Source organism: Eschscholzia californica, unplaced genomic scaffold, assembly GCF_041429995.1.
Source record: "Eschscholzia californica isolate CP2 unplaced genomic scaffold, dmEscCali1.0.p SCAF_6, whole genome shotgun sequence".
NCBI lineage: Eukaryota > Viridiplantae > Streptophyta > Magnoliopsida > Ranunculales > Papaveraceae > Eschscholzia > Eschscholzia californica.
In genome coordinates, this window is record NW_028238483.1 from 9,568,841 (window position 1) to 9,640,929 (window position 72,089).

Below are 72,089 nucleotides of genomic sequence, written 5' to 3' on the forward strand. Positions count from 1 at the left end.
TGAACCTGTTTCCTTGTGTCACCTTTAATACAACATAAAGAATAGCAAAATTTTAAAACTCATTATCGTTTTTTAAAAAACATTAGTTTTCCCACATTATTCAATATAAAATCGTCCCTAATTGAATAAGTGATTCCAAGACCTCAGTTCTTTGGAGTAAAGAGGACTAGGGCCCTACCCTTTAACTCCGTCGTTCCGGGTGAGCAAACTACTTCACTGGTCATACCTTATGACTCTTGGTTGATAGATTTCCTTGATGAATGACTAATCTATCCTTTTGCCTCGAGGATCTAAAACTCTTTTGCTGATCTCGTTGAGTAGAACCATTTAGACATGTAGGCCTCTTCTATAGGCCTACCAGCATTGTCCCAAAGGTAAAGAAGGTACTCTGCGAAGGCCGACCCACCTTCCTTGAACAAAGGCGCAACGAGTGTCTTAATTTGGATAGGCACTTTACTCAAAATTACTTTTAGGGACTTTTACGCTAGTCTGGTGTTTGTTATAGTGAACTATTTAGCCTAACTAACATCCACGACATAAAGCGTAAATAAGTAAGTAAATGCGCGCGAGAAAGTAAACCAAGCAGACATGGATCCTAGTATGGCCCCAAACCTAGAAGATCTAATCTCCTTTGGTTTTTGTCTTGTTTCGCCTTTTGGTTCGTCTTAGATCGTCATTTTTGAACCTTCATTGATTTCTCCCACTTGCATTTGGATTCCTTCCTCGAGCTTCTTCAATGGACTTATTGACCCTAAACTCTAATTACAAGACTCTAACGATTCGCAGATCGTATAAACTTGAAATTAAAATTAATTACAAATTATGCACCCATCCGTGCTTAAAACAAGAATAATGAAACAAATCTATGGCCATACTAGTTTCCCGCATTCAAATCACATGCATTCATATAATATATCAAGGCTAAGAATTATATATGCATGATAATCCGGGAGATACTTTTGTCGACATCACATGTCACATTACGGACCTTAAGTCTAAATTTGAAGAATTCGACTAATGGTGCGTTCCGATTTTATCTTTTATGATTTCCAAAATCAACTCAAGAAAAACTCCGTTTTTAGGTTTTGAAAGCCCGGGTCAACTTTGGAAAAAATTGGTTTGACTTTTAAAGATTTTGAAATCCGTTTTTAAGAAAAACCTTTTCCGGGTCAACGGGTGACCCGATTTGTTTTGGTTATATTTTGGTGGGACCGGGAGAAAAAGTTGAGACTTTCGTCAAAAACTCCCACTCGAGTCGAGACTCGTGAAACCTTGGCCTTTAGACCCTTAGTCACCTTCGGAATAGCCCAAAACCAGCTTTTAGTCAAGGCCCAAGACCCGGAAGTCAATGCCCACTAGGTTGGTCCGGCCCAAAGATGGTCAAGTTAAGTGTAGGTCCGGACCGAGACAGACCCACTCATGGTATGGCCGAGCCAGACGCATCTAGATGCGTCTCGGGCTTGGCCGAGGTCTAGGACGTGTCCTGCCCGCAGCCAGGACATTAGACCTAGGTCCGGATGCATCTAGATGTGTCTGGACCCTTGGCCGAGCCTTATGGGTGTCTCGGTTGGTGCTCGGGACACCCTAGGCCGTCCGGATGCATCTCGGATGCATCCTGACCTTAAGCCAGGTCTCATGGTGTCTCGGTTCGGTACCGAGACACCTAGGACCCACCAGACGCGACCATCGCGTCTGGTGGAATCTGCTTAGACGTCTCAGATCACATCCGAGACTTGCTCGGGCTACCCGAGTCACCAGACGCGTCCAAGGATGCGTCTGGTGCTATCTCGCGCGTCTCGGCCCAGCCGAGACGCTCTAAGGCTGCTAGAACGCGCCCTAGTGGTCGCATATGTCTCGGTCCTAGACCGAGACACACCCGGGATGTGTGAGGCGCGTCCCAAACGCGCCCTTATCCCGAGCCGGCAGACGCGTACGTGTCTGCTGCTGCTGCTGGCCGAGATGCGTCTACTGGACGCGTCCTGACCAGCATGCATATGCAGCCCTATTTTTTTTAGCAACTTATAAATTTTTTAAGTTTCCCTTTTTTTTTTGAGTTGCTTCTAAAATCCATAAAATCCCAATTTTTAGAAACTTTTAAAAACCAAATCTCTTGTTCTTGAGAGAATTCCTAATTCATGGAGAACAAAACTCTTGAAAACTTTTTTCAAAACCAAAATCAATCAAATTTGAGTCTTTTGAAACACTTTCAATCATCAATTTTGATTCTGAATTTGAAAATTTATTGAATCCTATTCAACATAATCAAATTGTGAGTTTAAAACACTTTTGAAACACTTTTAAAACCGAAATCAATCAAATTGAATCTTTTGAAACGCTTTCAATCATCAATCTTTGATTCTCAATTTGAAAACCATGGAATCCCCATTCAAAACATTCAAATTAGATGTTTAAAACACTTTTTAAACAAATATCTACTTAATCAAACATTGACTAGTTCGATTCTTAGCAAAAATTAGCTATTTGCAAGAGGCTCTGAAGCCACTGTTGGGATTTACACCCTTCTACTAATGTTTATAGCCGATAAAGACATCATATGTCTAACATTAGTATCCCCAGGATCACATGCATAAACCAATAATGCTAAGTAAATAAAACTAGTTCGATGATTACCTTAATCGCTAGTTTTTTCCCTCGAACCTTTCCAATCGCTTTTGAGAAGACCAAGAGCTTCAAACGTAGCTCCTTTACTTGGGACACGAGCAATCAACTTGATCTCTTACCTTGTTGTTAGCTAGCACACCAATGGTGGTTGGATAGAAGACCTTCTTCTTTGACTAGATAGATAGTTGGGAATTAGCTCACTTAATTCTTCCCTACTTGATGTGGTAGAGTAAGAAAGCTTAGAGAGAAATTCCAAACCTTATCCTCTGACCTAAGAGTCTTTATATAGAACCCTAATAAGAATGCACCTCCAATTAGGTTTCCTAAAAGACCCTTTAGAATAAGATTTAAGGAAATTGCCGAAAATAGCAACTAGTTGATATTTTCTCAATTCCTTGAGGATATGACGTCCAAACCCAGCAAAAATTGGCAGATTTAATGTTCATAACATATTAAAACGTCCCTCTAAAAATTAGTCCAATCCGAGCCCTAAAAGTGTCTTAATCGGTTTAGGCCCAAAACCCCGATTTTGGGCTTTTTGTACTATCTTTGCCTAATTTCTCTTTAGGCCTATGAGATATGTTTATGGGACACCCCCATGGTTATATATCACTCCCACTAGTCATATTCTTTGATCAAATTGATACTCTTATGTGTAACCCGTTGTAGGATCCGGTCGAAGTTAGCCGCGAATTACTTCGTAATTCGATGATTGTAGTTGTTTTCTAGCTTAAACTCTACGACCCCTAAATCAACCGGACTTGATGATCTTCTTCATAAATTTTCATAGACGATAAATTGCTCGCATTGCAATCTTGGTCGAAGGACATCTCCTTCAACATGCACTAACCATGCCAATGCCGACCCTATGTCCCCCGACCAATTTCATAGGTCAGCCAAGGCAAGTCCCATGGGAATACCTAGTCTAACCACCATTGGGAATACCAGACGAGGCAGACTCCCATCTAGGAGTCCCACTCAGATTAAGATTTTGAGTCTTTCACTTTCTATGGTCTTTATAGAATCCTCTCTTGAATAGAATTCTGACTAGATGAAGTAAAAGGAAATGGAGAATTAGTTCCAACTATCTATCTAGTCTAAAGAAAAATTATTTCTATGTCTTAACTACTGAAGAAAGTCCTAGCTGACTTGAAAAACGGGAAATCAAGTCAAGTGCTCGGTTGTGTCAAGTAGAGGAGCTGCACAAGTGGAGCTCTTGGTCTTCGAAACACAATCAATAAAGTCTGACGAAAAGTGATATAAGGTATATTTCTAACCTAACTAGTTCATCTTTGGTTTTTTGCATAAGATCATGGGCAACCTAATGTTAGACATGTAGACGTCTATGAATCCTTTCAGACTAATATGAGATTTTACAAACCATTATTGGCGTCAGAACCTCTGGTAGGAGCTAATTTTGGCTAGTTTCAGACTAAATTTTGACTTTTTTAGTTAGATAGATAAATCTAAAAAGAGTTTGAGATACAAATTTGATTACTTTCGAGTTAGATTTGAAGATTATTCAAATTGATTTCAAAATTAAAATTTGAAATAGGTTTCAAAAGATCTGATTTTGAAATATTTTGGTTTTGAAAAAATTTCAAAAGTCAGCAACAAGATTTTCTAAGTCTTTTAAAAGAGTTCCAAATTTTGGAAATCCATTAATTTTGAGAAAGGGTTTTCCAAAATTCAGAAAGTTACAATTTTTGAGAAAATATAAAATTTAAAAAAATTGTTTTGAGATCCTGGTTCATCAGGGCGCGCCTGGGCCACCAGTGCGCAGCTCGAAGACGTGCGCGACTCGACCTTCCCAAATGCATCCTAGGATGCGCATGGTAAGTCCTAGAACGGGATTGGGATATTTGAGACACGCCGAACACGGGCTTGGCTAGACGCTTCCTAGGACGCGCCTCAACCCCTTGTCTGAGACATGTTTGGCTCATGCCAAGGCATATCTTGGTATTGGCCTTAGCCAGGACATGGCCATGGGCCAAGGCCGAGAAGGTCTTGGGCCTTGATCAAGGCAGGTTTCGGGCGTCCAAGATGTTTCGGCCTTGACCCGAGTCGGAGTTTCGTCTTTTCTCTAAATTTTTATCCCGATTTCATATACATATTTTTCCCGAAATTGACCTGGGCCATCTAAAGGTTCAAACAGAGTTTTTCGTAATACTAATTTTGGAAATAAAAACGGATAAAATCAAGCCCATAGTCAAAATATTTCAAAAATAGACTTAAGCCCCTTTTGGCATAAAGAGTCACTTGTATCTCCCGAATTTAAACTAGGATGCATATTATACTATTATGAATGCCATATTATGTGTTTGTGTGTGGATAAATGTGAACACGGAAACTAGTATTGTCATAAGATTATATTCTTTTTGTTTTGAGCACGGATGGGTGCCTTATGTAATTTGTTCTTGTTTTAAGCACAGATAAGTGCCTTTATGTAATTTTAATTTCAAGGTTATACGATCTGCAAATCGTTGAGTCTTGTAATTAGAGCTTCGGGTCTAAGTGTCTATTAAAGACCGAAAGGATGGGATCGAAGTTCGAGTTGGAGAATTCGATGGAGGTTTGAGGATATAGATCCAGGCGAAACAAGAAGAATCCCAAAAGGGCTATATCAATTTAGGTGAGGGGTCATATTAGGATCCATATGTGCTTTGTTTAATTTTCTCTTGCGCATTTATTTATTCATTTACATTTTATATCGTGGATGATTATGTTAGAGTTCGCAGTAATGCATTTTTTACAAAATAAAATCGTCCCTAAATTTTTTTTGAGTATAATGCCTACTTAAACTAAGACACCTATTGAGGTTCCGATCATCGATTGTGGGTGCATCCGTTGGGTGTCATCTTTTAGCTTGTAACAATACAAGTGGACCTATGGTCGAGGTATACATATCCTGGCAGTTTTACTCAACAAAACGACAAAGGGGTTTGGGATCTCGAGGTAAAAGGATGGATTCACATATACATGTGATCCATCAACCAAGAGTCATAAAAGTATTATCAGTAAAGGAGTTTACTCACCTAGGATGACGGGGTTAAGGGCAGGGGCTTGGTCTGCTAAACCTCGAATAAACCGGATCCAAGAATTGTATTATTCAACCAGAGACAGTTTTCATTGAATAATGTGGCAAAATATTGTTTTGCATTGATGACAAGTTTTAAACGTGGCATTTCTTATTGTAGTTCTATAATGACAAAAGAAAGTGTATTCAACCTTTGTTCAGTCTTTGAGAATGAGAAATTGAATGCAAATAACTTCATTGATTGGGAAAGGAATAATAGAATTGTTCTTAGATCCGAAAACAAGCAGAGTGTTCAAGATACTCCTATGCCCACATTAACTGAAGATTCGACTTATGAAGAAAAGGAGCATGAAAAGTTCGTTCGGAAGAAGTCTGAACTAGTTACATGCCTTATGTTGGCAACCATAGAACCTACTATTCAATTCATTAACATGGATGCTTACACTATGATTCGACAATTCAGGGTGTCCCAAAAGAAATCGAGAATATAGAGATACAAGTGAAGGAGTTGAAGGAGATGTCCTTCGACCAAGATGGAAATGCGAGCAATATGTCGGCTATGAAAATTGATGAAGAAGATCATCAAGTCCGATTGATTTAGGGGTTGTAGTGTTTAGCTAGAAACCAACTACGATCGTCGAATTACGAAGTAATTCGCGACTAACTTCGATCGGATCCTACATCGGGTTACACATAAGAATGGGTATTTAATCGGATGATATGATTAGAGGGAGTGTGATATAACATTGGGAATGTCCTATAAACATATCTCACAGACCTAAATAGAATTTGGGCAAAAGATAACAAAAAGGCCCGAAATAAGGGTTTTGGGCCTAGGCCCGTTCGGGTACTTCCGGCACTCGGATTGGGATGAATTTTGGTGGGTGAGTTGCTGACATACCCAGTAGTATGCACGCAAAATTTCGTGTTTTTTGGACACCTCCTCCTTAGGTAATTGAGAAAATATCATTAATTATTATTTTCGACTATTTCCCTAAATCTTATTCTAAAGGGTGTTTTAGGAAACCTTTGAGGTGGTGTATTCTCATTAGGGTCTATATAAACACTCTTAGGGCAGAGAATAAGGTGTGAAATTTCTCTCTAAGCTTTCTTACTCTACCACATCAAGTAGAGAGGAGAAAGTGAGCTAATTCTCAAGCTATCTTCTAGTCAAGCAAGAAGAAGGTCTTCTTATTATCAAACCACCATTGGAGTGCTAGTGAGCTTTCAAAGAGGGAGATTAAATACATCGTTCGGTGTCCTAAGTAGAGGAGCTACCTTTGAAGCTCTTGGTCTTCTTTAATCTCTTCAACTAGCTCGAGGGAAATAGCGGTTAAGGTAATCTACTATCTTCCTATTATTTAATTACTAGTTTTGCATGATGATCTTGGGGATACTAGTGTTAGACATTAGATGTCGTTATCCGCTATAAACACTAGTATAAGGGTATAATTCCCTACAGTGGCGTCAGAGCCTCTTGCAATTAACTAGTTTTTGCTAAGAATCGAACTAATTGATATTTGATATGCTTGATAGTTTGATAGATTGAGTTTATTAAAGTATTTTAAAAGTGTTTTAAAAGTACTTCAAACTCATAATTTGATTACAATGAATATGATTCAACTAATTTTTCAAATTAAAAAAAAAATCAAAATTGATGATTGAAAATGTTTCAAAACATTGAATTTCATTGATTTTGAATTGGTTTTCAAAATTGTTCTTGAAAAAGTTTCAAAAACCTAGAATTTTGATCCAAAATTGGTTGATTAAAAGAATTGTTTTTAAGTTTTAGGAAACTCCCAAAAAACAAAAATTTGGAATTTTAGAAGTATTCTAAAAATAATTGTTTTTGGGTTTTAAGAAACTCCCGAAAATAAAGTTTGGAAATTTTAAAAGTTTCTAAAAGTTTTGAGAAATTTTAGAAGTGTTCTAAAAGGGATTTCAAAATTTAGAAAGAGTTTAAAATTTGGAAAATAGCAAATAGAGAATTGCAAAAAAAAAAAAAAAAAAAAAAAATTGAAAACTAGGGTTTCCAAAACCCTAGTGTCCAGCTAGGAAGCTTCCTGGCCGGATAGAAGCTGCTGGACGCGTCCAGAGTAGCTGCTGAGACGCGTCCAGCAGCTGCAACCAGATTCCTGCTGGACGCGTCTAGGACGCGTCCAGAGCAGCTGGGACGCATCTTGGAGACGCGTCCAGGCCGCGACCACCAGCTGCGATGGAAGCATCTGGACGCGTCTTGGAGACGCTTCTTAAGACGCGCCCAGAGCAGCTGGGACGCGCCTTAAGACGAGTCTAGGACGCGACCAGAAGCTGCACTGGTAGCTTCTTGGACGCGTCTAGGGCGCGTCCAAAGCTCTCGACCAGACGCGTCTGGGAGGTTCTGGGTGTCTCGGACTAGGTCCGAGACACCTAGTGCTGGTCTGATCCAGCTCCAGACGCGTCTAAGACGCGTCTGGTACATCGACTAGCGTCCTGGCTCCGGCCAGGACGAGACCAGGCCTTGATAGGCCTCGGTCAGGACATGCCGGCCCTATGAGCCGTGCCACGTACGGACCTTGTCCGAGCCCTTTTGTGGGCTTGAGCCAGGACTTGTCTAGGACTTGTCTCGGGCTTTTTCGAGGCTTTTCGGACCACGAAAAGGGACAATCATTCGAGTGGGATTTTTTGCCAAATTTTCTTCCGATTCTAACCAAATAATTCCAAAATTAATCCGGGCCATCCAGAAGGCCAAAACGGATTTCTCTTTAAATTGATTTATATTTTTTTCGAAATTGACCCGGGCTTTCAAAACCCGAAACGAAGTTTTTCTTGAAGTTGATTTTAGAAACCATTAGTCGAATTCTTCGAATTTAGACTTAAGGTCTGTAATGTGACCTGTGATGTCGACAAAAGTGTCTTCCAAGATAATCATGCATATATGTTTCTTAGCCTTAATATATTATATGAATGCATGTGATGTGAATGCGGGAAACTAGTATGGTCATAGATTTGTTTCTATATTCTTGTTTTAAGCACGGATGGGTGCATATTTGTAAATAATTTTAATTTCAAGTGTATACGATCTGCGAATCGTTAAAGTCTTGTAATTAGAGTTTAGGGTCTATGAGTCCATTGAAGAAACTCAAGGAATGAATCCAAAGGCGAGTGGGAGAAATCAATGGAGGTTCAAAGATGGAGATCTAGACGAACCAAAAGGCGAAACAAGAAGCAAACCAAAGGAGATTAGATCTTCTAGGTTAGGGGCCATACTAGGATCCATGTCTGCTTGATTTATTTTCTCGCGCGCATTTACTTACTTATTTACGCTTTATATCATGGATGTTAGTTGGCTAAATAGTTCACTATAACAAACGCCAGACTAGCGTAAAAGTCCCCAAAACGTAATCTTGGATAGAAGAGGCCTACACGTCTAAATGGTTCTACTCAACAAGATCAGCAAGAGAGTCTTGGATACCCGAGGCAAAAAGATATATGATGGGCCTAAAAAGTTTCCTAAATAGGTCTACACCCGCAAGTGCACGGGTGTCAAGTTGTAAAATTCCGGTAAGACCGGTTCATTTCTCAGAGACTAAGTCAAATTTCAATTCGAATCTTAAAACTATTATGTCTTTGATGAGACATAAAAATGTCCCATCTGAATCTCTTAACTCGGGTTAGTTAGTCTAGTTCGAGCGGTTACTCTGATGATTTGTTTGATTTCCTTTCTCAGGTGTCTTTACGGAGTTCAGTGCGAAAAATTGATAAAAGTTGGCAAAAGACACATTCGGGGCATTTTGGTCATTTGTATATTCTGGTAATTTTGGCTAATATTGATGGTTCGATGGAAAGTAGAGTCCAAGACGAACCCAACGGCGAAAACGAGAGTCGAATCAGAGTTCGGATGAGAAAATTGGAGCGTGTCAAAGTTGTGGTCAAAATCAAGTCAACCTAGGGTTTTTTGGTGACACATGGCGCACAAGATGGAACCAGATCAGGTGGTGGAAAGGTTATGTGGGCTATTCTCGGTCATAGACGGGTGTGCTTCGGGAATTCTTTAGGGGTCCTGATTCAGTACATCTGATCTCGTGGTGTCACCGTACCCAAAAGTGCATCTAACGGCCGCTGCCAATAAGTCAACAAATGGCTGCACCTGAGATTGTGATGCAACTCATTATAGTCAACTGCGATACACCGTATCTGAGCCCTATAACCAGCACATGACAGGAGCATGGGTATGGAAATTAACAAGAGGGAGTCTCGGCTATTAAAGGACCTGATGTTTCTTTATTCACTCTTATCTTCTAGTCACAAAGAAAGAAAGGAAACCAGGGATTGTGTTAGAAATGGAAAGAACAGGTATTGAGAAATATTTTGATAGCAGGGATAGAAGGTGAGATATTTTCTCTGTCTACATTGGAAATAAAGATGAAATCAAAGAAAGGATCGTGAGCTGGATAGAGAGAGATTTCTTCTTCACTCAACATATAAACAGTAGAGAAAGTTTCCAAAAAAAAAGAGAATGAAGATCATACCAAGATTACAAGAGGTGTTCATGGGAAAGAATAACAAAGATGATTTTGTTTTGACAGAGAGGGAAATAACCAAGAAGGTGATTTTAGGAATCACTCAAAGGGAACAATTAGAACAAAAGATTTGGCCGGAGATCTATTCGAAAATGGGAAGAAAGAATTGAAGAAGGAAAGAGATTTTTAGAGAGAGAGAGAAGGTTCGGCTGCAGCTTGGCTTTTTGTTTTGTATAAGACAGAGAGAGAACGGGACTAAAATCATCTCGGTTGGGAGGTCGAATTCTCTTCTCTCGAGCTCAACCAAACTAGAAATATTAGAGAGAGATTAGAGAGAGAGAGAATACCATTATCATCATAGAGAACTCGGCTAAGAGAGAAAAACAGTCTTCAAAATAGTGGTTTGATTGATAATATTTTTTTCAAATGATAAAAAGATAAATAGTAATTAAAATTTAAATAATACTAAAGTTGATATTCAGATAAAGGGAACCTAGGGTTTTCGAATCCGTCCTTCAAACAATTCTAACGACGATTTATTATGATTTAATTAGCAAATTCTTCATATAACTCAGATTTTTGGTCCATGAATGGTCTAAAAATCCGGAAGATTTTATCGTGAAAAAAACAATAAAAATTATTTAATAAATCATATCGATAAAATTATTTATGAAGAACTTCATCTAAGACCCTAGATAAAAGATTAGTTAATCATAGACATTATATAAAAACAAATTGGAAAATAAAGTAAAGAGAGAGAGAAGAAAACAGACTTTTTCTTCGCTGGAAACGATTTCCTTCTGATTTTCCACTGACAGCCAAACACACCCCTGATGGAAAATGATTTTCTCGTCTTCTCGGAATTGAATTCTCTGTGGGGAAATTGTTTTCCCGCCTATTTTCTCGTCTTCTCCAACTACTTTCTCTCTTTTCTGTTTTCTTTCTCTCTTTTAATCTCTTACTTATAGAAACAATGAAGAGACAATAATCCGAAAACAAAGAATAAGAAAATTGGAACTTTGATTTAATTTCTCTCTCTCTCTCTACAATCTCTCTTTCTCTCTCTGTAACTTCTCTTTCTTCTCACTAAAAGGAAGATTACAAAATAAGAAAAATCGAAAAAGATATATGATGATGATGATATCTCAACCGTATTGTTTCTTCTTCTCTCTCTCTCTGTCTAAACTGTATGTGATAATATCTCTCTAAACCTTTTTCTGTTTCTCTCTATCTAAACTCTGTGTTTTTTTTTTCTTTCTAGCCGTGGAGAGATCCTTTTGATAGCTCTCTCTTGTTTTCTTTTTGTATTCTCTACCCCAGGATCTCTTCTCTCTCTAACTTCTATTTCCAGCTAATCTTACCATCTCTTCTCATTCTTTCCTTTTCTCTCTCGGTTTCTAAAACCTTCCATCTCCAGCTCACACACTCTTTCTCTCTATATATTCTTCCAGCCGAGAAGATGAAAAAATCAAAGATATTCTTCCTTTCCCATTTCTTTCCATCTCGGTTTGTTTTCTTTCTCTCTTTAGAATTAGAAATTCTAGCAGATAGAGACGAGAGGGAGAGAGAAAAGATTGAATTTACTTCATGTAGCTGGTGATGTCTCACGCTTTCATGGTGGGAGCTTCAGTGGCCGTCAGATTTTTTCAACGTACGGATCTGGATATTACACAGACTCGGGAGTACGCGATAAAGTGACATTGCGATGCACCGAATCTAAAGCCAAAGTACATCCCGATTTCTGTACCGCGCGGCCCCGATAAGATCCCGCGTCATTCTCTTCTGCTCACGGCTATCCGCCACGTGTCTCTGATGCTCCTGGTTGACTTCTAGTCAACTTGTTTTGACCATGACTTGACCTGCCCTAGTTTGCTCACCCGAACTCCGATTTGACTTCTGTTTTCGCCGATAGATTCGTATTGGACTCTTCTTTCACATGAGCACTCATATTGACCAGAATACCCTTGTCATTAAAATGACCAAAATGCCCCTCAAGTATGTCTTCATCACGATGTTTTAGCATCGAATTCCGTAAATGAGACCTGAGGAAGAAAATCAAACAAATAATCAGAGTAACCGCTCGAACTGGACTAACTAACCCGAGTTAAGAGATTCAAATGAGACATTTTCATGTCTCATCAATATATTAGTCATTCATTAATGAAATCTATCAACCAAGAGTCATAAGGTATGATCAGTGAAGTAGTTCACTCACCCGGAACGACGGAGTCAAAGGGTAGGGCCTTCGTCCGCTTTACTCCGAAGAACTGAGATCTTGGAATCACTTATTCAATCGGGGACGATTTTTATTGAATAATGTAGGAAAACTAAGTTTTTCAGAACGATAACGAGTTTTAAAACTTTGCCATTTCTTTTATGTAGTTTAAAGATGACAAAAGATATTTTCAACTTCCGCTCACTTCTCGACAAGGAGAAGCTGAATAAGCACAACTTCCTCGAATGGGAGAGGAACCTGGGAATAGTTCTCAGGATGGAAGACAAGCAACATGTACTAGAAACTCCAATTCCTGTATTGGATGATACTTCGACTAAAGAAGAGATAGATGAAGAAAGGAGTGTGCGAAAAAAGGCAGAGCCTGTAACTTGCTCTATGCTAGCAACCATGGAACCGAATCTGCAAGAGCACTTCATAGACATGGATGCTTACTCCATGATGCGACAACTTCGGGAAATGTTCCAGAAACAGTCGAGATTGGAGGTTTGAAACCTCTAAAGCAATTATGGACATGCGCCTTGAAAAGGGAAAACCAGTTAGGCGTCATGTTCGTCAAATGATCAGGCTCATGGGCAAGCTGGCTAAACTAGGTTTCCCTTATAGCCAACAGACAGCTACCGACACTATCCTTCACTCCCTCCATAGTGGTTTTAATCAGTTTCAGATGAACTACAACATGAATGGATGGGATAAAACGTTTAGGAACTTCATTCTATGCTTCTAACAGCCGAAAAGGACGTCGCTATAGTGGACACTAAGAAGGACGTTTTTATGGTACAAAAGGACAAAGGGTTCAAGAAAGGTGGAAAACAGAAGAAGAAAACCGCGTCAAAAGGAAAAGGCTGTTGCCAAACCTAAAGACAAAGGTCCTCCTCCTAACACCAAATGTTTCTACTGTGATGGCAAGGGCCATCGGAAAAGAAACTACCCTAAGTTCTTAGAGGACAAGAAGAATGGAACAGTGGCTTCTAATTCAGGTATAAACAGTTAACTTATCAAATACTGTAAAATTCCCAAACTTTGGTATATGATACCTAAAATTGCCCCATCATTGTGAATGTACAGGTACAGGTGCAGCTGGGAACTGAGTATTTGCTAAGGAAGACAAGATCCAAGAGGGAGCAGAAGCCCAGATTGCTAAGGATGCTGAAAGGGATCGAAGTCTACTTTAGGCATAATCTAGATTAAGCGTTTTTCTAGTTTTTAACATCATCTCTGTATTAAGTATTATGGAAAGTCAATAAAGAACTTTATTTCTAAATTGAGATGTTATTAAAAGTGCTAAATTAAACAATCTATACCTAAGGATTCTAAACTTGGTTAAACACCTACAAGATTGGTTCAAATAACCAAAACATGAATCAAATGACAAGAAAGAAAGTCTTGAGTCAGAAATAGAGATTGATCTTCAAACGTACTTCTAACCTATCCATATTTGGAGTGTCCAAAAGGATTAAGATGAAGAACACGAATTAAACTCTATCCTCCAAAATCCACTAGTCTAGACATAGCTTCCCACAAAACTACCAAAATTTCGTCTAAAGCTAAAACTTGTAAAAAGCGTTACGAAACTAGCTAATATTTGACGCAATTTCTTTTTGAAAGAAATTTGGGCTTCTTCCACAACCAGTTTCATGGGCTATAGGAATAGTGTATTCGATTCGACTACGTGGGTGTGTAAAAGGTTTATACACTGGATAACCCTCTAATGAGAAGTACATCACTCTTGATGAACGTCAAATACTTCTCAAAAGACAAGATTGGAGAGAGTCCTCAAAACATGAGTGCTCCACTCATTTATGTAAGGAATGTCCGACTTTGGTTCCGTCAAACACCGCGCCGTAAAAGGAGGTTATAAAGACAGATACTGTGATGGACATGATAGACATGAAGTTAAGTGGTAGCACAAGAATGGATTGTGGCATCCTAATCACATTAGGTCAAAAGTGTCTCAAGGCCACTTGATGAGTACAACTGAAAATGCGTGGCCGCGCTCAAACCGATTAAGAATTAATCGTTTGTCTTTTACAGTTGTACTCAGAGATCAAGAAATCCTGAATGACGTGACGTATCAGATCGGATACTAAATTGACACAGGAATCGAGGCATTGCACTTGTTCTAAGTCCAAGTAAGAGTCTAGAGGAGTTGAAGGAGATGTCCTTCGACCAAGATGGCAATGCAAGCAATATATCGGCTAGGACAATTGATGAAGAAGATCATCAAGTCCGATTGATTTAGGGGTCGTAGTGTTTAGCTAGATACCAACTACGATCGTCGAATTACGAAGTAATTCGCGACTAACTTCGATCGGATCCTACATCGGGTTACACATAAGAATGGGTATTTAATCGGATGATATGACTAATGGGAGTGTGATGTAACATTGGGAATGCCCCATAAACATATCTCACGGGCCTAAATAGAATTTGGGCAAAAGATAACAAAAAGACCCGAAATAAGGGTTTTGGGCCTAGGCCGGTTCGGGAACTTCCGGGACTCGGATTGGGCTGAATTTTGGACGGTGAGTTACTGATATAACCAGTAGTATGCACGCAAAATTTCGTGATGTTTGCACATCTCCTCCTTAGGTAATTGAGAAAATATCATTAATTGCTATTTTCGACTATTTCCCTAAATCTTATTCTAAAGGGTGTTTTAGGAAACCTTTGAGGAGGTTTATTCTCATTAGGGTTCTATATAAACACTCTTAGGACAGAGAATAAGGTGTGGAATTTCTCTCTAAGCTTTCTTACTCTACCACATCAAGTAGAGAGGAGAAAGTGAGCTAATTCCCCAGCTATCTTCTAGTCAAGCAAGAAGAAGGTCTTCTTATTATCAAACCACCATTGGAGTGCTAGCGAGCTTTCAAGGAGGGAGATTAAATACACCGTTCGGTGCCCCAAGTAGAGGAGCTACGTTTGAAGCTCTTAATCTTCTTTAATATATTCAACTAGCTCGAGAGAAATAGCGATTAAGATAATTTACTATCTTCCTATTAGTTAATTACTAGTTTTGCATGATGATCTTGGGGATACTAGTGTTAAACATTAGATGTCGTTATCCGCTATAAACACTAGTATAAGGGTATAATTCCCTACAACAAGACCTATAAGGCAATACTGGATATTCGTCTTGAGAAGGATAAACCTGTAGGCCCCATCTTTCCAAAGTGAGTGGTCTATTTGAAAAAGTGTCAAGTCTTAAGTTACCTAAAGAAGGAAAAAGAATCTAAAATTTCTTGTTTTTAACGAGAATTGAGTTTAAATGGACAGGGATTTTTTGGGAATGGAAAAATATAATATGATCTGATTGCTAATTAGTGATACTATTTAACACCCAAATGATAAATACACATAATAATATATGCACTTTTAGTGATTTAAAAATGTTTGTTGTTTTTTGTTATTATGTATAATACTAGGTATATCCCGTGCCCTAGGGCACGGACACTTGTATCAATCAAATGTTACGAAATTTATTGTTATATTTTATTGAGAGAGAGATTTTTATTAGTTATTATTTTTTTGTATTATTTTTTTGTTTCTTTTAACTTAAATTAGTTATTATTTTATTGAGAGTGAGAGATTTTCATTTCTTTTCTTAACCCTTAAAAATTATTTTGTTTCTTTTTTTCTTAAATTAGTTATTTTATTTCTAAGAAAGAAAAGATTATTATTTTTTAAATAGGTAACTTTATTTCTACGAAGGACTATATCTTAAATTTCTAGAAGGACTTCTAGACAATATGCTTTATTAAATAAGGATGTTTGTCTCAGTCATCGTTTTCCCTTCTGTTTTATATAATAGATATCTAGACTCATTTAACCATTCCATATATGAAATATTTGCACTAAGTTTACACAGTAAATCTAATCTTAGAAAATATTTGTGGATCTCTTTAACTTAGACTAGTGGTGGCCAAAGGGCGGAACAACGCCGCCACAGTTATTACTCATCTCGATCAGCACGTGGCTAGCACGTCACGACCCCTTTATTTATTAATTGTTCTTAAGTTTTAACCTAAACATAATTAACTTATGCGCGTAAATAAATCTAAATTACGAAATATATCTCTTAGTGTTGCAATGATTTGAGTGTTAACCTTGATTTTTTATCAATAGACAACCATTTAAATGAATTGGGCACTTTCTATGTTAAACAAAATAACAGACATTATAGTTCAAGAACGACACTTTCGTAGAATGTAGTAGTTATTCAATTCATTCAGATTCTCCATTAGTCACCATTTTTCTTCCTTTGTTTAATGTTCCCAAACCGTTGAACATAAGATGAACAAGCAGAGATTACAATGTAGTTAAAGAAAAGATAAGATAAGAGAATTTGAAGTTGTTGTAGTGGATTTGAATACAGAGAATGAGTAGTATATATAGAAAAACTTACCTTTTTCACTCAATTCAGAAAAAAAACTTACCTCTTTCACTAATTTTGGAGATTTCCAAACTATTTTTTTAACAACTTTTTTAATATTTTGTCCGGACAACCATTAAGCAATATTTATTACCAACTAGATATAGTATGTTCCATAAGTACAACCGAAAGTCTTTCTCAGTGTAGCATAAAACCAAACATTGTTTGGTTAGTTTGCTTCTAAATTTGCATGGAAAACGGCTGAACCAATTCCCTTTCCCTCTCTCTCTTCTGTACATATAAATTAATTCGAGTTTTAGCTCTTTGAGCTAAAATGAAATTCAAAATAGCTAAAAGCAAAATAACTGACACTTCTTAATTACTCCCTCCGCTTCAAAATGAATGACCTAATCTCTATTTTGGATTGTCCCATTTTAGTGTCCTATTTCTAAAAATAAAGAAAAGAACTTTTCGCTCTTTCCAATAATATCTATTACTATAAATTTAATGATAACTTTATTTAAAGGTAAGTTAACTTTTTCATTGTAAATTAAAAAAGTTATTGAGGATACAATTATAAAAATCATGTTATTTCTTAAAGTCAAACACCAATTAATGATGTCCCTTAAAAAGTTGGGTTTTCAAAATAGGTCATTCATTTTGGGACGGAGGGAATATTATTCAGTTAAAATATTTATATAGACTAAAGTACCATTTTTTTTAGAACTTTAAATATATATATATATATATATATACATATATATAACTTTTTTTTATTTAACTTTAAATATATATAAATTTTTTTATTAGGTGTTGAATTTCGATAATACTTATATAGTTAGAAAATTTCTTCATGATATTGCTGACAAGATAGACTTTCAAAACTATTTTCTAAAAAACCCCTAGAAGGAACGACTTTTTTTTTCATTTTTTCAAATTGGATTTGCACCATTTGGCAAACTAGGTTTGCAGATGCAAACTTGATTTGAGAATATCACAAAATTGGGTTTACAAAAGCTCAAAAATTGGATTTACAAATCTCGCTAACGCGGTTTGTAGTGCAAGCAGATCCTGTATGGGCCAAAATACGGTCACGTGTGTTATTGTCTCTTTGGTCACAGGTTAAGCCCAAAGACGTCGTCGGTGCCCGCAAAATTATTAACAGGTGGAGGTTCGACTTCCTGTCAACGACTCGTGAAGGATTTATTCCCTCAGTCAGAAGGAATGGTATCCTTCTGAAGGAATGTCCTTCGACCAAGGTGTCAATGCGTACGATTTGGCGAATAGGATCATGATGACCTTACTCTAAGATCATTAGTCCGGTCGAATTAGGGGTCGTAATGCTTAGCTAGAAGCCGCTTACGATCGTCGGATAACTTCGGTAATCCGCGGCTAACATAGACTGGATCCTACAAGGGTTACACATAAGAGTAATGGTTTGACTAGAGATAATTGATTTGAAATAGAATGGCAAATAAGTGGACTGGATCCATTATTAGTAAGTCCAATTAGTTCGGAGGAGTCCGAATAGAGATAAACACATCCGAGCCTTAAAGGAAGACCCAGGAAGGCTTTAGGTGGGTCGGCCATGTGATGGCCGACCTTAGCAAGGGGCCGACCATCTCATGGCCGGTTAGGCCCTAAGTGGGCCGACCAAGGAAGCCCATAAAGGGCTATGTTGGCCGGCCATACTAAAGGGACCCTAAAAGGGTGTTTTAGGAAAAACACCTTATAATTAGGTTTTAGGAATCCTAGTTTGGGTCAAACACCTATTCTAGATATTTCTATATAAGGACCTAATTAGACAACCTAAAGAGAGAGGAAAAAAGACCAACAAGTAAGTTTTTCTCTGAGAGAGAAAAAAAAGGAGTTTCTGTCAATTATCTAGTCAAGAAGGAGTTCTTCATCTCAACCTTCAAGAAGGTCCTAGTTGACTCGAAGGAGAGAGTTCAAGTCATATACTCGGTGTCTCAAGTAGAGGAGCTACAATTAGAGTTGTTATCTTCCAAATACTGGTCGGGGTTTAGTTCGTGGGAAAGCGATTAAAGGTAATCATCTTTCTATTCTAGTTCATTGATATGTTCATGTATAGATCCTGGTAATCTAGTGTTAAACATATAGATGTTTGAGATTCCGCTTAGAACACTAGTTAATTAGTAGTATTAGATACATCCAAAACCTTGAATAACTATCTTTGACTAGAAGAAATAGATTCAAACTTGAATAACTAGATAATAGTATTAATGGTGTATGAATGGAGATTTAAACATGTTTTGATAAAGATCAATTAGTGTTTTTGGATATGATTCGATGACCTAAAACACTAAAAACTTAGTTTTTTGGAAAGGGTTTTCATATACTAGCTTTAGGTTTTAAAGTTTTTTATAAAAATCATCAAAACCATGAATTTTGGATGATGAAATCATCAAAAACAGGACCAAACAGTAGCTGGAACAGTAAAGAAATGTAAAAGAAGCAGTTGGAACACTAGGGTTTCCAAAAATTTTGGAAACCCAGCTGGCGGACCGACCAGGACGCGTCAGCGCCGGATCAGCACGTCTCAGACTGGAAACCGAGACCGGGTGGGACACGGACTGGATATCCCAGTCCGGACCGGACTAGGAGTCAGAGACTCTTAAGTCTCGGACATCCCAGCGCGTCAAGGACGCGTCTGGGGTATCCCAGTCTGAAAAGGACTAGGAGTCCGAGACAGACGAGTCTCGGACGTCCCTCACGTGTCCAGGGCGCGCTTTTAGGAATCCTAGTTGGTGTCGGTCTAGGACCGAGACGTGGACACAGGTCCAGACGCATCTGGGATGCGACTGGAAGCTTCCAGACGCACCTAGGATGCGACTGGAGCATCCAAATGCGTCTAGGACGCGTCCAGAAGACATCCCATGCAGGATGCCCGTGTCGACCGTGCACAGAAGTGTCTAGGACGCGACTGTAAGTGCACCAAGGCATCTCGGACCTTGCATCCGAGATGGCTTATGTATTGTCCCGACCCGAGATGCGCCTAGGACGCGTCTCACTGTTCCAACACCTCTCGGACTTAGCATTCGAGAGGTACAGATGAGACCCGATGGTCTGGACGCATCTAGGACGCGTCCAGAACCCATCCTAGGCATCCCATCCGAGATGCCTTTGGTCTGTCCTAGGTCAGAAGCGTCTAGGACGCATCTGGCCCGGTAAGGACGCGTCTAGCTAGGCTAGGACGCGTCTGACCGAGGGACAGAGCACGACAGGAACGTGATGTCCCTTGGTCCGGCCTAAGACTAGGCCTATCCGAGACAAAGTCTAGGGTTGACTCGAGACCAGTCAAGGGACTTTGATTAGGGTTGATTTAGGTCTTTTTGATGGGTCATAAAAATGTCCCATCTAAGTCGTTTAATTTAGTCGAGTTAGTTCGTTTCGAGTCTTTATTATAATAAAATGGTTGGTTTTCTTGATTAAGTGTGTTTTGTGGAGTTAGGTGTGAAAAACGGTTAAAAACGAGGAAAATGTGCATGAAGGGTATTTTGGTCATTTGGAGTCAAGGACATTCTGGTAATTTGGCCAAGGTCAGTACGTGGTTGAAAAGTAGAGGTCGAGACGAGTCCGTAGGAGAAAACGGAAGTCAAATCGGAGTCCGGATGAGTGAAATATTCAAAGTCCAAGATGGGTCAAATTCTGTTGACTAGGTGGGACACATTCGGTGCAAGTTCGGGCATGTGGGACCAGGCGAGACACGTGTCGACGGGAGGAGGCCGGTATACGCGATTCCCGTGTTTCCGCTAAGCAGCGAAACGGACGCTACAGGCTTGATTTGGTGTAACGCGCGGCAACTTAACTTGGTGGTCCCGTTCAAACGTTTTAATCTTGACCGTTCTTCTCCGCGTGTCCCAGATCGACGGTTGATATTTCCGTGTAGCCCGTCGCAACTTAATTCCGTGCACCAGATCCAACGTCTTAATCTCAGCCGCAACCTTCCGCGCAAATCAGATCCAACGGCAGCTGTGCATCTATACCTTTATTGCATATTCCGTGTTGCCGAAGTAGCGTATAAAGTTGCTCCCGACCACGTGTCTCTGTCTAAACCGTCCAGATCCGCGTCTTGGAGATCCGACGGCTGCTGACTTTGTCAAGGCTTCTTAAGTTGCTTCCGGCCACACCTTAGCATCCGGATTTCGCCCAATTAACCTAGCCACCTGGTTTTGTCCTTTTTTAACCCATTAAATCCCAAAAGTAACCCTTCCTTTTAATTCTTTTTACCATTTAACCCAACCAAAACCCTAACCCTATAAATAAATCATTTTCTCCTCCATTAAAACCTAGACTTCAATAACCCTCTCAAATGGCTTCCTTATCTAATTTCTAAGCCACTTCTCTTTCTATCTTCTAACCCTAATCCCCCATTCTTTTCTTCTACTTCCTCTTACCTAATCTTTCTTCTCTACTACTAAATTCATTTCTTTTCCATTCTTTTTCCATCTTCTTCTCTATTACTATTCTTTCTTCCATTAATAGTCATCTCCTTCTTTCTTCCATATTCTTCTATCATCTTTACCCACTTCATCTCTTCTTTCTAACTTCTTTCTACATCTAATTTCTTCATTCCTTTTCCTTCTTTTTCTTATTTGGGTGGCAATAAAATAACTATTACTTGGATTTCTTGGAGTGACATTCTTGAGCATAAATGGAGCAAATCTTGGACAAATTGGAGATACATGGGGATATGGAATTTGAGCATTTTTGGTGATTTCTTTCCATTAATTTCTTAGTATTTTCATTTATTTTACAATGTCAATGAATGTTATTCTAGATTCTATGTATAGTTAATTTAGCAATCTAAGGTTGTGAATGAAACCCATTTTGGATCTTTATAATACTTGTTCATGATTAATTAAATCCTTTGATGTGCTTCAATGCCTATTGATTGTCATTTCATGTTGATTCTATAACCTTATTATCATTCATGTATTATAATTAGATATTTCATGCTTTTATTGATTTATTAGATGAGATATGCCTTTTAGATCTTGAATGATAGTGTAGGAAATTAGTTTTATATGGTAGTCAATCATACATTCTTAATTATAAAATTGTTTTATCTAGAATATCATCCGGAATCCAAATAGTTCATTATATTGGATCCCGAGTAAATACAAAAGAGATTTAAGTAATTAAGTGCTTGTTTTATAAAGTGAAATTATGTGGTGGATTTTATAACCTTAGATATCTTCTCACCTCTCTTAGATAGTTTAGTTAGTTTTATTTGTTTTCTTACTTCTTCCAAATCAATCATCAAAGTTATGAATGGGGTGTGTGTGTGTGTGTTAGTCTAAGTTAGTTTTTGACATTTTAATTATTGAGCTAAACTCGCCTTCAATATCTGAAGTTACCTATCTATCCCTTGGGACGATACTCGATCTTATTATAAATACTATAACTTGACCCCGTATACTTGCGGGAATAGACCTATTTTTAGGCCTATCACTTTTCGAGTTTGTCTTGAGGGCTTTTAGGCCTTGACCTTAGTGGGAGTTTTTCTTTTCAAATCTTTTTCTCCCGGTTCGAAGCATATTTTTCCGACATTGACTCGGGCCATCGGAGAGCCCAAACGGAGTTTTTCATTGAATCGATTTGGAAATCATCAAGGAAGAAACATAATGTGCTTTTAGTCGAATTTTACGAAAATAATCTTTAGAGCTCATTACACATAGAGATGTCACTATTTCCCACGATTAACTATACGAAACGTAGCAAACCTAGAAATGAATCTAGGATACATACTTTGTTTTAATTATGAATGTCATATTATTGTATATATGGATATATGTGATTGCGTAGAATAGTATACCTTTAGATAAGTAATCGTTTCTTGTTTCTAAGCACAAGTGAATGTGCCCGAATAATACTTAAAGTATAGGGTCTAAGGATCTATTGACGAACCGAACGATGAGATCATGGTTCAAGTGGGAGTAGTCAATGGAGGTTCAAGGATGTGAATCCGAATGAACCATAGGCGAACAAGAAACAACCTAACTACAACTCCTTTCCTCTTTCCTAACAACAATAACTACTACTACTTACCACTACTACTACTACTACACTCCTCTTTCCGCTTTCCTCTTTCGACTACAGCTACTCCTCTTTCCTCTTTACCCCCTTGTCCTACCCTTTCTTTCCTATGCTTACAACTACTATGTCTAATACCCGCTACTACTACTAATACCCTATACTACTACTGCTCCTCTTTCCTCTTTCCTAACAACTACTACTACTACTACTACTCTTTCTTCTTTCCTAACAACAACAACTACTACTACTACTACTACTACTACTACTACTACTACAACTCCTCTTTCCTCTTTCGACTACTACTACTACAACTCTTCTTTCCTCTTTCGACTATACTACTACTACTACTACTACTACTACTACTACTACTACTTACCACTACTATTACTACTACAACTCCTCTTTCCTCTTTGTACTACTACAACTCCTATACTACTACTACAACTCCTCTTTCCTCTTTCGACTACTACTACTACAACTCTTCTTTCCTCTTTCGACTACTACTACTACTACTACTACTTACCACTACTATTACTACTACAACTCTTCTTTCCTCTTTGTACTACTACAACTCCTATTTCCTCTTTCTACTACTACTACTACTACTAGTACTACCAACACCCTCTTACCCACCCTCTTCCCCACTACCACCTGTTTCTTACAACTATTATTACTACCATGTTTGCTAATACTACTACTATTACTCTCTTTCCTAGACTACTACTACTACTACAACCCTCTTTCACATACACAGAATTGATCTAGAAACAAAAGACATAATAATTTATCTCTTAATCCAACATCATCAACATAATTAGCAATTATAGATTCAAGAACAACATGAAACAGAAAAAATCTCTACAACAATTATGATAAGTAAAATCTCAACAACAAAAATAGGGGAAAAGATTTCAGAAGCAATATTTCTAACAAATAAATAGAATATCTTTCACAACTTCATATAGAGAGGGAAAATAAGAGATAGATCTAATCAATGAAAACAATATAAGTTTCAGAACTTGATTTAGAGAGAGAAAATGAGAAATGGAGAGAGACTTACCTGCAATAACTTGTAATATTTTGAAGATCTTGAGATGATTGAAGTAATGAAGAAGAAGAGGAGAGGAAATCACTAAAAAATAACCTAGGGTTTCAACACAATAAATTGGGGTGATTTTTGTTGTTCCCTCCAAAAACACAAATTTCCCTCTCCCTTGCGCCCGCAAAATTTCGGTCGTTCCGTCTCCAGAATGACTTCAACTTGAAGTCAGAAGTTAAAAAAATTAACTTCAGAAAAAAGCTAATTTTCGACTTAAAAAAAGTCGATTTTATTTCACTACCAAATTAACTTTTCTACTTTTTTACTTTAATAAGTCAAAAAGTAACTTATTTTAGTGTTGCCAAACGACACCTAAGATTCAATAAATCATTACGCAAACCCACATAAACTTTTACGTAATAAATCATGTATAGTTATGCTAGAGTTCACAGTAACACAACTTGATAAATTACGTAATAAGTCCCAAAAAGAATTTTGTGTAGAGCCTACCCAGATTAAGACACCTGTTGAGCCCTTGTTCATCGATGGTGGGTCTGCCAAAGCAGGGTGCCATCTTTTACCTCGGGACAATATGGGTAGATCTATAAAGATGTCTACATGTCTAAATGGTTATTCTTAAAGAGTCAGCAAAAGAGTTTTGGATTTCGGGGCTAAAGGACAATTTGACACTCAAATGTGAAATTCGTCAACCAAGAATCATAAAAGTATGATCAGTAAAATGTAAGGGTGATTGTTGGTTCGGTATCCGGTAATTTGGTATCATCCGTTACCAAATCGCTCATGGTTTGGTTAGTGATTTTTCAAACCATTACCAAACCGTTCATGGTTTGGTTCGGTTACTAACCAAACCATCATAAGCGGTTTGGATACTACTGGATACCAAACCATCCATAAAACAATTTGTTCTCCATGAAAATTGGCGAATCGAGTTACTTTCTTCATACACTGACGTATAAAATCAAGAAAACACTCTTTAAAAATCTGGAGAAACAATCAAACTAACATAATACGTCGAAAAACGTTTGAAACATTAAAGACATGTGCAGGCCACCGACCGAATTATTATGTAGTAGCTAGTAATATTATCGATACATGAATTGTTTTAATATAATACTAGCTAGTAACATTATATTGTAGTGGTGTTGTTGTATTTGTATGAAATTATGGAGATATGATATATATATATATATATATATATATATATTTTAGAAAAAATATGTAAGTATACAATTATAAATATTAATTGAACTTAACTGGTTCGGTTTGGTTTTAATGGTTCCTAAAAATTACATCCATTTACCGAACCAAACCAGTTGGTTTTTAAAAATCTACAACTATACCAAACCACTCGTTGTTTGGTTTGGTTAGAAAACTGACTGGACCGGTTTGGTTTGATTGGTTCGGTCTATTTTTGCACACCCCTACTAAAATGTTACTCACCGAGAACAACGAGTTAAGGGCAGTGCAAAAGTACGCTTAATCTCGAAGGAATGAGATCTTGGAATTATATTATTCTAAGGGGACATTGAATATAGAATAATATAGGCAAATTAAGAATTATGCCAGGATAACAAGTTTAAATCACTTTCGCATTTCTTACTTGTAGTTTAATTATGACAAACAACAACATCTTCAACCTCTATACCGTGCTTATGAAGTTGGATGACACCAAGTTCGTTCAATGGGAAAGAAATTCGAGAAAGGTTCTTGGAGCAAGAGCGGAAGTATTGGACACTCCAATCCGCGTACTTTCAGAAACCTCTTCTGATGAAGAGCGTGAGCAAGTAGACACTATTCGAAGGAAGTCAGTGCCAGTAACCGGTTTAATGTTAATGTCCATGGAAAGAAAATATCAAGATATGTTCATTGACATGGAAGCATACACTATCATTCGACAACTCAGAGATGTGCTTAGAACACAATGTCGAATAGAGAGATTTAGAATCACAATGGTAACACTGGAAAAACGACTTGACAAAGGGAAATCAGTTCGTCACCATGTTTTGGAAATGATTGATCACTTCAAATACATGGAATGGATAGGATCTCTTATGGCAGTCGAACTGGCGATTGACATCATCCTGCGTTCACTAGACGATAGTTACCAGGTTGTAATAACTAACCTTGAGAAAAGTTTGGGAAAGTTTATTTTGAAAGTCTGCTTGCAATTTTGGAAGTGGCTGAAAGTAAAATCAGCGCACCTGAAACTACAGAAGAAATTCTTAGTGTTCAAGAAGGTACAAATACGGGAACGAAAGACGTTAGAAGAAGGAGACCATCTAGCAGAAGAACATGCAAGAAAGTGCCTAAACCCAGCACTATCCTTCCTAACAAAAGTTTCCTTATGTGCGGTAACACATCTCATATCCGGATAAGAGATTGCCCGCGATACTTGGAAGAATTAAACAACGGAGCTGGAACTTCCGGATAAGGTAAAAATTATTAAAATTTGATTCAATTAAATACTATTTCCTTCTAAGGTAGAGGATACCTAAAATCTCTTTTCATTATGAATGACAGGAGCAAGTGGGAGCCGAGTATTTATTGAAGTGGAGATGAACCTGTCAAAAGCTAAGGAAGCAAAAGTTGCTAGAAAAGCTCAAGAAGGATCGTAGACTCCAAAGGCATTACCTTAATTAGTTTAAGTTTTCTTTTTCTTTTTCTTTTTTGAACATTGACTCTGTAATGAGATTATGGAAGTAAATAAAGTATTTAGTATTTTATGATGTTCTTAAAAGAGCCTATTTAACTTTTAAATAATTATGTCAAACGATCCAACTTGGTTATTCTAATCTAGTCAAATAAATTTGAAAGAACATGAATGACACTAAAGTTGTTTGATCACTTATCTCTCAACGATAGTTAATCATGGTTTAGACAAACAAATTTGACAAGATCTATTATGACAAAACAGAGGTCAATTAATCATAGAAACTCATGTTAGGCATGAAACTATGATTAGTGTGACTAGAATAGACTAAGAACTAGATTGTTGGAAAAGTTTTAGAAACTAAACTTGAATCAAGCAAAGGATCAATTTGACTAAAGATTACGATGAGATCATAAGTCTAAAACTCATAAATCTTCCAAAACATAAAGGTTCAATACAAATATGCCGACCCACTAAAACCTAGAATAGCTATAGTGAATAAATAATTCCATAACAAGTATGGATTTTAGAAAGAGTTCTAAAACTAGTCTTTTATTCAAAGTCTAAACATTTTAGACATAGGTTTTTCGAAAGAAGAATAACGGGGTTTTCCAAAGAAGACGATTAGATTGTTGCTCTCGATGGTGTCTTAATTGAAAGAAAGAGTCTTTCAAAGAAGACAAGTGTGAGGAAAATATTCGAATGATTCGAATAGAGCGAAAAATGGGGAGCAAAAGTCACTCGCCTTAATGGGAATATCGCTTTATTGGGAATGAGGGACCGCTCGCCAAAAAACTTTTTAAAGAGTTAAGGAAGTTTATCGAAATTTGTTCAAAAACACTGGATGAGTCTTAGGAAGAATCAAACATACTATAGCAGAATCACTCCGAAATTGGACTGAGAGTCCAAAGAGATAAGAGTAAGAATGGTTAAATCCTGTTCGACAAGAAGGTAAGCGGGAGTGAAACAAGTTCGTTCCAATTCCTGTATGTAGGAAACATACTGGGGTTGACAGACAATTAGAAATGTCAAAACAGTTAGAGAACTGACTCAATAGGACAATAGACGAGGGTAAATTAATTTGGGCGTCAAAATCTATAACTATAGATCAAAGAGATGATAAGACTCGTTCGAAAAGGAGTTTTGAAAAGATCTGAATAGAAGAACTCTTAGAGAGAGATTCTACCCATCTCGCATGATAAACTGCCAAGCAAAACTCGGAATTTGGAAATTCTGATGAGCGAAAGCAAACATGAGAGAAACACTTATGTCTAAAAACATTAGAATGATCATGAAGATGATTGATGTTTACCCGCACATCTGAAAAATACTTGGAGTATAAAAGATGTCGTCATCCATACATGTGTCGTCATCCATACATGTCAGAGAACAGCCTAGAATGCTTGGAGCATCCAGGATAAGGTACGTGAGTGATAATGACGGAGGTGGTTGTGGTATAGTGATGGTGGTAAAGGTGGTGGAAAAATATGTAGGTGGTAATGATGGAGGTATGGTGGCTGTGGTGGTGAAGGTACCATGTTGATGGTGAAGGTATGGTGGTGGTGGTGGAGATACGAGGTGGTTGTTGTCGAGGTGTGGTGGTGGTTAAGGTGTGGCGGTGGTAGTTGAGGTAGGGTGGTGGGGGAGGTGCACTGCTTGTTGTGGCGGTGTTGGGGGTAGAATGTTATGGTAGAGTTTTAGTTGTGGTAGCGGAGATGAACAAAAAAAAATTGTCAAGTAAAATTCATGTATGTCTCAAAAAAAAGTTACTTTACTTCAAAAGCTAAAAATTTTAACTTTAAAAGAAAGTCAAATTTTAACTTAAATGAAGTCGGTAATTTTGCGTACCAAACTAACTTTTTGACTTTTTCATTTAAATAAGCAAAAAAATAATTTATTTTAGTGTTGTCAAACGACACCTAAACTAACTTTTCTACGTAAATAAGTAAAAAAGTAACTTACTTTAACTTTACCAAACGACACCTTAGTGTTGCCAAACAACACTATGGTGGTAGGTGTTTGGAGAATAAAAGGTAACAAATCGTTTTCTACCCAAAAGGTCGTACTCCTAAAATTTCTTTCGTTCCTCAAATGGGCAGCCTCAATTAACCCAGCCGGCAGCAGGCACCTTATTTGCACCTTAAACAACTCAATAAGTACTCTCTTTGCTAAGTTAATCCTAGCTCACTTGTTCGCAAACCTAAGTAACTTTGCACCAAAGTAACCAAACTATGCAGGTCTCTTTAGCCTTATCTCTTAAAGAGTCTCCCTCCAATATATATGAACCTTATTTACATCCTCTTCGTTCAATTCTCAATATTTTAGCTCTTATATAAGTCCACCAAGAAAGAAACAAAACTTTATACTCTCTCTCTCTCTCTCTCTCTCTCTCTCTCTCTCAAAATGGCCTCATCTTCATTTATATTCTACAGCTTCTCCTTATCTATCTTAATCTCAATCTTCCTAATATCAATTAACCCCTCTAATGCAGCTCTAAGCAAGTCTGAGATGATCAAACAAGTCCTAGAAGGTCACAACAATGCTCGAAAAGTAATAGGCCTCCAGCCACTTATATGGGACTCTAAGTTGTCAACTTATGCACGTATATATTCGAATCAAAGACGACATGATTGTAAATTAATTCATTCACCAGGATATGCATTTGGTGAGAATTTATTCTGGGGTGAAGGCAAAAGATGGAGCCTCACGGATGCGATTTCAGCTTGGATGGCAGAGAAAAAATGGTATAATTACAACAAAAATACATGCAGTGGTGAAATGTGTTCACATTATACACAAATTTTATGGCGTACTACGGAGAGGGTTGGATGTGCGAAGATCATTTGTGATTCTGGCGATTCATTCATTGCCTGTGAATATTATCCTCCAGGAAATTATATTGGACTCCGGCCTTATTAAAAAGAACATATTCCATAAATATAACAAAGTAGTTATGTTGATTCTATCCTAAGTTTACTCTCTAACTATTTAAACTCCAAAAGTCAATGGATGTGATGAGCTTATACAAACTAATTGAGATTACAAAGGTTATAAAAAAAGTTAAGAATCAGAGTTCGAATCTGAACGTTATCTAGATTAAAAAGAAACTGGTGTCTATATGTAAATTCCTAATTATATTTTTTTTTGTTTCCTTTAATTTCTACATGATTCATGGTTGAATATGTATTATACATTTATATTTTATTTTGGCCAAATGCCATTTCACCTGTAATTTCCTCTTGAAGATAACATTAAAATATAACCACCTGAAGTACAGAATTATTATTATTTTTTTTATAACAGAATTATTCATTTATAATCTTCCACCATGTGTTTATATCTTTTCACTTGACATTGTGGCGATCTCTTTAATTATCACGGAATGCACCGTTTATGTTTACCGCAATTCGGTTGTCTAGAATAGAACTCTAACTCTTTATTAGATTAATCTAAATATAATGAAGATTCAGAATAATCTTTAGTGAAAAATGATTAAAACATTGAACTACATAGGTTTTTACGAATACGTGGAAAATTATTCACGTGTTAAATTACTAACAATGAAGAATAATGAAAAACAATAGAGAATTCAATTGAGAGGAAAGAACTATAATTCATGTAAGGAGGTCTCATTTGGGTACCCATATAGTTAATATTAAAAGTTTTTCTAATGACCCTTAAATAAAAGTTGACGCAGTGGAAAATTCAGAAAAACTTTAGATCTGTGTCCCAAACTTAAAACTCACAAAGAGTAAAATAATACTGAAACTTTGTTGATAAAACTAAATGAAGTAAACAACAATTGGGTCCCCTTAATATAGCATTAGGGTTTCTAAAACTAATCAAATTGGAATGGACCATTTTTAAATAGATGTTGTAGATGTTAAATTCATGATTAGATAATAATCGGAGATATGATAAAGTCACGATTATATGACAATCGGAGATATATAAACATGAAATAAAGACACGATAATTTAACGTGGTTCGGTCGAATACTCAAGACCTACATCCACGGAGAAATAATTCTTTATTAATAATTCACCACATACAATTGTATGTGGGGTTGATCGGTTACATTGGTCAGACATAACTCGATGGGTTTGATTCCTAGAACCCTCTCCTATTTATAGATGACTTAGGGTTTAGGGTTTCCTAGTTTCTGATTACTAAACTAGGAAATAATACAAAATCTATCTAATATTACCATTAGATAGTTACAAGAGATATTCTGAATATATTATACTAATATTACATATCTTCACATATATTCCGAATTCTTCTTGATCGCCGGATTTCGTCTTCTCGATCCGTCACGTACATACACGTGTTACACACGTATATTATTTCTGCAACTTATCTTGACCCCCGGATCTCCTATTTTCGATCCTCATTATGTAACGTATCCTATTACCCCCCCGCAAGTTGGAGCACGTAAATTTTGAAGTGTCCGACTTGGAGAGAGAAAAAGGAAATACTTCTTGATTCGTCGTATTCGTCTTCTTGCAACTCTTGGATTGTGGATGCGTTGGAAGATGATTGAACGACGATTAAGTCATAACCAAAAGGTTGGTAGTTGCGGTCAAAAAATTGAGCGAAAATCAATGACAACGAAACTACATGTATTTTTCTCATGTATGTAAAGTTTGTCATTGTATGAAGAAAATGTCAACAACTAAAAGGTTGTGATGATCAATATCTTGTCGTATAAAAAACATCAAGTATGAAATGAAGAAGTGAGAACATAATAATGTTGTTTTGTTTAAAATCGACAATAAATCATTGTCGGAATACCAAAAGGTATTGGATAAGTAAAAACCAAAACGATGGTCGACATGAAATTCATTGCCAAAGAAGGCAAGATCGCGGATATAATTCCAGAATTAAAATAGAGATATTCTATTCGTGGAAGAGATAATCTATCCGTTGAAGAGATATTCTATTAGGTGAAAGGAATTGTCCAAAATGTAATTTGGTATGAAAGACAAGTCATCATAGACAAAGTATGAGTTGGAAAATGTCACGGGAGAATCCGGAAATATAGGTCAAAATAGATATATTCTATTTGTGGTACGAAAAAGTCCAAAATATAATTGGAAGAAAGAAAATAATCATTAGAAATATATGATTATGAAAATTTCGCGGGTTGAATTCCGGAATTAAATGCCAAAATAGGAATTCTTTCTCCGTTGAAGGAAAAGTCCAAAATTTTGGTAGAGAAATAAAATCGTCATGAACAAAGCATGACTTTGGAAATGTCACGGATATATCCGGAAAGAAAAATAGATGAAATTAATCTATTTTAGTGTCACATATCGGACAGAAAATTGCCTCACAACTATAAATAGTTGGGTATAAGTGATAGGAAGAAATCACTATCACAAAAGAATATATTTCCAACAGTAGAAAAGTGTGGCAAAAGTTTGTCACACCAAACTGTGGCAAAAAAGGAAAACTGTCCCAAATATTTAATTTGGGGAAAACTAGATTGTTAACAAAAAGTTAGGGTTTTCCAAATGTCGATTTAGGATAAAAATTGAACAATATAAATCATCTGTAATGTGCATAAAACTCCTAATCTATGATTGAAAGAGTCTATTCAATCAAACATGGCCAAGAATCGAACCGAGTTGAATCGATTTGTAGAGAGAGAAAGCTAAAAAAAAAATATGAATTTTCGGGTTATAAAATAGTTGATTCTTCACCAAATCAAACGAAAAATCTTTGGTGGTTAGTAGATTTATGTATAAATCGATGGGAACGATCAATTGGGAACAAAAATTTGGCCGGAAAACGCAAGAATCAACCCCTAGGGTTTCTGTCACGGCAAGAAGAAGAAAGGTGCTGCTCGGGGCAAAGAGTATTGACTGAGAGTCAATAATGACGTCATACTGACATCATCGCATGTAAAACACGGGTCAAAGTTCGCTGACTAAGTCAGCGAAGTCAAACGTACCCATAAGGTCTGTTTGGTTGCGGTTTTGTCAAAACCGGGTTGTCTTTAATTCGGAACGGGAAATCTGGTTAGTAGAAACAGAACCAGATCCGTAATTTTGGTTCCGGAAATTTCTATTTTTAATTTCAGACCTATTTTAGGTCTAAAAAATTCGAAAAAAATTCCGAAAAAAGTGAAAAGAAATATAGAATCATACCTTTGTTGGAGAGGAAGTGCTTATTTGATGAACTTTAATAATCATTGATAATCTCCTGTCTCCTATTCTTAGTAAAAAAAAAACTCTTATTTCTCTTGATTTTCTCGTCATAATCACAAGACTAATCTTGGAAAACAAATCGTATACACGATTGAAATATAATATAATCACAACTAAAAGAAAAGTTGGAAATTTGCGGAAGCAGAAAACATGAACAAATAACCTGCTCATGATACCATGTTAAATTCACGATTAGATAATAATCGGAGATATGATAAAGTCACGATTATATGATAATCAGAGATATATAAACATGAAATAAAGACACGATAATTTAACGTGGTTCGGTCGAATACTCAAGACCTACATCCACGGAGAAATAATTCTTTATTAATATAATTCACCACATACAATTGTATGTGGGGTTGATCGGTTATATTGGTCAGACATAACTCGATGGGTTTGATTCCTAGAACCCTCTCCTATTTATAGATGACTTAGGGTTTAGGGTTTCCTAGTTTCTGATTACTAAACTAGGAAATAATACAAAATCTATCTAATATTACCATTAGATAGTTACAAGAGATATTCTGAATATATTATACTAATATTACATATCTTCACATATCTTCACATATATTCCGAATTCTTCTTGAGGACAACTTACTACAAATTGTAAAACTACTAATAAAAGTCCGTTTTGGAGGTCTGGACGATGGAATTTGACATCAAAGTGGTCGAATGTGGCGTAAGCGACAATGACTATGTAGAAAGTTATTTCGCACTAACGCCCAAAATTTCGTCCAATTCCGCAACTTGTAGTTCTGATTTTGGCCATTTCAATCGTTTGTCTTGATTTTTGGCCGCATCAATTTCATCCATCTATTTTTCATCCATTTGATTAGTTTGGTACGCCATATACAAAGTGTTTTATATCTTAACAAGCTAAGATGTTGCGTTTGGTAAAAAAACGTAACAAACGTAACTTTCGTATCGTGGTTACTAAAATGATATACTTATATAGTTAATATAAACAAGAAATACATAAATAATAAAAAATTAATGAAACAATGACATAAAATTAATTTTTCATAAACACATATAAAGATCAAAGTTTGAGAAATTACCAACATTATTTTTATTGGTTATGATGGTTTTTGTATGAATGGTGGTGGTATGGATGTGTGTTAGTGGTAATGGAGTTGTGGCAATTTGGAGTTGAGGCAGTGATGGTGGAATGAAGGGGTTTTTGGTGGTTGGGTTGTGGAGGTGATGGTGTGATGTGATGCGAAAACATCACATTTAGGTCACTTAACTTAGATGAATTAGTCAATTTTATGCTTAAATTCCAACGAAGTCTATATTCATGGCAAGGTAGTATAAAGAAGCAACGCAAGTGATGATGTATAAATTTTGCTTTTAGGTTATCATTCAAGATATAGAGATTCAGTGAACCAAACAATAAATAATCCTTCGGGATTCTTAAACATAACCTGTAAGAAACTCAGAAACCTCTCTTGTGCTCAAGACAGTAGATAGTTTCTACAGTTAAAAAATTAAATTTAGAGTCTGAGTTTAGAGATTGAACCTTGCCTCATTCACTAGGACGAACATTTGGCTTTATATAGGCTCGTTTATCCAATTGGTAAGAAGCGGTTGAGATGAGGCAGTGAGGACATACCAGTTTAGATAAACCACAATTCTATGGTTGTAATAAATAAAGGTTTCCTTAATTGCATATACTTCGTATTTGATGGATCTTCTTTGTCGATTTGCTAGATTGTTTATGGAAAGTTGCCAACGTGTTCTTCTCATCCACCGTACTTGGAATCTAAGATTTTAGGCACTTATCTGCCCAATCTTAAGATTTGGTTAAGTGTTAGATGTGTTAAATCGAAACTCGGATTCGCCTTCCCGCACCTTGAGGCTAAATGGGCTTAAGGGCGGAGCAGATTTCCGCAGCCCTTTTTATTCTTTCAAGACTCGGAGCATGGTGGATATCACTGTAGGGTTTAGTATGTATCTAATACACTAATCATCTAACTAATGTTGTAAGCGGAATCTCAATCATCATATGATTAACACTAGTTATCCAGGATCGCATGCAAGAACTAATAATGAATTAGAAACATAAAGAGAATACCTGGATTCGCTTTCCTCGAATTAGATTCCAACTCCTTTATCCCGAAGATGAGAGCTTCATATGTAGCTCCTCTACATGAGACACCCGAGTGAATAACTTGATCTCCCTTCTTTGTTGTCCGCTAGAACTCCATTGAAGGTTGAGAAGAAGAATTATTCTTCTTTTGACTCCATAGATAGATGGAGAGCTTTTTCTCTAAAACCCTCTCTCTCCACTTAACTGTATATTGTGAGAGATAAGTTGTTTTCTCTTGAGAAAAATCCAACCCTTTTTCTGTTCTCTAATGACCCTTATATAGAGGACCCTAATAGGAATCTCACACAAATTAGGTTTCAATAAGAGTCCCTAAAAAAGTAAACACCCGAATTTCTCTTAAAACCCTTTTAAGGGAAATTAGGGTTTCCCCTTTAATTTGTGGTGTGGCCGGCCACTTAAGCCCATTAATGGGCTTGGCCTGGCTGCCCCACTCCCACACTATGGCCGGTTCAGATCAACCCATTAACGGGCTTGATCTGGACACCCCATAAGTAGGTTTTCCATATTTTCGGGCTTTTCTTTCGAGCCCGATTCTTTATATCTTTTTGGCACTATCAGACTGGATCATATCCACCTATAGGCAAGCTCCCATGAGTCAACTCTCTCTGATCAAGCTACTACTCTTTGGTGTAACCCGTTGTAGGATCTGGTCTATGTTAGTCGCAGATTACTGAATTGATCCGACGATCGTAAGCGGCTACTAGCTAAGCATTACGATCCCTAATTGGATTGGACTAGATGATCTTCCGGATAAAGTCATCATTATCCTAACTGACAAATTGTACACATTGCTATCTTGGTCGAAGGACACTTCTTCGGAAGGACATCTCTTTCAGACCGAAGGGCTATATCCTTCAATCACAACTGATCGAATTTATTTAGAGCCGAAGCAGGGTTTAAGGCGTCTTAGAGACAGTGTCTACAACCCAATTTAGTCGATCGGTGAAAATTACATCTTTAACCTTATCCCAAAGTATTACGCCCAATGTTTCTCAAATAATATCCCAAACAGGTGGGCTATTATTGTCAAGACTTGAGAAAGTCCTTGTGACTACAAAGAGATATCTTTATTATGGGTTATCTTACCGAGCAAGTCAAATCTTACTTTGCACTTTAAGGAGCTTGACACAACCAAATATTGGATCAGAATGGACCTCCCTTATTGGTGTCATCAAAGCCCAGTGATAAATTCGTGGGGTATGTTTGGAAGTATCTTTAATATGGGTTGATGTCTAACCTGGTTTTCGACACGCTAACCTGCTTATTTTGGATCTGTTAGCAGAGCTGATCACCGAGGCAGAGCTGGTATGCAAGGCATGGCTCCAAGACAAAGCTGGTATGCAGAGCAGGGTTTATCTTAAGGCGGTTAATAGAGTTAGCAGTTTCATGTATATTTCGGGAATTAGAAAGAGATAGTCGATGAGGCGGTGTGTCGGTGGGATTAGGGTTATATTGCCAACATAAACTAAAAATTTAGTGATATCGAGTAGAAGAAATCTCACGAATCTCTTGTGTAACTTGTTTGCTTATTATAGAGCAAAATCATCGCGATATTATCGTCGTGGAGTACCTCTCACCAATCGAACAAAGTAAATCTCTTGTGTTTATGTGTGATTGTTTGTTTCCTAGTACTTTTCTTAATTTACTTGACATTGTTGCAACAAACGGGTATTAGAGTTTTGATTTTGAGGGTTCTGTAATGACGAAATAAAAGATAGAAAAGTTCGGTGGAAGTAATAGTTTCAATCTGTGGAAGATCAAGATGTGAGTTGTATTAGTTCAACAGAGTTTGCTACAAATGTTAGACGGAAAGGATGCACTTGCTAGATTTTTATCATAAGAAGAGGAGCAAGATCTCATGGAAAGAGCTGATGGGCAGATTCTATTGTGTTTTGAGCAATGATGTTTTGCGGGAAGTTGTGACAGAATCGGAAGTCCGAGGTCAATCCTCAGGGACAAGTAATTTCGTCTTAAATTTTAAATTAACACCCCTTTCATTAATTTGAGTTGATTTCTTTTGAAAATGGTAAAATAATACCAAATTAAAGATGAGAAGAAAAATCTAGGATTTTAGAATCCACCATATTAGTTCACTTTCTAACACATGTAATTAATCAACTAAGTCTCTTTATTTATACCTTAAAATTTAATATAATGAACTATATAAATTTCGGAAGATATTCTTGATAAAACCCTTTTATATGAAAAAATAAATAATAGGCATTAAAGTTCAATCAAAAGATATAATCAATAAATACATGTCTCAAAAAGATCAAAAATAGGTTTCATCATAAACCCTTGATAAAGAATTAACTACACATGGTACTTAAGGAAATATTCATTGAAAATACAAATAAAATGAAATTACAAAAGAGAAATAAAAAAGAAATCTCCCAAGGGAATCTAGATCCAAAGCTCCATGTGCCTCCATGATGATGTTCAATATTAGCTTCAAATTTGTTAAAAAATATAGCTCCAAAATTCCGCATGATAGTTTTTTTAAAAGATTCGAGAAGAGAAATTTAGAAAAGAAATAAGAAAAGATTTTAGAGAAGAAGTTATGGAGAAATTAGAAGTTTAGATGGAGAAAATAGAAATAAAATTTAAAAGTAGAATGAAATGGGGTAGGAGAGGTGAAGGTGGCTAGAGAATGTAGAAGAATATAGGGTTTAGGGCTTGAAAAGAAAAAAGAGAAAGAGAGGATAAGAAGATGGGTTAGAGAAATATGGATAAGAGAAGAAGAAAAGGTATAGAAATAAGAGGGTTTTCAAGTCTGCTAAAAAATGAGAGGAAGTTATTTATTTATATGGGTTGATGGCTAGGGTTTTAAAAGATAAGGTTGAGAGGGCTAAATAGAGAATTGTAGTTACTTTATCCCCAAGAAACGGACACATGTTAGCTAATGAATCAAGTGGAGACCAAATGGAGGGTTAAAAAGGTAACTTCTAAAACCCTAAATACCTTTTTTAAGTTCTGGTGGAAAAGGACGAAACTCGGATGCTATTTTATGAGATGGATCATAGAGTTAACTTGAGGCACATGTCCACTAGCCCGAAATTTGCCCGAAAGTGTCCCGATGGTCAACTATATTTGACTCAACCTTTGATTTCACTTATATTACCCATTCGGACTCTTTTTTGACTTCCCTTTTCTCCCACGGGTTCTCCTGGACTCTTCTTTTCACCCATGTACTGATTTTTCCAAATTTACCAAAATACTTTTGGCCCAAATGACCGAAATGCCCTTAGTGTACCTTTCGCCCGTTTTAGTCGTTTCTCGCACTTTAGTCATTTTCATGACCCATCAATGTATATGATGAAATAACTAACTAATCATTTGTATCTGAAGAAGAGATTATTTAGTTTACACATGTTAGAATGGGGTACGTTGAAAGACTATATATATAAATGAAATCAACCGAGTAATTTTAGGCAAATATCGATGTCAAATTTGAAGATGAAGATAAGACGGTACTATTGCTTGCGTCCCTACCACCATCATATGAAATATTTGTTGATTCCTTTATGTCTATTAAAACAAGTACAAAAATTTGAGGATGTCAAAGCAACAGCCAACTCCAAGGAGTTAAGGCGAAGAGCAATGAAAGAAAACTCATTAGGAGATGGGGTGATTGTAATTAAGGGGAAAGTCGCAACATAGGCAACGAGAAGGGTCGGTCTAGGTCTAAATCAAAACCTAGGAAGTACAACTGCTATAATTGTAAGAAACATGGACACTATAAAAACAATTGTCGTGAGCTAAGAAAGAAACCAGGGGAGACAGCCGTCATCGAAGAAGATGGAAGTGATGATGGTACCGTCTTGACAATCATTAAAGTGTGTAATGAAGCTATGGTTCTAGCTATCAATGTCAGGAAGATAGGTGGGTTTTGGATATTAGTCGTACATTCCATGTACGTTCTCATAGGGATTGATTTTCCTCTTACAAGAGCATTAATGGAGGTAAGGTTTTAATGAGAAACGATGTTCCTTGTAAGTTTTGTTGGAATTGGTATTATTCAGATCAAGATGTACGATGGTGTTGCGAGGACCATGGCAGATATCAGACATATTCCAGATTTACAGAAGAAATTAACCTCTTTGGGTACGCTGGATGATAATGGTTGTATGTTTACTGGTGAAAGGTGGTGTTCTTATAGTTATGAAGGGGTTGAAGAATAATGGGTTGTATGTGCGACAGGGTAATACAGTTACTAGATTTGTAGTGGTATCATTATAAAACAAGGATGATGAGGCTACCTAGTTATGGCATATGTAGTTCGAGCATATGAGCAAAATGGAGATGGTTATACTGAGTACGCAGGGATTGCTCAGTGGACAGAAGGTGGAAAAACACGAATTATGCAAAACATTGTGTCTTCGAGAAACTATATCAGGTAAATTTCAGTACCGCGGTTCATGATACTGAAGGAACTTTAGACTACACCTATTTAGATTTTTGGGGTCCCCCGGGTAAACCTACATGGTGGGGGTCGATACATGTTAACCTTGATAGATGATTTTTCTAGGAAACTATTGGTATACATACTGAAACGCAAAGATGAGACATTTGTCAAGCTCAAGCAGTGGAAGACCATGATTAAGAAGTAGACTGGAAATCAGTCAAACGTTTGAGGATTGATAATAACATAGAATTTTGCGGTAAAGAGTTTAATAGATTATGTGAAGATTAAGGGTAGTGAGACACCATATGATCAGAAAGACACCACGGCAGAACGTATGAACAGAACGCTATTGGAAATTGTTTGTTGTGTGCTTTCAAATACAGGGTCGCCCGAAGTATTTTGGGTTGAAGCAGTGAACACATCAGAGCATTTCGTGAATATTTCTTTGTGTACTTCCATCGAGTGTAAAACTCTGAACGAGGTATGGTCTGGTTATCCTGCAAAGTATGAGAACTTGAGGATTTTCGTTTGCCCGGCTTATGCACATGTTAATGAAGCTAAATTGGAATCGAGGGCTAAGAAATGTGAATTTCTTGGGTATGAAGCTCGGAGTGAAGGGTTACCGATCGGGGAATCGGGATGGAAAATCAAATAAGTTTCTTATAAATAGAGATGTTACTTTCGATGAGTTGACCATAGTAAATCAGAAAGATAAAGTAACAGCTGTTGATGCTCATATGACGTTGGTAAACAGGTGGAGCAGGAAAATCATTGGACACAGGTGGAGTTTTAGATATAGACTTAGGAAGACGTCAAACCTTTGTTAGATGAGAAAAAGAGGAAGATGAAGAACAACAAGAAGTTTATTACAGTTTTGCGAGAAACAAAGGAAGAAGACAAATTAGGCCACCAGAACGATATGGGGTGGCTGATATGGCTGTATTTGCACTTAGTTTGGGGAAAAGCATAGATGGGGTGAGTCATGAACCTATAAAGAAGCTATAAGGAATGATGAGTCGAGGCAATGGTCTTTTGCCAAGAATGAGGAGATAAAATCTCTCTATAAGAACCAGGCTTGGAATTAGCCGAGAAGCCTAAAGGTTAGAAGATTATTAGGCACGAGTGGATTTTCAAGAAGAAGGAGGAAATTCTTAGAGTGGTGGATGCACGATACAAAACACGGTCGGTGGCTAAGGGGTTTACACAACAAGAAGGAGTTGACTTCAATGAGGTATTTTTTCCTGTTTTTAAGCATAACTCTATTATATTATTACTTGTTATGGTTGCTTCGTATGATATGGAATCAGAACAACTTGATCGTAGAAAGGGTTTTTACATGGTGAGTTGTAAGAACAAATCTATATGCGCCAGTTAGACGGGTTTGAGATTCTTGGTAAGCAAGACCATATGTGTTGGCTGAAGAGATCCTTGTATCGATTAAACCAATCTCCTATGCAGTGGTATAAGCATGTTCATACCTTTATGGTAAAAAAACTATTATGATATAAGCAAATATGGTAGTTGTGTATATCATATGAGACTATCAGATGGTTCTTATGTGTATCTATTACAATATGTGGATGACATGCTCATAGCCTACAAGGATATGTCTGAGATCCACATGTTAAAGGTGCTTATGTAAAAAAACGTCAGTCCCGGTTATCAGTCAGGGAATAGAAACGTTTTTGCTGAATCGCGTCTGAATGGTTAATATCTCGTCTGGATGGATGATACTTCTTCCTTTATCTCCCGCTCCTAAAAACCTGGGGGAAAATCTGCAAAGTGTTCGGAAACATCTCAGACGCTCAAGACAGTTAGATAGCCTTTGCAATTAAAGTATTGAGTATTGATTGATCCTTGGGGAACGTACCTTGTTGAAGGTAATGTGATGCCCTTTTATAGGCTGCTTTGAACCGACTGTGATAGACGGTGTAGATGAAGCGATTTTGATCCACCGTTCGGGAAGACTACTCTTCGACAGTTAGGAGACTTAGGGTTTCTATCTTGGGTATTTAGAAGTTTCTATGTTCAATGATACCTCGTAGATATCCTACCGAGTTGATAGATCTTCTAGGAGATGTTTCATCATTTGCGACTTTTGAAGTCCAAGTTAATTAAACACTGAGGGTCGAAGTCGACTGTTAATTAAACACTGAGGGTCGAAGTCGTCTGAGATCTTTAGGAAGATTCGAGATTAAGTCGGCAAGCGTGCGGCACGCTTCTGCCTTCCAATATTCAGGGCGTAAGGCATCGACTTTGCTTACGAGGACCTCCCTATACTTCTTACGAATCCTACACCAAACCTTGTTGTCTTTTAAGTCGAACATGGCTAGAGCTCCTTAGATGATCTGGCCGACCTCCCGATTCTAGTGCAGGTGGTGGATTTCTTTGGGCCAAGCGGTCTTGTTGCCTTGAGATGGGTTGACCCGTTGGGCTTCTCGTCTTTTCAAGACTTCTTGACATTAGTCGACGGTTGAACATTTTATATGTCACCATGAGTCTCGTCACCATGAGTCTCGCCACTCCTTAGTCGAAAGTAGAGAAACTAAGGAATAGAAATGTTGTGAGGTTCTAGATAGAAAATAATTTAAATAATTTAAATAAATAAATCTTCATGGTCGGAGTTATATCTAGACCAGAGCTGTTTGTCTTCTTTGGTTGTTTTTTGCTTATTTAATTTCCTGAGATCCGTGCCCCGGGGTTGTTTTTATTTTGGGTCGACCTCCGCGTGGCCGAGCTTCTGAAATCTCCATTTGCCAGGGTTGGTTTGTTAGGAACAAACTTGATCATAAATTTCTGATGGCTCGTCCACTGGTAATTTCTGCGTTGCTAAGTATTACCTCTGGTCTTCGGAAATAAATTTCCACTTTTTTCGTTTGATTTGACGCCCAGTCATTATGACGGTACATTTTCGAGGTGCTTTATTCCCTTCTTTAGTGTCTTCATTTCACCGATTGGGGGCCCGCCACTGGGAGGAATGTGGTTCGAGTGGTAGAGAATTTTTTTCTCAATTTGGTCTCTTCATGAAGTTGGTAGATAGATCCTTTTCGAAGATAGAAGGATCTGGTGAACCTTTGGAGTCTGTTTCTCTCTACAGCTCAGATTCCTTCCTCTTTTTCTATTCTTCTTCCTTCCCTGTTGTGTAGCTCTCAAGGGAGATGATCGAGCTTTTTCCCTTTTGTCTGTTGGAATTTCTTCTGTAATAGACCTTAGAGGATGTGTCCAGTTCGATGTCCTTAATTGTAATTTCTTCTGTAATATATATTTTGATAATGAATAAAATATGTGGTGGTTGCCTTTTATTACTGTTTAATTATCTTGTTGATGCCTATTCGTTTATCTATGTGGAGGCCCTTCCAATAAATTGTTTGATATTAAGTTCCTCGGGCAATAGCGTTTTTTCGCTCTGGCTTCGTGACTGCCTGACCCTGTAAATTATGTTTGAATGAAGGGAATAATTTCATCTTTCTTCATGGCATGTTTGATGGTTCGTGGAACTCTTCCTGAGGGTAATATCTGAGTAGTTGTCTCTACATGCCTCTCGATGACCCTGATTTCTTTGTTCGCCATCTTTGTGTAGAGGTTAGGGGTGGAGGTTTTGCTATTGTTTTTCGTCTGGGCGACCTAATTGACTTCAGGAATCTAGAGATGCTTCTTTCTGCTGATTCATTTTATCCAGTGGTCCATTTGGTGAGAGACGTCTTGAGTGACTCTCGACCTGTGGTTTTTGAGACAATGGGGTTCCTTGTTAGTTGGCGAGGGGATGGTCGACTTTAGGCTATAGTTTTCTGTGGTTCAATGTGTTTGGTCGACCCTCCGGCTGTTCCTCCTTTTCTATCTCCTTCTTCTTCTTCTTCTTCGAATATGTTATTAAGTTTATGAATATAATGAAAAGTTTCTTTCGGTGGTCTCTGGTTTCTTTTCCTTGTTGTGTCTGTTTTGGATATGAGCCAACACTACGAGAATGTGATTTAGTATGATGATGCATGACATGATCTTACTAACGCTCATGGCCTAACTTACTAATCTCCGAGATGGTCCCTTCTGCAAAACAAGAACTTGATTATACCCATTCTTACTAATGCTCATGCCCTAACTTACTATCTTCTGAGATGACTAATGTCCCTCTGCAAGACAAAAACTTAGTCAGACCAGTAGATCGTTTTAGACTTATTTTTTGTTGTTTTAGGGTTGGAGGAGCCCCGTTCTTTGTTTGTGTTTTGGATAAGCTTAGATTGGGTTCCCCTTGATTTGAGTTTTGACTAGGACTACTCCTTGATCTTCGATCGTTGTTTTCTCTAGCGGGGCTAGTGCTTGCTTGAGCAAGGAAAGTTTTGACTAGGACATTTCCTTAACTTGAGTTTTCGCAAGGGCTCCTCCTTGGCCCCTGGTCGTCGCTTTCGCTATCAGAGCGGGTGGCTCGCTTGAGCGAGGCAGGTTTTGACTAGGACTTCTCATTGGGGGTCGTTGCTTTCGCTAGCCCTATCGCTAGTAAGTATCGGGTTCAACGAGACTTTTATGATATCTTCCGTTCTTATTCGCGTTAGTGTTGCGGACTCGACCCATTTGGTGAACTAATCTATGATTACTAGTAGCATGTTCTTTCCTCTGGGTCCTTTTAGGAAGGAACTTACTAACTCAATCTCACATTGCGCGAAAGGGCAAGGACTCACGATTGGCATTAGTTCGTTACGATGCTTTTTGTAATCGTTGCGTGCTTTTGACAGAGCTCGTAATATTTTGTGTATTTGAGGCAATCCTTTTAGCATCTTCTGTCAATAATACTTGACGAGGGTTAGTTGTCGCTGTAACATTCTGGGGCCGTCTTGATAGGGGTGGGAATTCTACCCGAAAGCCCGATACCCGTCACGTTTACCCGCGCCCGACAATGTCCATGGACGCCCTCGCCCGAAGATGGGTACTACCCGCCCAGCCCGATGATTTTTCGTGGGCGGGCTTGGGTGAAAAGCTCTGCCCGCCACCCCGCCCATACCCGAGCCCGATATGCTCACCCGACGGGTGCCTATAGATGGCAATCACTTTGAGTGTCGATTATACTTCACTATAAAGCCCAAAGTAGATTTAAGGTTTCTCCCAAGATATATAAACTACACATTGAAGCAACCCTAATAGTTTACCACATTGAATCTGAAAAATTCGGTAGCATAGAGAGAGAAAAAGAATCTACGTTGTCTCTCTAGCCGTTTCTCTCTTATTTACTAGACCTTCTTGTGCCAACCTTCTTCTCTATTAAATAAGTTATTGGGATCATCTTCCATCTCTATGTAGTGGTCAAATTTTAAGATTATTTTGATGTGAAGGAAGAACAAAGAAGAACTAATGGAACATACAAAGACAAGAAAAAAAAGTGGAAGACAACCAAGTCTCATGTTTGCATCTATAGATCTATATCAGTTGTTGATTTCTTATGTTACGGAATCTGAGTATTTCTTTCATTCTTGATTTATAAGTTTTGTAAAGATTTGGTATCAATTTGTTTAGAGAAGCTTATTTGAACAATATCAAATTTCTAGAGTTTTCTGATCTGGTAGAAAAATATCAGATAAAGAAACCCGATGCCCGATTTGCCCGAAGCCCGACTTGCCCGATGCTTTAGTGGACTTGGGCGGGCTTTGATCATAGGAGATTTCAGAAAAGCCCGCCCGAATCCGCCCGAGAACCCGAGTGGGCAGAGGATAAACTTACCCGACCCGCCCGAGTCCGACTCAGAATTACCCGCGGGTGCCCATACCCGCCCGATTCCCACCCCTACGTCTTGATTACCCGCCGGACTTTCATACATTTCTCTCATGACGTATTTATGCTCGTCCTCTGCCAGGGAACGCCGCAAGAGGTGTATGAAAGACCTTTTGTAGAGAAGGTTTCTGAGCATGGTGTACATTAAGGTGTTGAGTTTGATTCTTCTTGCCTCATTAGGGTCTTCGGGAGGCTTTCCAATTCGGAAGTACTCGATGTCTGGTTTCATCCAAGTGTCGCGATATCCATATGGTTAATAACTTTGCCGCCCTGGCGGTGCATTTTTTTTCCAAAGTTTGAAAAATTACTCCGGGCGGGTGGCCTGCCCCCTAATCATCTTTGACAAGGCGCCGCCTAGTGCATTTTCCTCCTGCTGGATCCTAGTAAAAACAAATTTTTTGAGTTGTTTAATCAACTCTTTAACCTTTTCTACGAACATTGCGATGTCGATTCCCTTGACTTCGTAGTCCCCGTTAATCTGGTTCAGCAAGAGCTGCGAGTCATTGTAGGCTTGTATGTTTGTGGCCTTTGCTCATAAGTCCATCCTTAGCCCTACCAGCAGGGCTTCGTATTCTGCTTCGTTATTGATGACCGAAAATTCGAATGTCGTGGCTTGGAATGTTTTTTCTCTTTCCGGGTTGACCAAGACGGCTCTCGCCCCCTTCTGAGTTTCACTTGAAGCTCCGCCTATAAAAAGGTTCCAAACCAGCTCGGGGTCGAGCTCCATCATTGCAACAGAGCACTTAGATACGAAATCTGTTCGGGCTTGTCCCTCTATAACGTCCTTGGTACATATTTTATATCAAACTCGTTGAGTTTTACCTCCCACTTCACCAATCATCCAGATAGATCCATCTTCTATTGTACGTTTTTGAGGGGTTGATCTGTCTGTACTATATCTGCTTGAAACTAAGACCGCAGTTTTTGGCGCTAAGACAAGCGCGTATGCTATTTTCTCCACCATGGGGTAGTTCAGTTCTGCTCTGGATAGTACTTCGCTGACAAAGTATACGGGATGCATTACCTCATTGATCGTCTTTATAATTACTAAGGACACAACTTTTTTTAAGCAGACAAATAGACTGTCAGCTCGTCCCCCAGATTAGGGCTGGCCAGCAAAGGCAAAGTCATTAGGTGTGATTTCAGGTCTTGAAAAGCTTGCTCCGCCTCTACCGTCCATTCAAACTGCGACATGTTCCTGAGAGTTTTGAAGAAAGGTAGAGCTTTGCCATCTTACTTAAGAAGCGGGGAAGGGAATCTAACCTCACTATCAGTCTCTGGACTTCTTTCGGCGTGTGAGGGTTGGGCATATCTATTAGGGTTGTTATTTTGGCTTGATTGGCCTCTATCCCCCGAAGACTGACCATAAACCGAGGAACTTTCCTGATGTTACTCCGAATGCACATTTTTCAGGGTTAGCTACATGTTGCAAGCCTGCAGCCTGTTGAAGGCTAGTTTGAGGTTAGGTATCAGGTCCATTCGGACTTCGCTCTTCACAATCATGTCGTCGACGTAGCACTCCACCGTTTTCCCGAGCTGTTCTTCAAACATTTTGTTGACCAGTCGTAGATATGTTGCTTCGGCGTTCTTCAGCCCGATTAGCAATTGCTGATAAAAATACAACCCTCGATTAGTTAAGAAGGCGGTATGTTCTTGGTCAGCCCAATGCATAGCTATCTGATGGTATCCAGCGAATGCATTCCTAAAATTGAGTAACTCGTGCCTTGATGTGGAATCTACCAGTTGATCGATGGAAGGCAAGGGCAGGCTTGTTTAGGCTAGTGTAATCCACACACATCCTCCACGTGTTATTCTTCTTTGGCACGAGCACCACAATGGCTAGCCAATCGAGGTACCGCTTGAGGCCAGTAATTTATCGACCTGTTTGGTGATTTCTGCTTGTTTTTCAGGCGCGAAGTTCTTCTTCTGCTTGATCGGTCTACGACCCTCTTTAATGTTCAGTCTGTGGGTAATGACGGATGGGTCAATTCCTAGGACTTCATCGGTTCCGAATGCGAATGCGTGGGTGTGCCTTCAAGAATACAGTTAACTTTTCTTTTTCTGTTTCAGTCAGTGTGTTACAGACATAGGTGACCTCGACAGACGAATTCCCTATCTAGATAGGCGAATTTCTAATCTGGATAGGTACCGTTATGTCTGCAATTTTATCCACTTCCTCGTCCTAGTAAAAGTAATTTTGAAAAGAACTAAGTAGAGATTCGGTTTACCAAATTGATGATATTGTTGGAGTTCGGCCTTCCTTCCTAGCGCCAATTATTGATGTAAAAAAATGTCAGTCGCCGTTTTTAATGAAGGAATTGAGACTTTGATGCTGAATCACGTTTGGATAGTTAATATCCCATATCGATGGATGACAGTACCTCTTTTAGCTCCCGCTCCTAGATACTTGGGGGAAAACCTGCAAGGAGTTCAGGAACCTCTCCGACGCTCAAGACAGTCAGATTTCCCTTTGCAATTAAAATATTGAGTATTGAATGATCCTTGGGGAACGTACCTTGTTGAAGGTGATGTGATGCCCTTTTATAGGTTGCTTTGGACCGATTGTGATAGACAACATAGATGAAGCAGTTTTGATCCACCGTTCGAGATTAAGACTACTCTTCCGTAGTTAGGAGATTTAGGATTTCTTTTTGAGTTTATCTCGTATCTTGGATATTTAGAATTTTCTATGTGCAAGGATACTTCGTAGATATCCTGTCGAGTTGATAGATCTTTAAAGAGATGTTTTCCCCTTTAAGAGTCGTGAAGCCGAAGTTAATTAAACACTAAAGCCAGTAGCCAACTGAGATCTTTAGAAAGATTCGGGATGAAGTCGGTTAGCATGCAGTGCGCTTCTGCCTTCCCATGTTCAGGGCGTAGGCATCAGCCTTGCTTACGTGGACCCCCTATACTTCTTACGAATCCCAGGGCAGACGTGGTTGTATTTTAGGCGAAACAGGGTTGGAGGTCCTTAGATGATATGGCGGATCTCCTTGGGCCAAGTGGGGGATCTCCTTGGGCCAAGTGGTCATGTTGTCTTGTGACGGGTTGACCTGTTGGGCTTCTGGTGATTTCTGTACTTCTTGACATCAGTCAACGGTTGACCATTTTATGTGTCATCAAAAGGATCAACTAAAGTGTGAGTTTGAGATGAAAGACTTGAAGGATATAGTCCTTAGGTCTGAAGGAGATGTCCTTCTGAATGAGTGTCCTTCGACCAAGATGGCAATGCGTACAATCTATCAGTTAGGATGATGATGGCTTTATTTGGAAGATCATCTAGTCCGGTCCAATTATGTGTCGTAGTATTTAGCTAGAAGCCGCTTACGATCGTCGGGTTACTTCAGTAATCTGCGGCTAACATAGACCGGATCCTACAATGGGTTACACCAAACAGTGGTAGCTTGATCGGAGAGAGTTGACTCGTGGGAGCTTTCCTATAGATGGATATGATCCAGTCTGATAGTTCCAAAAAGATCAAAAGGATCGGGCTCGAAAGAGAAGCCCAGAAAATTGTAAAATCCACTTATAGGGGATCCTGATCAAGCCCAAAGGGGCATTGATCAGGACCGACCATATAAGGTAGGTGGGCCGGCCAGGGTAAGCCCATAATGGGCTTAAGTGCCCGGCCACACCATATTAGGGTTTTTACCTAATTCGGGTCAGAAAGAGTTTTGACGGTTTACCTTTTCTGGGACTCTTAATGGAATCAAAAGAAGAATGGTTCTTCTTCTCAATCTTTAATGGATGTTCTAGCAAACAACCAATAAGAGAGATCAAGTTATTTACGAGGGTGTCTCAAGTAGAGGAGCAACAATTAGAGCTCTCATCGGGATAAAGTAATTGGAACCTAGTTCGTGGGAAAGCGAATCCAGGTATTCTTCTTTCAGTTTCTAGTTCATTATTAGTTCATGCATATGATCCTTGATAACTAGTGTTAATCATATGATGATTGAGATTCCGCTTACAACATTAGTGAGATGATTATGTGATGTGACATGAAAATGTCACATTTGGAGAGTCTAACTTAGACTAATTAGTCTTTATTCGAGTGTTATCAATAATATTTTATGTGTTTTTCTTGTTAGGTATCATTTTTGGAGATAAAGATGTAAATCGGAATAAAGGGAACGAATTGTCACTATCATTTCATGTGCCGAAAACTAGAGAAAAAGACTTCAAGCAAATCAAATTACAAGTGGAGGCAATGACGAGTCCAACGGTGAAAACGGAAGTCAATTCCGAGCTCGGACGGGGAAGTTTTGGAAGAAAGAAGTCTGAGGGTATTTTAGTCCTTTGTGAGAATTTGAAGATGTAGGGACAAGGATTGAGGCACTCTCTTGGTTTCTAAATCAAAGCCCAAAACCAAGTTCAAGCCCAAGAAATATTAAGAGAAGAAGAATTGTGTAGAGATTTTATGGGCACCCATTTGTGGTCTAAAGACTTAGTCAAGTTTGACTAAGTCGAGGGTTTGAATGAAGTTAGAGAAAGGGGTCAAAGACACTATTCATCTTCTTCTTCATTCATCATAGAATAAACGAAGAGAGGAGAGAGAGAAAGAGGCAAGAGGGTTAGGGTTCTTCATCAACAAGTAGAGCTTGAGAGAGAAAAAAAGAGAATAAGGAGAAGGAGGAGTGCCGGCCAAGGCAAGGCCGGCCTAGCCTTGCACGGCAGCAGCTCGAGCTGCTCGGGAAAGCAAGGCAGCAGTCCACAGCTCGGAATAGCAGCACTGCTGCTCCAGATCACGGACAGAAGCTGCTGGTGCCGGACGCGCGCGGGACAGCAGCTGTTGTTCGGTCTTCAGCACAGCAGCAACAGAGCACGACCATGGAAGCTTCCAGCACGGGCAGCAGCAGCTCTTACTCGGCATGGAGGACGCGACCACAACTCGGACCTGCAGCTCGGACAACAACCTTTGGCTCGGGACAGTGCATCACATGGCCGGATCTTCAAGCTTTTGGCCGAATTTCTCCTATCTTGGCCGGATCTTTCTTGACATTTCCGGCCACTTTCTTGGCCAGAAATCATAGGGCTTTTACTCCCCATGTCATTGCCTCGCTTCCCTTGTTCTTTGATTTTGGTTTGAGCTAGAAATTGCTAGAGAGAGAAAGCTAGGGTTAGCTTTAATGGAGGTTGTGTTCTAAATGGAGAAGATGATGGTGGTCACTATGGGGAACCCAGAAAATTGCTAAGGGGAGATCCGCTGAAACTAAAAACTCATATTTTCCGACGATCTTAGCCTCGAACCACATCGAAAAAGGGGGATTCTCTCATCATTTTCTTTCCATTTCTTATTCAATCACTATGTTTAGCTAACTTTAGCTTGTCGATTATATGAGATGAAATGTGATGAATTCGTGATTATGTTTAATGTGATTTGATGTTTTGATTATAAATTAATGTTCATTTATTTCGATTATCGTTTTGATCGTATGTTCATGTGTCTTGTCAAGCACTTCGCATAGTTAATAGGCGAAACGAAGTATTCGATATCGATCGTAGTCTAAGTCATAATTTCATGTGTCTTGTCATGCACTTCACATAGTTAGGCGACTAGACGACACTTTCGATGACTCGGGATTAACCGATTTAGATGTTTGTTTGACTAAGCATGATCTCCGGATATACGTAGTACTTAGAGACATCTACTATAGGAGTCGAATATCGATTGTACTTCGACACATTAGATTGGATCATACGTAGTCGTAGGTTTATCATTATGGATTCCCGGACTTCGACACCTCTCTCGCTTATTTGTTGCCCGAATCGAGTCTTGTTGCCTCCCGACTCTTGTTCCTCCGACACTTCTCTCGAATCTCTCTCGCCCATTTTACTTTGATTGTTTAGTGTAGTTTTGCTTGTTTTCTTCTTTATTGCTTATTCATCAAAACCCCCCATTTATCTTTGTTTCCCTTTCCTATTTAGTCTAAGTTAGCTTGAAATATCTAGACCGAGGGACAAGACCCTTCGATATCCAAACTACCTTCCTATCCTTGGATCGACTCCAGTTTTACCGGTTATTACTTGATACCTCCGCTTGGGTGTGCAACCTTTTCGGGTGCTTCAAGTTTTTGGCGCCGCTGCCGGGGATAGGTTTAGTAGTTAGGATAGCGTTTGTTGTTTTGTTCATTAGTCTTGTGTTAGTTGCTTTCTTAGACGTTTTCTCTTTATTTAGTTTTGTAGTTTTTTATCTTCTTTTTAGGTACCGTTTTCGAAAAAAAGAGCCAAAAGTGACATAAAGGCGAAGGAAAATGAGGGAATCGAGAAGCTAAGGAAAAGGCGAACGAAAGGAGAGGAGCACTCGATAGTATCACATTCTATCTCTTCCTTTTTACTTGTGTGTGATTGTTAGTCTATAAGTGTTTGTTCCCATTTTGCGATTGTGTGTTAGTATCCTTGAACATTGTGAGATCATGGCAAGTTGGTCATTTGATGAGAATGACCTTATGCGAACCCTTTCCAACACTAGTCGACCATCTGCAAGTCATCAGGACTACATAAATTTACATAGGAATGTTCCGACTAGTGATAGGAATAGGCGAGTTGAGCCTGACCGACCTAGGATAACCATGGGTGAATATCGACGGATGTATGGAGTCGGTCAGACTCGTCATAAACATGGTTTTAGGAATTATGAGCACGAGGGTAATCAACCCCGTAAGAGTCTTCGAGACTATCGACAAGAATTTGGGATGACCACACCTTCATGCATGAATTTGTCATTTGATGAGGACCATAGTTCTATTAGTATTGATCGACCACGTTGAAGTCTTCGTGACTATCGACAAGCATATATGAACGGTTTACTTAGTGATGACAATTCCCGACTCGATGATTCCACTCAAAGAGTCGAGTCTAGGTATCTACATGTAGGTAGTGAAGAAAGGACCATGGAGACCATTAGCCCAGTTTGTGCTATTTGTGCGAGCTTAGACCATTTGACCGACTTTTGTCCCATGATCCGTGTTCCGCGAGAGTCTTCGTCTAGTTATACTCATGTGCCTTATTACGAGGAGATGTCTGAAGAGACTCTCCAATTAGTTTTAGAGTATCAAACTAGATTCAATCGAGATATAAAAGAGATCACGGAATGGATTCTCAATATTGTTGATAGAATTGAGTCGGAGCCTATCATCGACGAGGAAGGGGTTTGCATACCCCAAACTCAAGAGGAGACTATGAATGATGGTGAGGGTAATACACCTAACTCTAGTCTTAAGTTAAATGTCGAAGAAGCTCCTGATAGACCCTTAGAGCATGAATTGACCGATGACCCTTGTTGCTCACTCCCTCGACCATTGTCATCTGACCTTGATCAACCTAAACTAGATTTTGATGTTCAGGATGATAGCTCTACGAGCAAACCTGGGAATCACACAATGTTGAACTTTCCAATCTTTAACACTTGTGATTATTTGGATGGGTTATGTAGAATGGAAGGTGTTATGCCTAACTTTGAGGCTCCCAATGCCTTTAAGGATGTCGATAACATAGTAGTTGAAGAGATAGCGGATAGCTTGTTGGATTATTTACCTAAGGAACTTATGGACCTTGACTTGGTCCCCGAGCCTATTGCCTTACACTTAGAGTCTAGTTCGACCTTCCACGTGATCTCAGACTCGATTGTTGACCCCTTTTGGGACACTTCGGACGTCTTCCCTAGCATGTCTAGGGACTTAGTGGATGTTTTATCCACTAAGCTTGAGTTTGACTTTTTACCTTCGATTGACTTCCTGGCCCTTCATTTGTATGTCGATCCTTTTGACGACTTCTTAGTCGTCGCCCCTAGCATTCATGCTTACTTAGTGGACCGTGCATCCACTAAGTTTGGGGATGGCTTCTTTTCGCTTTTTGTCTCACTTGCACGTTATAGCTTGTATATATTTGTGAGACGATTACCATGTGTATATAGTTTTCTTTGGGTTGACCCCCAAATCTTCCGTCTTTTGTTATATGATCGTTAGGTCGATTGGGATGGGCCTTGATGTTTGTGGGTATCATCTCTGGAAACCCTCCGCGAGACATAACTCGTGCTCTTGTGTGAAAACAAGAGAATCAAAGGCTAATTGCATAGCTCAATGTAATCGTGTATACCCGCGTTAGTGGTAAAGTTCTATATGGTCATGTTTTTATGTGCTTCACTCTTATGATATTTGGTGATATTTTAGGAGCATTTCTTATATGTTTTACTTCTATGACGTGGTTTGTTCCAAGTTTGGGGATGGCGCGAACTTGGCATCAACTTGGAACCTCTTTATACATGAGCCTTGGTAGTATCATTTTTTGTCTCCTTCGGTTATGGTAATATCTCTCCACTCTTCTTTTTAAATTGATGTGCCTCTTTATTTTTGGTGAGTGTATGCTTAGAACATTGAGGACAATGTTAGTTTTAAGTTTGGGGATGCGGGATATGACCATAACCAATGCATGACCATGGGTTTCATAGACAAAAGGGTTCAAATTAGCCAAAATTTGAAATTTTTTTAACATTTTGAGTAGATTTGCATGTGTTTCTAGTGATAGTTTTAAACATGTTGATGCATATGTGTCGAGTTTATGAGTTTTGTGATTGCTAATGGTCTTTGCATGAAATCGAGTCTTTGAGTGTTTGTGTTATACTATGGGAGTAACATCTTAGTGAAGAAGAAACATCTCTAAGAGACCTAGAGTAGTCATTAGTGGAGACTTAACCCATGTGAGAGCTCAAAGCCTAAATTGTCCTTCGAGTGTACTCTTCCGCGCTAACTCCGAGTAGAATGAAGAGCTACTCAACCTCGTAACTATTAAAAGAGCTCATTTGATCTCGTGTGTTCAACTTTCTTAGCCACTAGGAGTGACATTAGGATAGCGAATTAACCTTGCCCTTGTAGTTCATGAAACCCAATAATAGTGTCAACTAGAGGAAGGCGGATACTCCATCATCATCCATCATCTTACATCCTGAGAATGAAGACATGAGTAGAAAAGAATGAAGAATGTCAAAAGCAAGTATGAAATGACAAAAGTTGATTGCAAGAATATAGTATTGTGAGTTATGTTTGTTTTATGTGATTTTGTGTTATGAAAAAGAAAAAGTGATATGAAAAAAAAAGAAAAACAAAAAAAAAGTGAAAAAAAAGAAGAAAGAAAGACAAAAAGAAAAAAATGAATGATGAATAAAGTTGTTTATGTTATGTTTGAGCATGTTAGCTCTTTTGTGTGAGTGATGTGATTGTATATATGTGTGTTTGTGTGTATGTTCATGAATAAGTATTCGAGCAAGACACGAATGTGGAAATGCTTAAGAGGTTCTACCATGAGGAGGTCGACATTCTCGGAAATCCACCATCATTAATCCATCTCTAGTATCCGTTAAACTTTATAAGGCATTCTTAGAGGGTAGAATGGGTGAGAAGGGTGAGTGAGCTTCCCCACTCCGTTTAGTGGCTAATTCCTTTTCGAAGATCATTCATTCCAAAATGTTGTCCTCACCCCTTTTTATGTGTTGAGTCCATGTTAGTGAGCAGACTCACACATACGAGCGAACCATTCTTGAGTGATTTCATATTTGGAGTGTATGTCCGTGAGGCCGATGTCGAGGCGAAATGTACTAACTTAGGAATCAAAGTTTTGTGACTTCGGAACATAGATGTTGCTCATTATGGTATGACACTAGCGATTTAGGGTAAGATCATTAGTGAAGGGACCTTTAGCTTTTACAAGAACTTATTTACTTGATTCATTATGTGTTGACATGCTTAAACCCGTTACTAGATGAACCATGCTTATTTATGATTTGGATGTTGGACTCTTGTGTATTTAAAACCATGATGTTTGTGGGTGTCATCTATGGAAACCCTCACGAGACAATACTCGTCCTCTAGGGGTAACCTAGAGGTTTAAAGGCTTGTTGCATACGCTAAATGCAACCGGGATGCCTCCGAAAGTGAGTTAGGCTTCTATTTTGTTTTATTTGCTCGAAGACTAGTAAAGTTTAAGTTTGGGGATCTTGATGTGACATGAAAATGTCACATTTGGAGAGTCTAACTTAGACTAATTAGTCTTTATCGAGTGTTATCAATAATATTTTATGTGTTTTTCTTGTTAGGTATCATTTTTGGAGATAAAGATGTAAATCGGAATAAAGGGAAAGAATTGTCACTATCATTTCATGTGCCGAAAACTAGAGAAAAAGACTTCAAGCAAATCAAATTACAAGTGGAGGACTTGACGAATCCGACGGTGAAAACGGAAGTCGATTCCGAGTTCGGACGGGGAAGTTATGGAAGAAAGAAGTCTGAGGGTATTTTAGTCCTTTATGAGAATTTGAAGATGTAGGGACAAGGATTGAGGCACTCTCTTGGTTTCTAAATCAAAGCCCAAAACCAAGTCCAAGCCCAAGAAATATTAAGAGAAGAAGAATTGTGTAGAGATTTTATGGGCACCCATTTGTGGTCTAAAGACTTAGTCAAGTTTGACTAAGTCTAGGGTTTGAATGAAGTTAGAGAAAGGGGTCAAAGACACTATTCATCTTCTTCTTCATTCATCATAGAATCAACGAAGAGAGGAGAGAGAGAAAGAGGCGAGAGGGTTAGGGTTCTTCATCAACAAGTAGAGCTTGAGAGAGAGAAAAAGAGAAGAAGGAGAAGGAGGAGTGCCAGCCAAGGCAAGGCCGGCCTAGCCTTGGCCGGCAGTAGCTCGAGCTGCTCGGGAAAGCAAGGCAGCAGTCCACAGCTCGGAATAGCAGCACTGCTGCTCCAGATCACGGACGGAAGCTACTGGTGCCGTACGCGCGCGGGACAGCAGCTGTTGTTCGGTCTTCAGCACAGCAGCAACAGAGCACGGCCATGGAAGCTTCCAGCACGGGCAGCAACAACTCTTACTCGGCATAGAGGACGCGACCGCAGCTCGGACCTCCAGCTCGGACAGTAACCTTTGGCTCGGGACAGTGCATCACATGGCCGGATCTTCAAGCTTTTGGCCGCATTTCTCCTATCTTGGCCGGATCTTTCTTGACATTTCCGGCCACTTTCTTGGCCGGAAATCATAGGGCTTTTACTCCCCATGTCATTGCCTTGCTTCCGTTGTTGTTTGATTTTGGTTTGAGCTAGAAATTGCTAGAGAGAGAAAGCTAGGGTTAGCTTTAATGGAGGTTGTGTTCTAAATGGAGAAGATGATGGTGGTCGCTATGGGGAACCCAGAAAATTGCTAAGGGGAGATCGGCTGAAACTAAAAACTCATATTTTCCGACGATCTTAGCCTCGAACCACATCGAAAAAGGGGGGTTCTCTCATCATTTTCTTTCCATTTCTTATTCAATCACCATGTTTAGCTAACTTTAGCTTGTCGATTATATGAGATGAAATGTGATGAATTCGTGATTATGCTTAATGTGATTTGATGTTTTGATTATAAATTGATGTTCATTTATTTCGATTATCATTTTGATCGTATTTTCATGTGTCTTGTCAAGCACTTCGCATAGTTAATAGACAAAACGAAGTATTCGATATCGATCGTAGTCTAAGTCATAATTTCATGTGTCTTGTCATGCACTTCACATAGTTAGGCGACTAGACGACACTTTCGATGACTCGGGATTAACCGATTTAGACGTTTGTTTGACTAAGTATGATCTCCGGATATACGTAGTACTTAGAGACATCTACTATAGGAGTCGAATATCGATTGTACTTCGACACATTAGATTGGATCATACGTAGTCGTAGGTTTATCATTATGGATTCCCGGACTTCGACACCTCTCTCGCTTATTTGTTGCCTGAATCGAGTCTTGTTGCCTCCCGACTCTTGTTCCTCCGACACTTCTCTCGAATCTCTCTCGCCCATTTTACTTTGATTGTTTAGTGTAGTTTTGCTTGTTTTCTTCTTTATTGCTTATTCATCAAAACCCCCCATTTATCTTTGTTTCCCTTTCCTATTTAGTCTAAGTTAGCTTGAAATATCTAGACCAAGGGACAAGACCCTTCGATATCCAAACTACCTTCCTATCCTTGGATCGACTCCGGTTTTACCGGTTATTACTTGATACCTCCGCTTGGGTGTGCAACCTTTTCGGGTGCTTCATTATGTGTATTAGATACATACAAAACCCGACAGTGGCATCACGAGCCATTTCCATGCAACTAGTTTTGGCTAGAACGAATTAGATTCAAACTTGATTTATTAGATAGATTAGTTTGAATATAGATTCGGACACATTCTTGAATAGTTTGAATAAAGATCAGGACACGTTCTTGATTAGTTTGAATAGAGATTCGGACATGTTTTGGTTAGTTTAAATTAGATTTATACGTAATCAAAACAAGGTTTTGGAAGGTTTCAAAGCATAGAAACCTTGGATTTTGAGTTTTTTGAAAAGTGTTTTGAAAACTATGATTCAGGGTTTTGATTTTTAAAAGAGAAGCTTTAAAAATTAGTCTTTTTGATGATCAAATCATCAAAAACAGGAGGTTAGAACAACAGCTTCATGAGGAGGAAGAAGCAAAATCTTTAGAAGTTTCCAATTTTTGGCCTTGGTGGCATGGTCGCGTCCAGGACGCGTCCGATGCTTTTTGGTCGGAAACCTAGTCCAATCCGGACTAGGTATTCCAACCTTCCTAGACCAGCAATCCTAGTCCGTATAGGACTAGGATTGGTCTTGCAGGTCTTCTCGGACTTAGAGTCCGAGAAGATGCGACCTTGACTTAGGTCGTTTCTTAGAGACGCGACCACAAGTCAAGACGTTTCTCAAGCGTGAGACGCGTCCTTGAGCTGCTGTCTAGACGCGTCTGGGTGTGTCTAAGGCATCTCGGACTTCACGTTCGAGACGGCCTAAGACATGGCCTTGGTCAAGACGCGTCCTGCCTAGGGCTAGGACGCGTCTAAACCAAGGGGCTCGGCACATTTGAAACATGTCGTCCTTGGTCCGGGCCATGTCCGGCCTATACCGAGACTGGTCTTGTGCTTACCCGAGACTCAGTCAATGGGCTTTGACCAAGAGGTTGACTTGGGTTTTTTGAGTTTGACTCGGGCCTTAATGGGCCTTGACCCGAGTGGGAGTTTTTCGGTCTTTTTCCCGTTTCTTCTCCCGGTTTCACCAAAATTTTTCGAAAATTCACCTGGGCCATTCGAGGGTCCGACAAAGATTTTCCTAAAATTGATTTTAGAAATCATTAAGGGTAAAACCACAACTCGCCATTAGTCCAAATTTTACTAAAGTAGATTTAGGACTCGTTTGGCATGTAGATGTCGATAGTTTATTTGGAAGAGCCATTTTGACTATAGCGAACCTAGATTCGATTTAAAATCGAATAACATACGTGCTTTAGAATAATATGAACATCATATTATTGTATGTTTAAACGTGAATACGGATAGTAGTATGACAATAGAAGTCTCCAAAAATGAAATTTGAGTAAAGTTTACCCAAAATAAGACACTTGTTGATCCCTTGTTCAATGATGGTGGGTTCGCTTCCGCAGGGTGCCATCTTTTACCTCGGGACAATACGGGTAGATTTATGAAAAGGTTACATGTCTAACTGGTTATTCTCAACGAATCAACAAAAGGGTTTTGGATTTCGAGGCAAAGGATGAATTGAACACATCAACGTTTTATTCATCTACCAAGAGTCATAGGAGTATGACCAGTAAAGGGTTACTCACCCAGGACGATGGGGTTAAGGGCAGTGCCCTAGTACGTTTAACCTCAAAGAAATGGGGTCTTGGAATCGCATTATTCAACCGGGGATGGTTTTCATTGAATAATGTGGCAAAACTGTGTTTTGCTATGATAATAAGTTTTAGGATTTTGCTATTTCTTTTAGTGTAGAGTATATATGACTATTAGAAAATAGTTTTCCAACCTTCGTTCATTCCTTAGGAAGGAAAGAAACGAAACTTATTTCCTTGATTAGATTAGAATCCGAGAAACGCTCTCGAATTCGAAACGGAGAAAACACCAGAGAATATCTCATTCCTAATGTTTGATGTTACCTCAGTTTGTGAAGACAACTGAAAAGAACATGGAGGAACGTTTGAATCTAAGAAACAAGTTCTTCAGATTTAGCAACCAGAGAAATATAAGAAGAGTTCTTATGATTCATAAGGCATAAGGGTCAGAGTTTTAAAAGCAATGGCTAGGCCATTACAGGAAAATACCCTAAGTACCTGGAAGACAAAGAAACGGAATTGAGAATTCCGGTTCTTGTATCTTTATCAACAAAGTTAGTTTGGCATTAGTAGACTCCCTTCATCAGGTATTTGAAACTAGATGTGCAGCTCAGTAGGAGCTCAAGGGAATTACATACTTGACTAAAAGGAGAAAAGGTCCAAGACGGAGCAGAAGCAAGAGATTGCTAAGGATGCTAAATTGGATCAAAGTCTTCTTTTAGACACTGATCTAGCTTAGAAATTAATAAGTGTTATTATGTTGGGTTATTTCCCAAATACCCCCCAACTTTGTGACCGATTTCCTGCCTAGCCCTCTACTTTATCAAAAATATCCGGATGACCCCCTTTTTCAGATTTCGTTATAACACCGTTAGCTAGTCATCACCTCTCTCTCGTCCAACTCATCGCCTTTCTCTGGCACCTCATCTTCTCGCCACCTCATCATCTTCACCGGCGAAGGTCGTCGGCCGGTCAATTTTCTGGCCGGGCACCTTCAAACATTTATTTTTTTTAAAACTATCCTCTCTCTCTAAAAAAAAGAAATTTCCTCCCTCTAACCCCTCCTCTTTCTCTCTCTCTAAAGAAAAAAACACCAAAATCAAACAAAATCAACTACTCAAAAATCTCATTCTAAAGAGCCCAACACAAACTACACAACAATCTCTCTCTCTCTTTCATCTTACCTTTCTTCCTTCTCTATCATTAATTCCAATACAAATTGCGCACGAGAAAGCCGGAAATGCTTACAGAAAAGCTTCTAAGGTATCATGGGTACTCCACTATTAGCCATTATTTTGTGTTTTGATTGATGGGTAAGTGAAATTTTGGAATCTGTTTTGTTTCATATCTGATTAAAAAACCCTAACTGTTCTTAATATCTGTTCAATTTACTTGAGATAATAATTTCAGAAGTTTTGGAATCTGAATCGCCTTTCTTGCTTTCTTGAAAGGAAAAAATCAACGGCTCTAGTGAAGATCAGGATCCGATCGTGACAGTTTTTGGAGTTCCATCACCAACCAGATCTCATATTATATTACTTCCTGTAAGCATCTCTTCGAAACGCCTAAAACCCATTCATGGAAGCATCTTCATAGTTATCAACCTCATGTTCATGGGAAATGTGATCCTCCAGCTTTAATTCCTCTTCAAATGAATGAGATTTTGATGGAGATTGATTGTTACTTAAATACTGCGTTTATATCAGTTACTGGTTCTTGGAGACTTCATTGTTTAATGAGAAATCGAACTTGTATTTGCAGATTAGTCGTGCCAATTGGAGAACATGTAAGTTAGAATTTAAAAGGGTCAATCTTTTCCTTTTACTTGCTGAAATTAAGTTTCTAATTAGGTAAAAATTTATGAATTGCAAACCCTTACTTTCTTTGTTCTTGTTTGATTTAGAGAGAGAGATAGGGGAAAGGAGAAAGAAAATAAAATAATTTTTTTTAGAGAGAGAGGAGAGAGAAATTTTTTATTTTTTCAATGTTTGAAGGTCGCCGGCCGGAAAATTTGTCGACCGGCGACCTTCGCCGGTGAAGATGATGAGGTGGCAGAGAGAGAGGTGATGAGATGGAGGAGAGAGAGGTGATGACTAATTAACAGAGTTATAACGGTAACTGAAAAAGGGAGCCATCTGGGTATTTTTGATAAAGTAGGGGGCTAGGCAGGAAACCGGTCATAAAGTTGGGGGCTAGGCAGGAAACCGGTCATAAAGTTGGGGGCTATTTGGGACATAACCCTATTATGTTCTTCTAGAAACATCTAATGTTTTAAATCAGTGCTAAATTAGCTCTGGTTTGGTCATTGCGTCAATCTGACATAAGACACATGAAGAAGATCCATTGGTATGGACTTCTAAGTCCAATGATTTAGAATCATACGACACATGTGAATATTGTTCAAAAGGACTATTTGACAAAGTCACCTTTCGAAAGGAAGATATGACTAGTGAACTAATAGTCTTCATACATACGGATGTATGTAAAACTATTAAAGCACTAACTAGAGTTAACCAGAATCCACTTGACAAAAATATAAGTCATTCGATTGGATCGATATTGTGAATATTTGAGCCAAGAATTTGATAACCATCAAAGAAGATGAGAAATAGTTTCTCACCTTTCTCCACCAAACACATCATATGGGTGATAAGTCCAGTGGGAGTAATCGAACATGTTAGACATGAGTCAATTAATGATGGGTATAGGCCAATCTTCCAAACACTTTCGGGGATATATTCTCAAACACGGTGGTTTATCTTTCCTAACCACATTCCGTCTAAAGCGGAAAGACACCATAAGAGTATGGATTTGGAATGGTTCCAAAGCGGCCTTTTCTAAATGTCTGAACTTGCGAAACTAACATAAAAGTTTTACGGGTAGTTTGCACATAAGATAATGTATTTCTTTATGGGATAAAGAAACATAGGGGATTCTTCTACAATCCATCAGAGAATGATGAGACATGGAAATGTCCCATCTGAGTCTCTTAATTTAGACGAGTTAGTCTCTCTAGAGCAGTTACTCTCACGAATTACCCTCTTTTATGTTCAGGTACCTTTTTACAGAGTTACGCGTGCAAAACGGATAAAGTCGGAAAGAATACAGACTAGGGGCATTTTGGTCATTTTTTGATTCAGACTTCTTGGTCAAGATTAGTGTTCGGATGGAAAGTAGAGTCCGAGACGAGCCCGTAGGCGAAGACGGAAGTCGAATCGGAGTCCGGTTGAGGAAAATATTCAAGGTCAAAGTTTAAGTCAAATTTGGTTGACCAAATCACTTAAATACGCGTGGCGTGCAATCTAACGTAGGATGGAATTTTCGGTACACAGTTGGGCGTAGATAGGACAAATTTCGGGATTTCTCCAAGCGGCTGCTAGCATTCATCTCAGCGCAAGATAAGTTTGTAGCCTTGACAGATCTAGCGGTCAGCTTCATATCCGGGACACGTGGGACCATCCGATGATCTGTTGTAACATCTTCTACACGGTTGCGATGCACGGGATCGGACTCACCTAACAACCATGCACATTTGAATTGGCTCTCTCCCGGTTTCTTCAAGAACAGTTACAGTTAGAGAGAGAGAAAACCGAGAGAGAAGGAGATGTAGATTCTCTCCTCTTCTTTCTCTCGTGGCAAATAAAACAGAGATGATGATGAGGTTGATTCTTGGAGAGATAAGATTTTAGAATCAAAACAGAAAAAAGAGAGAGACCCGGGAAAGAGATAGAGAGAGAAACCGATTAAATCGAGAGATTCGAGTGAATTCGAATCAAAACCGAAACAAGAGATATTGGCTGGGGCAACAAAAGTCTATAAAAGGGAACAAAAACAGAGAGAAAAGAACAGAGGACGGTTTTAATAGAAGAACAGTAGAGAGAGAGAGAGAACCGAGAGCTTTTGATTTCTGATTTTTGGTTTCTTTTCTTTATTTTGGATTGTCTCCTTCTTTATTAGTGAGAGAGAGAGAGAGAGACAGAGAGATTAAGAGAGCTGAATTATTGTAGAGAGAGAGAAGAACAGAAACTCAGTTTCTTTTTGAAATTAATTTGATTTTCGATTTTCTCTTTCTTTTTGTTGTTTCCTGTTTAGTGAGAGAGCAAGAAATAACATAGATAGAGAGATTAAAGTGAGAGAAACAGGAGGTTGAAGAAGGTGAGAAAATAAATTTCCAGAGAGGAAAATATTTCCGGCAAGACGAGAAAATCGTTTTCCCAGAGGGTGCGTTTGGCAGATTTTCGGGAAAAACAGAAGGAAATCAATTCCTTAAGGGTCTGTTTGGTGGGAGAAGCGCAGAAAAGTAAGTTTCTTTCTTCTTTTTCTTCTATTACTTCAAATATTTATCGTTTCTAGCATGAGTAGCTAAGTCCTTTATATCTAGGGTTTTAGATGAAGTTTAAATAATTATTCTAATGATAAATTTATTACAGTTTTTATTATTTTAACGATAATATCTTCCGGGTTTTTTAGACCGTTCATGGACTGAAAACCTGAGTTATACAAAGAACTATCGAATTAGACCAAAATTAATTTGTCCTTAGAATTGTTAGGAAAACGGATTCGAAAACCCTAGGTTCCCTTTTTCTGAATATCGAAATATTTATTTATTTATTTTTCTTGAGTTTTATATTATAATTCTATTTTATCACCATCAAAACCAATTTTAAATCTCAATAGTTTTAAGGTTAGAATTAGTTTAACTTAGTCTCTGAGGAACGAACCGGTCTTACCGGAACTATTACTTGACGCCCGTATACTTGCGGGTGGAAACCTTTTTAGGGTAACCTTTTAGGCCCATCAGAGAACAAAGAGTTTGTTGCTCGTGATGTGTCTTGCTTGAAATAAGAGTTATTCCAATAAGACGAGTGGGAGAAATTTAAGATATCGAAGAAATTCGATGAGAGCAAGAAACTAACAATGGTATTACAAACCAACGGTGGTATACGAATGTCAGAAATTGCGGTTCCTATCTATTCTAGTCGATAGATATGGAAATAGAGGTAGAGATAGTAGATCTCGGAGATGAATGTGCATAAAAAGGTCTTCTTGACTCGACAAGTGAGTTCTATTATCCAACAAAACCTCCCACCTAAGTACAAAGATCCAGGAAGCCCTATATTACCTTGCACTTTAGGGAACCATAAGATTGAACGAGCTCCATATCCTATAGCTCCATATCCTGTAGTTACTGAACGAGCTCCATATCCTGTAGTTACTGAGCCTTACATTCCTATAGCTCCATATCCTCAATGTTTAGTAGAGCAAAAGAAGAAGTCTCAGTTCGACGAGATAATGGAAATATTTAAACAAGTCAATATTAGCATTCCATTACTAGATGCAATTAAACAGATCCCAGCTTACGCTAAGTTCCTTAAGGACTTATGTACTAGAAAGCGTAAGATGAATGTGCATAAAAAGGTCTTCTTGACTCGACAAGTGAGTTCTATTATCCAACAAAACCTCCCACCTAAGTACAAAGATCCAGGAAGCCCTACATTACCTTGCACTACAGGGAACCATAAGATTGAACGAGCTCTGTTAGATCTAGGTGCCAGTGTCAATCTTCTTCCTTACTCGGTGTACTTACAATTAGGTTTGGGAGAAATAAAACCCACCTCTGTAGTCCTTCAGTTGGCAGATCGGTCTGTCAGACGACCACGTGGCATAGTAGAGGATGTTTTGATAAAAGTTGGCGAGTTTATCTTTCCTATAGATTTCATCATCTTAGATACTGAACCCATTCATGATACCAAGAGTCAAATCCCTGTCATTTTGGGTCGACCATTTTTAGCTACATCAGATGCTGTCATATACTGTAGAAGTGGTCTTTTGAGATTGTCATTTGGAAATATGACGGTGGAGATGAATATTTTTGATGCGGGACTTCACCCTGATGACATTGATGAGTTCAGTGGGTTGAACTTGGTAGAATTATTAGTTCAAGATGCATTACCAACAACTCAGTCGAGAGATCCTTTAGAAACTCTATTGGAACTTTTATGCTTAGATGAGGAGGGTAGTATTAATGAGATAGGTAACATGTCAGAGTCTACCTCCTTGTTGGTGTCTGAGCCTATTACTTTGCCAACCTTAGAGTCACCACTTCCATCGTATGAGTCAAATGCTCCACCACTGAGCTATGGACACACCATAAAAGGTGATGATGAATCTTGGCTGCTCAATTTAGTAAATGAGAATGATGACCCGCTTGACTTAGTCAAGGACCTAGAGTTCTTTAAGGACACTAATGACATCATAATCAAACAGATTATAGAGGGTTTATCTGAGCCAACTTTGGTAGAGTTTGAGTCTGGTAACCGAGTGATTCCTTTGGAAGAACTCCGTGTACCTGTTTTAGAAACCCCTTGTTTAACTCTGGGTGTCTTTGATAGTCCTCTAGATCCTCTTGTGTCATATCCCTCGGGAGCATGTTTAAAAGATTGTGCAATACCTAACTTGGTTTCTCATCCCTACCCAGATACTTTCTACCAGGACTATACTCTTTCTGGTCCATGGCCAAACTTAACGACTTTATTGTCGTCTAAGTTTGGGGATTCTTACCCGATCACGATAGTCTCACGGGTACTACAACATATTTACACAAATGTGAGACTATCCTTCACTAAACGCTTCGTATCTTGGGTAGATCCACAGATGTTTCGCCTATTGGTTTATGGAGTTGTTCTTAAGGTTGGTTGACTCATCTGTTTCGTCTGGCTGAAGACGTTAAACTTAGCGCTTTTTGGGAGGCAACCCATGCATAGGACTTCTGAATCTGGTAACATCTTTCCCTAATCCTGTTATTTTGCATAGTCTTCAGAACATTGAGGACAATGTTCGGTTTAAGTTTGGGGATGGGGATTGAATTTTTAGTCCTTATTTCAAAAATTCAAAAGGGTTCAAAATTTTTAATTTTTGGATTAGAAACGGGAGTCTAGTTGTTTTTCTTGTTAATAGTTATAGAGTCTAGTTGGTTGTACTATGCTTTTGCTAAAGGTTTTTCCATGAATTTCGAGTCTTGAAGTTGTCTGTGCACTAGCCATGTGAGTATTAGATAGGTGAAGAGTAGACTTTTCTAAGAGAACTTAATCGATCATTAGTGGAGACTTAACCCATGTGAGATTCTGAGCCTTTCTTTTTGTTTTGAGTGATCTCTTCTGAGCTAATTCTGAGTAGAATGAAGAGCTACTCAACCTCGCAGTATTCCTTAGAACTCAGTTGATCTCTTGAGTTCAAATTTTACAACCATTAGGGATGTCATCAGGAATGCAGACCTTCTCTTGTAGTCTGAGAAACTTCAAAACAGTGTCAACTAGAGGAAGATAGGAATACCATCATTGTTTAGAACCCTAAGAATAAGGCATGAAGCAAAGTGAATAGAATTTTACCCAAGGAAAGAATAATGTGAAGAAAGTATGTATTACCAGAGTCAGTAGCAACAAAAAAAAAAAATGAAAAAAAGAAAAATGCAAGAAAAAAAGTGTTTATCCCTTGAAGTAGTTCTTGAAGATTTGAAGACGTCGAGTTCTCAGGAGTTCTAGTCACATCATCATTAGTGTCTATCGACCTCTAGGAAGCATTATTAGATAGTAGATCAGGTGAGAAGAGTTGGTTAGCTTCCCCATTCCATATTAGTGGTTGTTTCCTTCTTTGAGATCAGTCGTCCACAAAATTATTGTCCATCTTTTTCGTGTGTTGAGTTTTCCTTCATATTCATAACCAACACATAGAGTGAACCATTCTTGAGTGACTTTGATTTTTGAGTGTATGACCGTGAGGCAGCAGTCGAGGCGAAATGTATCGAGACGGTAATCAAGGTCTTGTCTTTTCAGAACCGAAATGATACTTATATTGGCTAGTCTCGTGCACTTCGAGTCTTGATTACTAGTGAAAAGATTTTTAGCATTTGTATGGTTTGATTGACTTGGATTTCATTTCTATTAACTTTCGAAAATCTACCGGATGAACATTTTTAGTCCACATCATATTTAGACCCTTTTGCATTTTTGATCTTTGAATTTTGTGGGTATATTCACTGCAAACCCTCACGAGACAAAACTCGTCCTCTTGGGTAACCAAGAGGTTTAACGGCTTGTTGCACGGGCTAAGTGCAATCGTGGGTCCCTACGAAAGTGGTGAAATGGGTTTAATTTTATTTTTCTGTTTTGCTCGAGGACTAGCAAAATCTAAGTTTGGGGATGTTTGATGAGACATGGAAATGTCCCATCTGAGTCTCTTAATTTAGACGAGTTAGTCTCTCTAGAGCAGTTACTCTCACGAATTACCCTCTTTTATGTTCAGGTACCTTTTTACAGAGTTACGCGTGCAAAACGGATAAAGTCGGAAAGAATACAGACTAGGGGCATTTTGGTCATTTGTTGATTCAGACTTCTTGGTCAAGATTAGTGTTCGGATGGAAAGTAGAGTCCGAGACGAGCCCGTAGGCGAAGACGGAAGTCGAATCGGAGTCCGGTTGAGGAAAATATTCAAGGTCAAAGTTTAAGTCAAATTTGGTTGACCAAATCACTTAAATACGCGTGGCGTGCAATCTAACGTAGGATGGAATTTTCGGTACACAGTTGGGCGTAGATAGGACAAATTTCGGGATTTCTCCAAGCGGCTGCTAGCATGCATCTCAGCGCAAGATAAGTTTGTAGCCTTGACAGATCTAGCGGTCAGCTTCATATCCGGGACACGTGGGACCATCCGATGATCTGTTGTAACATCTTCTACACGGTTGCGATGCACGGGATCGGACTCACCTAACAACCATGCACATTTGAATTGGCTCTCTCCCGGTTTCTTCAAGAACAGTTACAGTTAGAGAGAGAGAAAACCGAGAGAGAAGGAGATGTAGATTCTCTCCTCTTCTTTCTCTCGTGGCAAATAAAACAGAGATGATGATGAGGTTGATTCTTGGAGAGATAAGATTTTAGAATCAAAACAGAAAAAAGAGAGAGACCCGGGAAAGAGATAGAGAGAGAAACCGATTAAATCGAGAGATTCGAGTGAATTCGAATCAAAACCGAAACAAGAGATATTGGCTGGGGCAAAAAAAGTCTATAAAAGGGAACAAAAACAGAGAGAAAAGAACAGAGGACGGTTTTAATAGAAGAACAGTAGAGAGAGAGAGAGAACCGAGAGCTTTTGATTTCTGATTTTTGGTTTCTTTTCTTTATTTTGGATTGTCTCCTTCTTTATTAGTGAGAGAGAGAGAGAGAGACAGAGAGATTAAGAGAGCTGAATTATTGTAGAGAGAGAGAAGAACAGAAACTCAGTTTCTTTTTGAAATTAATTTGATTTTCGATTTTCTCTTTCTTTTTGTTGTTTCCTGTTTAGTGAGAGAGCAAGAAATAACATAGATAGAGAGATTAAAGTGAGAGAAACAGGAGGTTGAAGAAGGTGAGAAAATAAATTTCCAGAGAGGAAAATATTTCCGGCAAGACGAGAAAATCGTTTTCCCAGAGGGTGCGTTTGGCAGATTTTCGGGAAAAACAGAAGGAAATCAATTCCTTAAGGGTCTGTTTGGTGGGAGAAGCGCAGAAAAGTAAGTTTCTTTCTTCTTTTTCTTCTATTACTTCAAATATTTATCGTTTCTAGCATGAGTAGCTAAGTCCTTTATATCTAGGGTTTTAGATGAAGTTTAAATAATTATTCTAATGATAAATTTATTACAGTTTTTATTATTTTAACGATAATATCTTCCGGGTTTTTTAGACCGTTCATGGACTGAAAACCTGAGTTATACAAAGAACTATCGAATTAGACCAAAATTAATTTGTCCTTAGAATTGTTAGGAAAACGGATTCGAAAACCCTAGGTTCCCTTTTTCTGAATATCGAAATATTTATTTATTTATTTATTTATTTATTTTTCTTGAGTTTTATATTATAATTCTATTTTATCACCATCAAAACCAATTTTAAATCTCAATAGTTTTAAGGTTAGAATTAGTTTAACTTAGTCTCTGTGGAACGAACCGGTCTTACCGGAACTATTACTTGACGCCCGTATACTTGCGGGTGGAAACCTTTTTAGGGTAACCTTTTAGGCCCATCAGAGAACAAAGAGTTTGTTGCTCGTGATGTGTCTTGCTTGAAATAAGAGTTATTCCAATAAGACGAGTGGGAGAAATTTAAGATATCGAAGAAATTCGATGAGAGCAAGAAACTAACAATGGTATCACAAACCAACGGTGGTATACGAATGTCAGAAATTGCGGTTCCTATCTATTCTAGTCGATAGATATGGAAATAGAGGTAGAGATAGTAGATCTCGGAGATCCTTCCGCATAAGTCGAATTAGATTTGTAGGAGAGACCTCAAGGAGTTGAGAGCGTCTCTAAGTTGTCCAAACCCCTCGTAGGCCTTAAAGGCTCATAAATCTGTCTCAGAGGACTAAATCCTACTGAAGAAGAGATGAGCTACCGACACAAAAAGCTATGATGGAATCACTCTGAAATATGGCTTGGAGTCATAAGATCAGAATGGTATCCTCATCTGAAATCAAATTTATAACTTGATTTATTTTCTTAAGTGAATAGTTCATGTTAAGTACAAGTAAGTTTTTCAAAGAGTTTGAAAAATGGACAAGGATGGAAACATTAGTGTTTTCCAGAGCTAGACTAGAAAACAAGGTCAAAGAGTTCTTGGTTTAGACCATGAAAAGTCTGTCTCTCAAGTCACGATGCTTAAGACCATAATGATCAATCACTAAGCAAAAGAATGTGCACATGAAGCATTCTGAAGGAGAGTTGACCCTCCTGAAAGCTAAGTGATAATTGCAAGCTTTAGAAATCCATCGAAGGATTGAAGCGGGCAAGTAGGAGTAGGAATCTTCGATTCAGCAAAGTAATCAAGAGTTGGTTTCTTTAAGAATGAAGAGAAATCTAGAATTCAGGAAGTTCAAGAAGGTTAGTGGGAGTGACCCAGTTTTCTTTGGTCTGGTATGTAGACAACATACTAGAGATTGAGAACAACATTCTCATGTTGAAAACAATTGAGAACTGGCTCAATAAAAAGAACCACACACAAAGGTGAAATGCTTTTTGACATCAAAGATCTATGGATATAGATCGAGAAGATGATAGGACTCGTTCAAGAAAAGGTCTTGAAAAGTCTAATGTGAAAGACTCAAGAAGAGTAATTCTACCCAAGTTTCAGGGAACATAGTTTGGCATGATTCAAAATTCGAGATATTCTGATGAACAAGCATGCATGAGAAAAGATTGTTATGCTGAAAGCATAAGATCGGTCATGTTAGACATGACTAGCATTCGCCTCGACGTCACATAATACTTGGAGTATCTATGGTCGTCACCAATCAAATGCAGATAAGTTGATCTGGATAGCACAAAGTTCTTGAGAAGAATTTATTCTCAGTAGGGAAAAACGGTTGAAAGTCATATGTTGCAAACTTCCAGAATAAGATGACAATCTTGACATGGAAGAACAGTAAACTTGAAGGGTTCCAGGCAAAGACTGTTGCAAACTTTACAAATAAAAGAAAGTAGTTAAAGCTTAAGAAGCTTTAATTTAGTATTGGAATACTAAAGATTAACATCGGGATGATAACCAGCAAAATCCACATAGATTAGATCTACCAACTAAACTGTCACCTTAGACTAAGTATGAAAGTCATACTAGGGTCATAGGCATTAAGCTTTCCAGAAAAGCTTAGTCTGGTAAACTTGAGGGTGTAGGGAGTTACACGGGAAGGCTCAAATTTACAAACTCTTTTTATCAGTAATAAGTTACTTATTTCGTCGTTAAATTGTGGTTTAGTATTTAACCGACATCCCAAAAATAGTGAAGCATTCTAAGTAGGATTATCAGATTCGTGATATGGTGAATGAAACCCTGCTAAGTGAACTTGGAATAAATTCATTATTAAGTCCCTAGTCCAGGTCATTGCATGGACAACAATGACTTACGAAGACTAGCATGTGAGATTGGCTGATAGCGCAGTTTCATGGGCTATACGAATGGGGAATTCAAGCCAATTACATGGGTGTATGATTGGGAATATACACTGGATAACCCAACATGAGAGTTCTTCAAGTTATGAAAAACGTCATGAACTCTCATAGGCAAGATTGGAGAGATTCCTTAAACATGAGTGTTCCATTCATCGTATGTAAGTGTGTCAAACTTTGGTACCGCCAAACGTCGTGCCGTAAAAGGAGGTTATAAAAGCGGATTACCGGGAATGACACGACAGACATGAAGTTAAGTGGGAGTACAAAACTGGATTATGTCCTCCTAACTAGGTTATGATTAGTATCTCCGGGCCACTTGAGGAGAAGCAACTGAAAATGTACGGCCATACTCTAATGGATTGATAGTAAATCATTAGCTTTGACATTTGTTCTCTAGATCAAGAAAGTCTGAAAAGATATGACGTATCAGATGAGATGCGAAGTGACATGGGAATCGAGCATTGCATTTGTTCTAAGTACAAGTGGGAGATTGAAGGATATAGTCCTTCGGTCTGAAAGAGATGCCCTTCCGAAGGAGTGTCCTTCGACCAAGATGGCAATCCGTACAATATTTCAGTGAGGATGACGATGACTTTATCCGGAAGATCATCTAGTCCGGTCCAATTAGGGGTCGTAATGTTTAGCTAGAAGTCGTTTACAATCGTCGGGTTACTTCGGTAATCCGCGACTAACATAGACCGGATCCTACAACGGGTTACACCAAAGAGTGGTAGCTTGATCGGAGAGAGTTGACTCGTGGGAGCTTGCCTATAGATGGATATGATCAAGTCTTATAGTCCCAAAAAGATAAAAAGAATCGGGCTCGAAAGATAAGCCCGAAAAGTGGTAAAACCCACTTATAGGGTGTCCTGATCAAGCCCAAAGGGGCATTGATCGGGACCGACCATATAAGGTGGGTGGGCCGGCCAGGGTAAGCCCATAATGGCCTTAAGTGGTCGGCCACAGCATATTAGGGTTTTTACCTAATTCAAGTCAGAAGAAGTTTTGACAGTTTACCTTTTCTGGGACTCTTATTGAAACCTAATTTGAGTGAGTCTCCTATTAGGGTTTCTCTATATAAGGGTCATTAGAGTTCAGAAAAAGGGTTGGATTTTTCTCAGGAGAAAATTTCATCTCTCTCACAATATACAACTAAGTGGAGAGAGAGGGTTTTAGAGAAAAAGCTCTCAATCTATCTATGGAGTCAAAAGAAGAATGGTTCTTCTTCTCAACCTTCAATGGAGTTCTAGCGGACAACAAAGAAGGGAGATCAAGTTATTTACTCGGGTATCTTAAGTAGAGGAGCGACAATTGGAGCTCTCATCTTCTCCCGGATAAAGTAATTGGAATCTAGTTCGTGGGAAAGCGAATCCAGATATTCTTCTTTCAGTTTCTAGTTCATTATTAGTTCATGCATATGATCCTGGATAAC

General features: G+C 38.5%; 1 pseudogene; it reads left to right on the forward strand.

The window, feature by feature from the left end:
* Window positions 1–28,939: 28,939 nt before the first annotated feature.
* LOC147531633 (pathogenesis-related protein PR-1 pseudogene) lies at window positions 28,940–29,455 on the forward strand (annotated as a pseudogene).
* The last annotated feature ends 42,634 nt before the right edge of the window (window positions 29,456–72,089 follow it).